The 72,089-nt window shown below is 36.5% G+C and overlaps 2 long non-coding RNA genes across 2 annotated transcripts; both read right to left on the bottom strand.

The window, feature by feature from the left end:
- Positions 1 to 22,029: 22,029 nt before the first annotated feature.
- On the bottom strand, positions 22,030 to 24,445 carry LOC117244810. Its single transcript, XR_004498592.1, has 3 exons — positions 24,304 to 24,445; positions 23,412 to 23,535; positions 22,030 to 22,634 (listed from the first exon to the last, which is right to left on the bottom strand). It is a non-coding gene; the product is annotated as an uncharacterized LOC117244810 (long non-coding RNA).
- Positions 24,446 to 38,152: 13,707 nt separating this feature from the next.
- On the bottom strand, positions 38,153 to 54,957 carry LOC107207863. Its single transcript, XR_004498424.1, has 3 exons — positions 54,874 to 54,957; positions 45,796 to 45,852; positions 38,153 to 38,274 (listed from the first exon to the last, which is right to left on the bottom strand). It is a non-coding gene; the product is annotated as an uncharacterized LOC107207863 (long non-coding RNA).
- Between the last annotated feature and the right edge of the window lie 17,132 nt (positions 54,958 to 72,089).

Genomic DNA, 72,089 nt, shown 5'->3' with positions numbered 1-72,089 from the left:
GGATTCAGAGGAGCAGTTGAACACACATACTCATGCCTCTTCACAGTGATTAGTGAAGGGATAGAGGTAACTATGGCAGTTTTAGCTCATGAGGAAAGCAGACACACACACATAGCAGTCAAAAAGAATTAAATTTTTTCTGCTCATTTGTGATATGATCAAGAACATGCAATACAACGTGATCAATTTGAATGTAAAGGAATTACAGAATCTTCATTAGAAGATAAAAGACTTTTTTTATATAACAAGAGAATCAAGTAATTCTAGTTCATTGATTTAGATCCAGAAGCTGCCCAGAATCTTTCCCAAACTTCCCCTTATCCATTGATTGTACATCATCTAGTAATCATGTGTTTTTTGCTGCTGGCTAGCTTTCAGCACAAAGACAGATGCCATGAGCTTCCTATTAGCATGATACAGACGGTAGCAGCACTTGTAAATCAGCATGATGGATTGCTCCAGGAAACGAGATCCTTCTGACTGCAGCGTTAGGCAATGCAGAAAGGGGAAGATTCTCCTCTTCCTCGGACAACATATCACTGATGCTTTAAATCTTCCTAGAAATATACATATATACGTGTATTTGAGTACTACGTATTTGGGAAACATACTAATAGATCAGATAATTTCATAGCGTAATAGAATGGTTTGGGTTCAAAGAAACCTTAAAGATCATCCAGTTCCAACTCCCCTGCCATGGGCCCGAAAATCTTCCACTCAGCCAGTGGTTCCTCAAAGCCCCATCCAACCCTGCCTCAAACACTTCCAGGAATGGAGCATTCGCCAGTTCTCTGGACAATCTGGTCCAGGGCCTCACCATCCTCATAGTAAAGAATTTCCTCTTAATATCTAATTTAAACCTGCTCTCTTTCTATTTGAAGCCACTCCTGCTTATCCTATTACAGCATTCCCTTGTAAAAAGAGTGTCTTCATCTTTCTTGCAGGCTCCCTTCAGATACTGGAAGGATGCCATAAGATGACCCCAGAGCCATCTTTTCTCCAGATTGAACAAGCCCAGCTCTCTCAACCTTTCCCTATAGGAGAAGTGCTCCAGAGAAGACAGTGCTCTCCTCTGGATTTGCTCCAACAGGTCAATGTCCTGTCTGAGCCGAAAACTCCACAGGGGTCTCAGGAGAGTGGAGTAGAGGGGCAGAAACAGCACCCTAATTTCTGCTGCTATCTTGTACCATTACCTCACAGCATTCTACCTACAGCAGACGGCGTCTTTCACAGTAACTACTCTTTTTTCTTTGCAATGCTTGCAGAAAACCTTTGTTTCTTGTTCTGCTCTTTTTGAGACTAGACATGGAAAGCTAAGACTCATACTACCAACATAACTGGAAATCAAGGGCTATCCTAACTTCAGGATAAGACAGTATACCATAGATAGGTGCCATTTTTTCTTACAAGGACAAAAATATAGTATTCAACTTAAAATAAATACCAAAATTAAAAGGAATACTTATGAGATACACAATAAACTTCTATGGTTCTTAAAGTCAACAATATTATTAAAATAATAATAATAAATAATATCTTTCATTAGTAAAAGGATCATACAAGTAAAATGCTGTATGGTACGTATTTTACATACCTGCAAAATAACATTCTGGTTATTCTTCCAATAGCATGCCTATATCATAGCATCCCACAAGCAAGAAAACTGTAAGGGTGAATTAACATCACACACAACAATATGTTATGTACAACTCACAAAATGTTATGGAGGAATCAAACTTCACAGAGTCGATTCAAACTTCCTAGTGCCTACAATTTCACTACCCTGCTGCTTGTTTCTTTCATTTGTAACTGAAAGGCTGCAGAATGAAAAGAAAGGTGTAGGTGCCAATCTGTGCTACCTTGTGCTGCATTACTCCTTATGCAGAGAGAACATATTGAGCTGCAAAATTCATTCCTCTGTTTCTTCTGAGGAGGGGTTTTATTGTAGTAAAACTCACCTATTTTGTGATACTAATGTTCTAGTTTTTGCAGGAAAAATGGTTCCAGTTGCCTTCACTGTATCTTTAGACATGTCTTTATATTATTACCTGCATTGCAGTTTTCTGTAAGATCAAAACAAAATTAAGCATCATTTAAATCCATATTTATATACAGATGTAGCCTCACCCTGAGCATGGCATGAATAGCTTCTAAACTATCCAGTCTGACTGATTAAACCATAAGTGGATCACTTGATGAAGTGTACCAACATAAGGAACCCATCCTGCACACTTCTTTCACTTCAGAAAGCTGTTTCACAAATGCCATTTTCTGAGCACTTTCAGCTACTGGCTTTAGTAAACAAACCTAGGAAGTGAGCAACGTGCTTCATTTTCTGTGTCTATTTTCTCCACCTCTTCAGTGCCTCACGTGTTCCACCGTAGTTACAGAAAGAGCGAGTGCAGCGACAGCCTGTTACTGACCCGAAGGATTACACACAGACCTGGACAAGCACCACTGCAAAGTGTCACAGCACTGTGGTTCACACCCCGTGCCACAGCTGCTCTGCCTGTCAGCTAAGTAGCAAGGAAAAATCTTGCAGGAAAACCCCGTGTGCCTCCCAAAAATATCCCTGACAGTTCCCAGCCACAAGAGGATTCCAAAAAGTGCGTTTGTCTAGTTGGTCAATTGGTTGGGAGTATTTTCATCTATTAAAGATTTGCTGATTCACAGATTTAAAGGGATGAAAAGGAAAACCTTTTCACCTTTAGAGAGCATGAAACTTCCTGCCAGACTAAGAACAGTTACAGAAAATACGTATTACTGAAAGAAGCCAACACTTTGTGAAACCTGCATTAGACTTCCATCAACAAAGGAATACTTGGGCTTTTGGCATCATGCATTATAAACACTTTGACATGACGGGAGTTTTATCTTCACTTTAATTACTAACTGATTTTTTTTTCCCTTCCAACAGAAGCATTTCTTTAATAACAAACAATTAAAAATATTAGGTACTTATGATTCAATCAAATTTATACATTGTGTCTATTTGCACCCCTTTAATTTCAAAAATCAGCTGTGACATCTAACAGAAGCAGTAGTGTCCTCTGTTTTGGAGATATTTTCTTTGATTTACTCACTGTAAATAGCATTAACATACTTTAAATGCCTGTCTCCTTCAGTGAAATCTTTATGAATGGTTTTGTAAATGCAACTTTTTCAAATGATAACTTGAAGTTTGATTTTTAAAATATGCACAATTTCTAATAGTTGATGGTTTCAGAAACATCACCATGAATCCTGCAAATGCAACTCAGCACCCCCAGCATTTTATTATGTCAACCCAAGGCAGCTGGACCTGAATGAAAACATGCTGAAGAATTGCTGAAGATGGATGCACATACTCCTGTAAGTTCTCTTCAGGTTTTTTGTCTATAAATACACTTGGAATTTTATCAAGGGCTGAGGACATGCAAGTTACCATGAATGCAGTTAAAATTGCTATTGTGGAAATCAAGATCTTTTTCATGTAGGACAGGTTTAACCACTTCTGTTGCCATATTCTCCTAAGAGCCTACATTAAAAACTAGCTTACAGCACAAAGAAAGGTTTCCTTGCTTCTCTTTTATGATTCCCAAGTGAAGTAAGAGCCACCTTCCTAGAAGACTGCATGTTATTATGGCAAATTTTAATTCTTCAACTACAACTACAGGTTAGAAAGAAGTAAAAAACTACTTTAGCTATGCTACAGAAAAACGTTCTCCAATGACAAACCTGGGAGGTTTGATGTTGTACAAGGCACTTTTTAAACAGCCTTAGAGGCAAATTTCTGACAGCTTCCATCCTTACAGCCAGTGAGGACAGATGGTTTCAAACAGCATTATTTCACTAAGCTATTGAAAAAACCATAAATTTATTCAAAGGATCCAGATCTGTGTCTTCCTTCTCCTGCAAAACATAAGTAAGAGGGTTGAAATATGCTCGATAAATAATTTGAGCGATATATAATTGCAAACTAGAATATTGCAGTGAGAAAGCAATGCAAATTCCTATAAGATCAGTATCTCATTTTACCATTCACAGGCCTCAGGTAAAGCTCCAGAAGGAAACCTGTCCCACAAGATATGGCCACACTCAGCAGTGGGGGGGAAGCATCAGCACTTTTATAGAAAGTTTCCAGAAAATTCCTTTATCTTCAGAAAGACCACGTGTACTGCCACAGACTTCAGTATCAGCTGAAGGTTCATCTGCTCCAGAGCTCCCACCTCACCAAACCTGATCCAGCTACATCTGTGGTAATACCCACAGAAACCTTTGTTTTATTTCTGGAAGTGCACACCTTGCTATCAAGTGCCACTGTACAAACGGCTCTTCATTATCTCAGACCAGCTTCAGTGGCTGCTCCTGGCTCCACCCTGCCATGGTCTGTCTGGAGAAAGGCAGGATAACACCTTCACCAGTCACCTAGCCTGCCTGGGAAGCAGACTGCTTGGGCAAACTAAAAGCCAGAAACACAAAGAACTATTTTCTAACAAAAGGAGCACAGCGTGGCAGAATCAAACCTCACATTTCTTCTTTGCCAGGCACTGAGACACAGATAAAAGTTTATTGTACTTTATAAACTGAGCAGTGGAACAGCATCACTGTATTTCTCCAATAGCCTCAAAAATTATTAGTAGAATATTCTTGACAAGTTGTTTCAATACAACGTTAAGAGGCACCACAGCTTGCTGACACTCAGCATGGAACGTTTTATCTTTCACCAGGAAATATTGGCACGTTTTACATCACTGTCATGGCTTTATGAACCTGTCTCAATTTACTTGCATCTTTTTGAGCTTGTGACTCCAGAACTAAATACACTATTCTATTTTGATTATAAAGGTGACATATGCAATGAAAATAATGACTCTTATCTAGTGTGGGGTTTTTTTCCCAACACCAAAAAATACATTATCTTTCAACAAATTATCACCTTAGCAGTGTACATTCCACTGACTATGGATCAGTTACATCCATATATCAGTATCATTTTGCAATCATTATTCATCATTCCTCCAAATACCTCTTCACTGTACTATCACTTCTAATAATTTTATATTTTCTCCCTGTTCAATGAAAAAGATGTTCCAAATATTAGTCTGAAAAATACTATTAATACCCCAAATACTGCTAAAACTACTAATTTAGGAATTCCCTTTATTCAAGATCCACCACTTGACTTAGCACCCTTACATTTTCTCACCTGAAATATTAAACAAGTGCTTACAGGAATATGTCATATAAAACACCATTACCTGTATCAGCCAATATAAATTGCATTAAAAATGATACCAAGCCAACTTAGTGAGATTTATGTTCCATCAAGCCTGGTCAGGAGTTGTTAATTATACTTCCCAATTGCAATTCTATTATTCAAGCCTTTTTTCAATCACTCAAGTATTTTGCATGGACTGAAGTAGATGAAGATCCTCAGTCATAACAAACAGAACAAGTGTTCATTTTCTCTTGAACTTTTGAAGGAAACCTTTTTCATTTTTCTGGAAATGAACCAACAAAATGTCAATTTCCAAGTTCTTCTTAAAATAATCTTTAGAAAGAAATTTTTGAAAATGAGGTAGGTTTTCTGATTTTTTTTACTGTTTTTGTAACATTTGTTGTGCTTATTCATTTTTTTGCCATACAATGTTGTATGTATAATTTTCTTAGTGTATTTACATTCCATGCATTATTAACTACATCATCAATCACAAGTGTGATACAGATGGTGTGTCCTCACCTGGGTTGTAGTAATTCCACTTCTATGTAACAGATCATGTTATTTATTTCAAGTACATCAATTCAACTCAATACCATTATCAAACTATACCCATTTAACCCAAATCTTCAAGTCTTAGATATTTTTGTCTTTTTCTTTTCCATCATCTTACTTTCTGTAATTACTTACTTTGTAATTTCGCTAGTTTTGTTCTTTTCCTTTGGTTAAAACTTGTTCTATAACATTACGGAGTATTGAAATTCTCTCTGAAGTATAGCTGGGATTATTTGTTGTCTTCAAAAGTAAAGGGTGTCTTTATAATGCATGACATTAGGGTTTGATATATAATTCACAAAATATTCTGTAAACCTCTCAATTTGTATTCTACTACCTTAATTTAATTTTGTATTTTAATTCAATTAACCATATTTCTTTAAAGTGAGCAGGGTAATGTCAAAGTCTTTGCACTGAAGTGTGACAGTCTCCGTTTTCAGTCTGGATGAGGTACAAATTAATGGTTTTGATTAGTAGTATTCAGGCTACAGTTGAGTCAGGAATTGTCTTCTAGGATACTCAGACATATTGAAATTACTTTCAATTTAGCTGAATGCAGGATCTAGCATGAAAACTTCATGTACAAATTTCCATGATCTCCACAATAAGGTACATTTTTTCATGTTACACATAAATAAGCTCTTACAGAGCAGTCATTCTGTTTTTTTAGTCTAATCATTATCAAGCAGACACCCACTGTTACCATTTTGCACTTCAGTTCTTGCAAGACTGTTCCATTGTCACTGGAAGCTGCCCAAGCTATTGGTAATTTGAATGGCTAAAACTGTATTTGGCATGAAATATCATTTTCCTCTCCTTCTGCCATGTAAGTCTTCCCCAATATGCTAAATATTCAATCGTGAGAGTCATGCCAATGGTTTCAGTGTTGCCCTACTGGTATTTATTGTATTTATTAATTTTTCTCCATGGCTGCTGAGCAACTTTTAGAACACCTTCTAAATACAGTTTCCCATGATAATGCCATAGAATCTGTTAATTTGCATGAACCATGTTTGTTTAATTCACTTTTTTTACAGCCCTCACTCTAATCTTGTTTACAAGAAGGAATATGTCAGAATCATTGGAATGGGCTTGAAAATTGTTCCACTCTGTGGCTCTACTGCAGCATTCCTTCTGATATCTATTTTGCTAAAAGTGTGCTGCCCTCTCACTGAGACTGAATTTATATCCCTTGTCCTTCTGCCCCTAAAAAAGCATTTCCCCAACCACAAATAAAGTCTCCTCTTCTGAACTGATGATTAGGCTGGAGAGGAGCTAAAATATATTTGACATAATTCTTTCCTTAAGGAGCTTTGATTTTATGCAATGGAAGATCTTTACTCTTGGGAATAATTTCTTAGACCTTTACACATATCTGTTTAAAGATTTGATTCGATCTGAGATGATTTCCTTCTTTGAAAAATTTTGCATATTATATGTTAAGACTTTCTTGTGTCAATGAGCATACTTTGTTTGCACAGATTTTCATTAGGTATTAAAAAAAAATCCAGAGCCTTTTCCCTCAATGCATTTGCAGTTTCCAGCTTACATCTTCAAGGTATTCTCTAAATAGGATCCAGATGTCTCTGTCTGTACATGTTAGTAACATGTAAATATCAAAAAAAGTCAAATCATTATTGATTTACAACACAGATAATTAGAGATGAATGTGTAGTAAAGCTTTTTAATAGAATCCTGTCAATCATTTCCAAGCACTACTTTCTCATTATGTATTTGCTGAAACCATATGATGGAATTTTGCTGGTGACATTTGAGTGATAGTGACTTTGATTTCAAAGGAAATGTTTCAGGTTCATTTCATTACCTTGGAAAAGTAAAAGCAAATTTGCCTTATAAAAAGCAATTACTTCTTAGCTGACCAGTGCACAATAGCAATATAAAAAAAGATTTCTCATTCCACTATTCAAATCCTAAACTAGCAAACTAGTGTTTGATTTTGCTTTAAACCAATTTTACCTTGTTTGAATTGCAAAACCATTTAATCTTCATAAAGTAGGTTATTATAATGGAGATCATATTTTATTGGTACAGTACACCAGGCTGGGACAAACAGAGGGTTTTTGTGGTTTGAGTTTTTTGGTGTTTTTTGTCTGTTTGCCTGTTTTTATCTTTGGAAGGAATATGTAAAAATGTAATATCCATACCCTTGAGGTATGCAAGATTTTGAAACTTTGTAAAAATACCTGCAATTAAAAATATTTCAACAAAAATAAACAAATACAGATATTCATATTGTATGTGTCATATAGCCAACAACATCTCAGATGATATATAAAATATAACACCTCTCTTCCCACAATTGTTGTATTTATATCTCAATATGTCCTATTTATTGTTGATCCACAATAAGTAGGAGTCGAATTCTTCGCTTACATGGTTTCTACAGTGAGTTATCTAAACCAATCCTTTGTTCCCAGGCTTAATAACCATAATTTGCAATTACTTACATGGCAACAAAGGTATAACATTGGAAGAGGATTCAGCATAAAGAATTATAGCTGCAACCAGTTCAGGTAGTTCTAGTACCAAAAATTCTCTTATCTTCCACATTTAAACACAAATGTATCTTATGTTACTTACTAGTCATGTCTACCAATTTAATTACAATTTCCTTGGAGTTGTCAACATGAGGTTATTGAGTGCCATCACAGTACTTCTCAGCACCTTCTATTATAAAGTCACATTGAAAAATAAATAGATCGATATGCAATTATAAGCATCAGCAACAAGCATATCATTCAGCAAATCTGCACAGTTCATTAGAAAAAATTGAAAGAAAATCACAAGAAGTTGCCATATTTTCTGACCATATTTAAAAAGTGACTAAAATAAAATCCTTACTTATCTCTGCAGTACAACAAGTCTGAATGCAGAAATTATAAGTAAGAAGTACAATTCCAGGACTTTTTAAACCTCCCCAACTGAAATAATCTAAAATTAAGATGCATAAATTGAAAACAAAATTGAGTGAAGAAACCATTAAATCAATAGTAATGCAAACCAGAAATCCAAGAAAAAGCTTTAGAAAAGCAACATGAAATATTTTGAGCTAAAAACAGAGCACTTTCTCTTTGCATTTGAGTGCAAGATGTGAACTGATTTGTGTTAGCAACTGGAAGATTTTAATAGGTAGTCCCAAACTAATTGCTGCCTTTAAAAGGTAATGTAGAATGAACCTGCAGCTTTGACTTCAGGAATAAACAGGCATTTAACACAAGCCTGCACTCCATTGTTGAGGACTGTGCAAAGTTGGAGATTAACACATAATTGTTGCACTTGTGGAAAAGGTTAAGGAGACACTGCACTTGAGCACAAACAAGGAAATATCTCAGGCAACCCAACAAACCCACTGAAGCCTCTGTTTCCTGCATGCCTTTTGTGCATGGTGCATACAGAGGGGCCACATTAGGACTGAGTTTATGATCTGATAACAGGTGGACTTAAGCATTATCTTGAACTTTAAGTGATGCAATTCATCTTTGTTACCAAGCTGGAGTAATTTCCTGGCCACACAGCAACCTTATTAATCTTATTAAGAAAAGTTCAGATTATGCTGTTATGTCGCACATAACCCAATTAGTTTTTCCCTTTGCACATGTGTAAACCTAAAATATTCTGGGACCAACAGATATAATAAGGAACTGCAGAACAATGGAGAAAGAGCAAGCAAATAGACTGTGCTAGTGATCGTGGCAAACTAACTTCATTTTTGTACCTAAATTTTAAAGAGTAATCATCATTGCCACGGCCTTCCAGCAAAGGACTTGAAAGGTTTAAGAATCATCATAAGTATAGACAGAAAAAAAAAAAAATATATATTTTTCCCTGACAAAAAGTATGTCCACACTTCTATATATTAAAACCTAAATTTAGCTGAAATAGAAAACTTGAAATTTAGATCATCAGAAAGTGAAAGGAGAAAACATATCACACAAATGTTTTGTAAACAGAGACATTTGAACTTGCCTGCTAAAAAACCAGCAGCGCATAATCCAGAAGCTGAAGTAAAATCTTCAACAACACAGTGTCATGCAAAGGAAAATTGAATATCCTTCCATTTAAAAGAGCATTATATTGCAAGTCAAGAAGTGAGTTTTGTACAGAGGTGCAGACAATTCCTTCCACTGAATAACAGACGTTACAAGGCCATGCAGAAATAAATTAACACTGTCCTTGAATCAAGATAAATGTCAAATGAAATTGTACATCATCTTCAGGAAAAGGAAAAACAAATTATGAATCTCAGATATAAATATTAAATGAAGGGAACCAGATATTTCTGAGAGAGTGGTGTGTTTAAATCACTATATAAAACAAAATTAGTACTGTAAGATTCAAAGGGATTAAAACCACTTAGTTGCAAAAGTATATAAAAAAATAGTTAACTTAATATGCCAGCTACATAGAAAGTGACAAAGATACTTCAAATAGAAAAGTGATTTCATTACTTCATTGAAGGAATTAAATCTCTGCACAAAATAATAAAATCTTTTTCCACCATTCCTTATTCAATGGCATTCCTGTTTAAAATGGATGCCCCTGCATTTTACAGATTTTTTTTTTTGGTGAGAAATTTAAACATTTTTCATAATATATTGATTTTTCAAATTACTATCCCCTCTTCTTAAGCTGTGTCAAAGTATTACTAGAACAAAAATAGAAATTTGAGGCTTTTTTCTATATAGAACAGTATTTTAATTTGTGCTACACAGCATCTTTCCTCTATTATTTCCAAAGAAGAGTAGAAAATAATTTTAACGGTGCTATCAGAAAATTCCCTAATATACTGTTGCTTTTTCTGTACTATACCTATGACCACTTTTATCTCATAAATTATTTCTTCATAATGCAATCATTGATTCAATTTTAAGCCTTTAATAATTTTGTGGGAAATTATTATCAACGAAACACACACGACAAATATGTAAAAGGAAATTAATATAAATGGAAATCAAAGTAAGGATTTATTGTAATAGAACAGCAAAAGTGATTTCAGCAGTAACAGGAATTCTTTCTCCACACAACTAGAATCAACTACTGAGATTTGTTTCAGAGAATTTTCATGATGTTTGTTGATTTCTTGTCAATAAAAGAGCTTTACAAGCAATTCCTCTTTAGCAAATATATGTGATTTTCAGCTATGTAAATCATGGCACTTCCAGCAGGAAAAATGCTGCAATAATGTTGGTTGTCAGAAGAGATTATAGCAGTTAAAATAAATCAAAGGGGAAGGGTTAAAAACCCCTAATAAAATTCAGCCTCAAAGATGGCAGTTATGACAAATCCTTTGACATGTTACCACGAGCAGGTCTCTGTAATACTGCAGCTGAAATTCTTACCACTAGTGGATCAGAGAGGCCACAAATGTTCACTGACCCCCATGTTCCTTTTCCCTTCTATAATTTCAGCCTGAATTACAAAACATTTTCCTTACCTCTGAGGGAAAAGTATAACTCACACAATTTTTAAACATACATTACATCAAAGTGGTTACAGAGATTCCAGGAATCTCAGCGTAGTAACAGTGGCACACAATTAAATCCGTATCACAGCAGACATAATAACCTGCTGTCGCTCGAGTAGAATCAGATGGATGCTCATTAAAATCTAGAGCTGGAAGTTAAAAGGAAAAACTTGGAGAAGTCAAGCTGTCCTTAGGTCTGACACACTTTTTGATGTGACAAAAAGGTGATCAAGTCAAATTCAATCAAAGAAAAAAATGAATAATCAAATTATTAAAAAAAAGACAAGGGGGAAAAGAAAATCACCACATCATAAAGGTAAAGATTAAGGTAAAACATACCATAAAACTTTTTTTTTTTTTGATTGATTGAATTTAGTGCTTCTGAAAAGGAGTCAGATTGACATCAGCAGAAACCAAACCCTTTTGTTCCCAGAACAAGCTCAGTACTATCAGCATTAGAAAGCACAAACTCCTGCTACTGACCAGCCACATAGATAAACCCAGACCTGGCAGGGGCAACCTTCCTGCAGGGATGAAACAGAAATTCATTTTCTGTCTTCATCCTTACCTTGTTCTCTCCTGCAAGACTGTCAGCTAGTGAAACAGCTAGTAGGGGTTGGTATGACCTAGTTTGTGGATATCCATATTGCAGAAGAAAAAGACCAGCAGCTGATTTACACAGGATATTCAATGGGCATCAAACCCATTTACAGCCAAAAGCATGATTTTTGTGTCATATTAACAAACCTTGAGAGAAATGTGGATTCAGTCAGTGATCACTATATCATAGTCATACCTGCATTTTCTGATGAAATATGTGCTACCTGCCAATTTTGGCCTAGTTTGTGGCCAGATACTTATAAAAATCCAAGTAACCCCATTGTCTGATGGTGCAAAGTTACTCTCTCTTGTCTGCAATGCAGAAAGATCTGCCTATAAACTATACATGGCCTAAGGAGTGACTTTTGCACATTGCAGAGACCCCAGTTTTCTCAGTCCTGAAACTGCAGAGCTGTCCCCTTGCCTTGGCATGTGTCAGCCCAGCACTGACACTGCTCTCCCTCCCCTTGGTGATTCCAGAGAGATCCCACACACCAGGAAAGCCAGCCTTTTGTCTGTGTCACCTCCCTTCACAAAGGGACAAAATTGCAGAGTACCACGTGGCAGCAAGACTCAGAAACTCGGGTTTTCACGGTTATATGATAAACAAAGCACAGGATCACCCAGACACAACCCACTTGGTTCCACAATGCCAGAAAATAACACCACTCACTCCCACACCACTCACTCTCCCTCTCAGTGTGTTAACCACTGCTTGTGTTGAGTATTACATTGGAGCACCTGCTGTCAATGAAATAGTCTGCCCTGGCAATCATCTGGCAGCATTGTGCTGCTTCAAATGGTCATCATCTCCAGTGACCTAGTGAGAAAATGAAATGCATTTTCTCCTCTTTCTTGGTTGTTCAGACAGAATATCAATGAAATATGAAAAGAATTTTTACAAGCTTCAGGTCAGTGTATCCACTTGCCTCCAAGCAGGCATTATGAGCACTGACAGAAGCGGGATCCAAGCAATTAGCAGTCTTGACAGAAAAACCCTGATTAGGCTTTGTTAGCAATATACTGCAGCTTACAAAGGCATGAGAGCTGCCAAGACACTGCCACAGTCCCATGGATGGAAGCAGACTTTCAAAATTTACCAGTCAATATGTGGCTCTCCAACTTTCCAGTATAAACATTTCATTCATAGTTTGCAGCATTTACTGATTTTACAAAGAGCTCTTACAGAGGATGCAATCAAAGCAGCACTTGTCAGGAAAACCTAAGTCATTAAGTGTTATATAAACACAGGGAGTCAGGCTCCAAATGTCAGAGATCAGTATTAGCTTCTTAAGTAAGCCCTAGTATTTTTGCAACAAATGCATGATTACCAAACTATGGCAGATTACTGAGTCATCACATCACACACTTGTAAATTGTCTTACTTTCCAGACCAGATTATTTTGGACAACTAAGAGTTATATTATTCCTCATCTATATGTTACAGAACAGATAATTTAAAATAAAAAGGGACAAACAGGACTTCTTTTCATACTCAGCTCATTTTCATTTTAACAAATGTTTAAACAATATCCACCTTCTTCAAACTATTCTTCCATTCTTGCTTCCTGCACTTATTTATTTATTAACATTGAAAACTGTGATTCTAAAATGCAAGGTTTTAACTCTATGAATACTCAGCTCCAAACATTGAACAGTCAAGCAGAAAATAAGGTCTTTTGCAATATACAAGGGGTTTTAATATCACTTTTTTCCCTCTTTTTTGCAAAGGAAATACTAGGTGAATCCACAGTATTCATGTTATTATTGTAAAAGTATGCATCTGAATTTAAAGCCTGAACATGTTTAAATCCACTTACTCTGTTTTCTTTAACAGTGTACAGACAATTGGCTTAGTTGCTCTTCAGTGTCTGCTAGATATCCATGCTCATTAAGCCTTTTGTACCTCACACTGTGTAACTAACTCCTGTGCATTTATCTAGCTCTAGTTCAGGACTCCAATGCCCCTCTACAGCTGCAGGTGCAGTTCTTCACAGCAATGTGCCACTGCTGAAGGGAAAAGCCCAGGGCCTGAGCTGTGTAATAAGGCCCAAAGAGACACAGACAGCCAAGGAACACTCTCTTACCTTCAGGTCTTCTTTGGGCACTACAAAGACTCCTTGTCACAGATCTCAGTGTAAAAATTCTGACTTCTTCCCTATCCTTCCATACTGAAACATTTGTCTTTTCTACCAGTAGCCCAGTGCAAGGCAGGAGGGACTGCCTTCAATGGAGGGTGTAGGGCTGGGCAGAAGGCAAAAGCCTTATACTAAACAATTTGTATGCAGGCTTTATTTTTATTATTTCCACTTGTGCTGCTGTTAATAAAAAGCAAATATGCACCATCATGAACATTAAGAGGCCTGGAAGACACCACAGCCTTAAGGCTACAAAGTGGACAAAAGAGTTTTTAGGGTCTAGAAAAGAAACTGCAAATTACATCTATAAAGAGGGAGATCATTAAAGTCAAGCCTGTTCAAGGTAGCAAGAATGTCAATGAGAGAAATACTTCTACAAATTATTTGCTGTACAATCAGGTTTTGCTTGGGCAAAACAACTCTCCTTTCTCTCCACTGAGGAAGCACACATCAAACTCTAGGCTGAGAGCTCTTCCAAACAGTTGACAGCACGAGCAATTCAGATTGTCAGCAGCAGTATGTTTCATGTTACAGCATTTGCAAATAGATAAATTAAATTCATTCCAATAATTTTTAGTGGTGAGCTGAAGGAAGAGTATCATAAAATCAGACATTGTTTTGCCTGGTGTTGACAGCTCTACCAAGCTTTCCTTACTCCTGAGAGGACCAGAGCTCAGAGCATACAAGGCTGACAGCACTGCTGTGTAGGGCACAGACAGATTTGTTTCTGCACCTGGGTCTGAGCTGCCTGGGGAGTTACACATCCCCTGAAACATGGAGACTGTTCACAAGTGGAAGAAGTCCTTAGTTTTAATTCTAGTTATAATCCAAAGGGATTATAATCAACTTCATGATCTGTCTTTGACTAGAAACACTGTGATGGATTACAGGGTTTCAGCTGAAGGAAAAACTGAAAAGCAGAAATTCAGATCACTTTCTACTCAATTTCAAGAGCAGATCTCACAGCACTCCTTCTGCAATCATTGATTCATGTATTAGGATTTCCCTTGGACTCCAACCTGTTTGGTAAATAAGATGGATGAAGTTCAGTGAACAGAAGAGTATTTTATTTCATTCTATCTCCATTATTCAATGTGATGCCTCTGATCGTTAATGCCACCTCAAAAACCTGCAATTTTACCCCATTTTAAATTCTTCGTAAGTTTTTTCTGTGAAGTTTTCTGATGTACCATGTGAATGATCAACAGCCACCACTTAATTTACCATCAGGATGTAAAGTTGCATTCCCTTATCTCTAGTGGAGAATTAAGGTGCAGAGAGTACCTGTACCCAGTTATCACAGGGTGACACCAATGTGTCATAGAGGCATTCACAGCATTTGAACAAGCCAGTAGCAGCTTGTCTATGACACACGTGAATTCACTTTGGACTATTAATCCTGCTGCCCAAAGATAGATATGCTCCATTTGCTGGTGTTTTGGTTGTCCTCATAACTCAGTGTCCCCACAAACGTAAAGGGTTTATACACACTTGAGGAATCTGATTTAAAGTAGTTCCTTTTTTCTGAGTATATGGCACTCTATGGCACTTGGAAAGATGTTACTGATATCACATAACACACTATGTGACAATTCTGCAAAAACAACCTTTGGATTCAATGAAGAGAAATTAGAAGTCTGACCCCTCTCTTGAAGAAAGAAAAAAAAGTTATTGAGAGATGACAAGTCAAATTCACAGGAACTTGGCTATATAATTATATTAATTACTTTAAGCAGATTTCTAATAGTAGGTTAAATTTATCATGTGGCTTCATGTGACATAGCAGAGAATTTCCAAGGTGACTTTTAACTGCAGAGGCTTGCCTTTTCACTGTGAGATTCTCCAACAGATAGAGAAAACACCCTACATGCAATACACCCAGATATTTTCACCATATATACTCATAATGAATAAAACAACACACATTTGAGGGGTTGGAAATTACATTAATCTCTTAATTTATGATCATACCATCACTTCAATGCAAAAATAAAGGATTTGCCAAACTCTTCATATTAATTTGACTGTGAGCAACCCAAGTCACAAGGCTGCATAGTTAAGACCTCTTTCCAAAGGAAGCCATCATCAGTCAGCTACTAAAATTCTTACACATCATAAATACCATTTGTAGGGTTTAGCATCTGTATAAAGCACATAAGAGCTGTTTGAAAGCTGTTAGCACTGTGAGATACACAGTGCTGAAATAATGCTGGGCAGAACACAGAAGGGGTAAAAGAAGCTCAAGTTCAATCTGTGTTTCTTTACACAAATCAGCAGCCCCTGAATTCCTTTTTGGGTGTGTGGAACCCAGTGTAACAATCGTAATCCTAAGAGACAATCCATGGAAATTAAATCCCAGGCAAGCTCTGACAGAAAGGTGCTGTTTCAAATAATATAACACTTTTTAAAACAAGTATTTTTCCTGTAATTATTTTTCATTTATGAACTAATTTTTAAATATAAAAAACATATATTTGGGTCCCTCAGGATGATAAGGGAATATATCCTATATTATGATGAAACAAAGGTGATGACTCACTATCAGCTTCTGCAAGTATTTTTTTAAATTGGTTCTACTGATTAAAGGGAAAACAAATTTCCTCCAACCATCTGCTTTTCCTTCTATTGAATAAGATAAAACATTTGGCATATATTTGGGATACATAACTGCATTTATTAGAGTTTCATATTTTATTATGCAATTGATGTCTCAAAATTATGGAAAATGCTCTCATGTATCCTCCTGTTTTGAAAAGATACAGATTACATATATATGCAGACTACTGCTGCAATTGAATTTCTTTTCCTAATGACAATACAGTGATAAAGGTCAAATTAACTTCCATTCTTGTATGCTTTGTTATTTGTAAAATCATTTTGTCCTAGGGTTTTCTGAATAATAGTTTAAAAATACTCTTTAAATATTAAACATAGCAAAATACTGGTGGATTAAATGAGACCTAGTTTCATAATCATAATGCACAGTGTTTAGTGCACAATGTTTTCTTTGAGTGTGCTTAGTACTGGCTTTCAAGAGGATCCCTTGCATTTCAAAATAGACTCAGTTTCATTATCATAGATGTTTCCTCCTTTTGAAAACATTTAGTCATTCAGATATATATATATATTTTTTAATTTCCTGGATTCTAAACCCCTGGTGGGATAATCTCTTACCAATCCATATGGGGAAGGCAGTTTTGCAGATCAACAAATCCTACCATTATTTGATTTGATCTAAGAACAACTTAATTGAAACAACCAAAAGTCATTAGGAAAGGTTCTTAGGCATATCCTAGTTAATGTAAATGACAGCTTAAAATAATGAAAATTTTGTTATGACCAGTAGGTGACCCCATTCTCATAATAAGGAAATCCAGGATTTTCTTACGTGTACAGAGCATTCTGGTTGGCCACAGGTAATGGTTACTTTTGTACCGAAGAAATGGTCTGGCTACAGTGATACTGCATCAAACACAGCACACATATATACAGAGTATGAAAGGATGCTGCTACAAAAAAATCACATGCCATAAGCCAGGCAAAGGATTGAGGCACTGGAAATTCTCTTCTGAGATTTTATGTTGAAGGAGGTTTTCATTTCAATATATGCATCAAAAATAATTATTTGGGGTTATAAAAATAAAAATAATGAAACTGCATTGACTCATCGAGGAAAAAAATCCTGTGCAAACATGAAGCTTTTACTGCCTTTGCAACTAAAGCAAGTATTTAGCATTCAGCCAGCATAAGAGAGACTTATGACAGAGAAATTAATACGGTACTGAAATATACTCAGGACCACAAAAAAGTCTTTCAGATTCAGAGACCTTCTTGTCTCCAAATGTGCAAATATCTTACTGAAGCTGCTTCATATTTTGATTCTTCTGAACAAACTGTTTGTGAAAAAGTAATTTCCTACCTACAAAAAAAAGGATAGATTTTAGTACTAGGCTTTAAGCAGTCAAGTCTCCTAAATTCTCATTATGGACTTGAGGATATTTCTTAGTGGAAGGCAAGTTTTTTGGGGTGGAGAGAGAAAAAAATTAAGATTTTCTAATGCACTTTTATTTAAATCCTTCACGTTAGAAGGAATTGCATGTTTTTTAGCTTTATTTCAGAAAGAAGAGAAAACCTGTACTTTTAAAGAAGGGAAATACTGTGCCCTGAAAAATCTGCCAGTCAAAAAATCTGGTAGCTGTTCACTCTGAAATACAATCAATCATTTCACTCACAAAAGTGTCAATACCCATTGCAATTCACTCCTTGTCTTTAAACAGTTTTGTTGATACTTTCTGACAATATTCATACAATTAAGTTTTTCTTCAGGAATGTATACAGCAGGAGAATTTCAGCGTTCTGTTTACAAAAGCTCATGACCAAAAATACTTGCATAGCCTGTAGCATTTGCATACTCAAAGATGAGTCGAAACATGATCCCACAGTACATCCAAGCAACTGTATCTAACAGGATATGGACCACAACTATGAATTATCCCTGAATATCTACAAATTAAATTCCAGAGTGAGAATTTCATAGCTTTGAACTGACATATTCAACTCATAAAGCAAATAAAACCAAGAGCTAAAAGAAGCAATTAGCTTTCTGCAAATTATCCCCTCTGTGCAGGTATTTTTCTAGTATCTGCAAATCCCATGGTAACACAGGTAAGGTGTTTTGTGAGTTAGAGAAATTGATTGCTGCTCCCAAATAGTGAGTTTTTGTTCTTGAGATTGCAGCTAAGCCTTTCTAATATGCCACAAGTTGGAGTGTTCCACGCATGGAAATGATGAATCCACCCCTTACACCTTCACTGGTGGATTTTCTACACAATAGGCAACATGCTTACCAATATTTCTCTGGAATGTCTCCTTAATTAACAAAATCAGTTTGCCAATTTTTAGTTTATTTCCTAATCTGGACCAAACCACATCCTTTATGCAGACCAAAATAACCTGCATTCAATGTCCAGCACAAACTATTGTACCTTGTATGTGTCAAAATCTTGTTTATACTTCAAATTATTGAAAAAGCATTATTGTGATTACCCAACCAGATCCATAATTCTTTTAACTGGCATATCATACATATTGTGCTTTAGTAGTCCTCCACGAAATCCAATAATTACCCTAAAGTAATCCAAAAATTACCATAAAGAAAAAAATAGCCAACTATGGCTTAACTGCTCATCAATCAAAGCAATTCTACTTATTCTAGAGAAAGAGTATTTGGCACCAAATCTGCCAGGCCATCTCCCATGGAGTATGACTCAGGATGCAGAACACTTTCTGGGCAGTAAATTTACAAGTTAAGAAGGCTTCAGAAAAGTAACTACTGTGACCTGGTATTTTACTTCTATTTACTCCCAAATTATTACTGTTTTTTGTTTCCCAGTTCACTAATTCAGAATGGGTTCATGTTTCTAATCACACTGTAATCTTTCTGAAAAGCTATCAGAAAACAAGTTCTTAAAAAAAACAGAACAGTGCTCTTTAGGGCAGACAACTGCACATTGTGTTGACAAGACTCACAGGAGTTACTGAACACAAACTACTGTAAAATTGGAATGGTTCACAATCAGTTTTTCCATAGTCTACATTATCTTCTCTTCTTTCAAGCAGTAAAGGTTCTAATTCTGCATCTTTGTTATCCACCCTATATATCTATTAAAATCAGAGCCTAATAATAGCAAAAGAATAGTTCTCCTCATTGGAATAAGTGCAGTTGACAAGTACAGTCTTGTCAACAATACATTGCGCACACAATGGGATGAATTCTTTGTTCTATTTGTGTACCATGACATTCAAATCCACTGATTTTGCTTTTGTTAGCTAGATGAACAAAAAAATTAGTTTCTCATTAAAATGTACATTGGGTCATGAAGATATGCTGAGTTTAAAAGTTTATATATTCTTTAATAGAAATCACGATTCAGTGCTGCCTGTGAGATCACAGCTGGTTACTGTGAGGATGCTGACCGTGCTGCAAATAGAGGATTATTACTCTAGGTGAGGGGAAGAAACTGCAGGGATAGATAAGCTGTAATAAGGGGTAAAAATCCTGTTATTTGTGCAAAATCTGTAGAAAAAAAAAAAAAAGAGAAGAAAATAGACTGCAGGTAATACATACAGACAGAATTGTTTAATCACACTGTCCTCTACAAGGCTCATGCAAACAAAGAGTATCTGTGTTATGTTAAAACATCTGGGGGGGTTAGAGTTAGTGATAAAGGGTCAAACTCTCACTGTCATGGAAAAAGGTCTCACATTTCAGTTCATCCTGAAGGGTCTCAAGATTTCAAGGCAAGAAGTCACTTCTCAAGTTCAAAGAAAAATTAATTAGATTTAAGGCCATGTTAAACACTGAGAACAAAATGCAACCGTACCTATAATTCAAACCAAGGATTTCTGCAAAAAGATACACCTGGATAGATGTATATACACCATTTAATTATATGGTTTATTTCTCTATATGTATTCACCAGTTCATGTAAGTGTATGCAATTATAAAGGAAATCTTAAAAAATATCTTGCTCTATTACAGCTTGGAGATGCTTGTAAAAACTCAACAAATTTTTTCTTACTCTCTTTGAGTAGAACAGAGTTATAGATCACCTGCACTGACTCCTGATTATATCATCCAATCTGATGATCCACCAGTCTAGAGAGATTGTAAAGGTGGTATTTTGAATTCCCTGTCACTTCTGAGCAGATGATTATCACACAGAAGAAACTAAACTTCCCCAAGGGCAATGCAACAGATCATCTGCATCCATGTAATGCATCATTTTCCCTAGGGACAGAGAGTGATTGATCAATTGATTAACTGTAGTTATTAAAGCAGAATATCCACCCTCTGCCTTGTCACATCTCATTTACAATCTGGTTGTTGTCATAGGCAAAGCCCTTTTATATAAATCTTTGTTTCAAACACATATTTTTGTTATGGATGGGAGAATAAAAGTCAAAAGATAAATTACAGCAGCAGAATCCTAAACTAAACAAATTGAAGGAACTTTAGATGTAATTAACTGTGTTCATAGTATCAGTCACAAATTATATGGATAATCATTGCTATTGAAATCAGTAAAATCACCATTTTCTGGGAACGTGGTAACACAAAAGATCAAACTATAGTTCAGCAATGTGCTGCAGTTGCGTCCTGCATGGTCACTAAACAGATGTTATCTCCCATCAGTGTGAGCAGCTGAGGTCTGAATGCACTTCTTCCCTTTAATAAATGTTCTGAGGCTGAAAGGATCAGTACCAAAAACTATACAGAGAAGCAGATGAAGAACAAACTTGTCTCTGCTCTTATTTCACTTCCCCTGTTCCCATTTTCCCAATTTCTTCTTCTTGGTATCTTACATCCACCACAATTCATTGTCTCTTGTCCCACTTTTCATACAAATCCTTACCCATAGATTTCCTCTGTGAAGCTCAGAAACAGAAATCCTTTTCAGACACATTGCTATCGTCCATAAACTGTTATTTGTGATAATTACTCAGATAAAGGTTTCCTTTATGTCTGTCATCAGGGTGTCATTCTGTTGTATTTGTGTTCTTTTCTGTTCAAATGTGATCTTGGCAGTCAAACTCACTTTTCATTCAATAAAACCAGCGAGAAATATTTCCTTAAACTTTTAAGACTGTTCAAGGTATGATTGCATTTGCTATTGAACAGAAAAAGGCGGGCCCAAAACTCACTGATGACTGAGAAATTTCTAATGTTGCCAAATCACCTTTTCATCAATCTCTGTTTAATCGGGCCTTCCTCCCACACAATGTCTAAAGTGACTTGAGTCTGTGCCATGTTTTTGATAGGCTCACAAGCTCTCGCTTCTGAGATCTCATGGAGGTGATAAATTTTTATGTGTATTGTTTACTTTGAAATTTTGACAACAAATTCCAATGTCCCGTCCGCATATTCTAACTATATCCTAACAGACAAAAATAAACAAACTAATTTACACTAAATAAATAAGTTGAGAGTCCTTCCCAAGGATGAGAGGCAGAGTTTCTTTTTAGTGTCTATCAATTTAAATCACCCTTTTCTCACAATTAGGCATGTAAGAGTCAATGTGCAAATTACTACCAGCAGCCTGAAAAGTCCTAATTAGAAAGACAGCCCTCTTCTGCTAGCCATTAGTGATGAGAGCATCATGGAAAAATGAAATTATTTGAAAGAATAGTTAGCACCAAACACAGCCCAGATATTTTAACATTAGTCAAAGCCCACAAAAGTAAACCTAAAATCCAAATTCATCATTACTTTATGTTTCATTTGCTGACATGGCAAAGCCCATTGTAACCACTCCTCCTTTCAGTCAGAAAAAGGTACCAAAATATTTGTCTTAAAAAACCAAACACTTCACCTTATTTTCTGATTCTTTATAAGCAGACACAGACACCACTTCAGCAAAGAACTTTAGCTTTACATTCTACTAGAATCATCAACCACATAAAAAAGACAGTTTCCTTTTCCATCTGATAATAAGAAATAGTCCCACACAAGCCACAATACAATGTTCTCATCATACAGTGATTAAAAAAAAAAAAAAAATTCAAAATCATTGCATACAACCACAACTACCCAAACTGCATCATTGCTCCAGGACAGAACCAGTTTACCTCAGCTTCACCAGCAGAGTGTAGTAGCCTGCAAGAAGAAAGAAAATACTTTATCTTTGAAATTTCCTTTTCCATTCAGGCTCAGAAAATAAAAACAAAACAAAACAAAAAAAAGATAAAATACTCCAGACTATTTTACACAAGCTCCAAGCAACACTATAAGCAAAGAGTCTCTAGAGAGATTAGGATGGTTTTACTAATTGTATTTAACATTTTAACATTTTATAAATAAGCCATGGGGCAACTGAATCATCTTGTGAAATTACAGTGCTTAGGATATATTCCCAAAAGAATCAACATTTGAGTTTGGCAAGTTCTTTACTCGCATTGCCTGAGGCACCAATAGGTTTATCCTTCACATGGCTGGTGCTGAGATTTCTCAATATCCTATAAAGCCCATGACGCCCTTCAAGAAACAAAAATCAACCTGCTCTTGCAAAGTAACTTTGTCTAATGCAAAAAAACCGAGATGAAAACTATTTTTTTCTTCTTCTTTTGAAATTGTAAGCAGCAAAATTGGTGGTTCACACTGTTTAAATTGGGGTAAAAATCCAGGCTATGAGGGAGAGGGTGGCTGAGTGAAAATCTGTATTAACCTGCAAACTTGATTCACCTTTGCAGACAGAAATCCTTTAGGTGATACAGAGCTCTATGAAGGAAGAGAATACTAACAAAGGGGAAAGATTAAAATTATGCAAGCATGATGGCAAACAGTTTCTGTGGAACTAGAAGAGGTCTCAGGCATGGTAATACGACAAAAACAAGTAACACCAACAAATAAAGCTTATTATTACCCACAACTTACAGCCTGTAAGTGTCATGGTGAGAAGAGAATGAGTTAAAGATATATGGTGGATGAAGGATTTGGGAAAGACCAAGCTATGTCTTCATCACCAATCTGAAGGCTTGTAATTAAGGAGATCTTTTCCCTGGAAAAATCAAATAAAGGTTTTATTTTTATCATATTCCATTTTGTGAGGGAACAAAACAGTTAACAGTCGGGCAGAACAGTTACACAGCTTCTTCATTGACCAGATGAATACCCTGGAGCAAGTAACATCATCTGTGCACTTATCAATAAACAAAATAGTTTATTGCAAGTCCCTTGAAGCAGAAGCTGCGCTGTGTGTGCCTGTACAGCTCCTCGGTCAGCAGTCTGACACAGTCATGGCAGACCAACGTGGTTCATCAGGAGCAGTGAACACAGAACATGTGGAAACTGAGCCCAAGGCTTTCAAATCACTCCAGCAGTGAGAGGTCACAATTTTAGCAGATCTCTTTTTTTTTTTTCCTACATAACTAAAGAGGTTATAGTTCAAGAGATGCTAAAAGATTCTTTCAGACAGAGCAGTTTGAGAGATTTTGTTTGATTCCAAAATGTTCATAATACTACAGGCTGCTAAAAGGATATGGGGTGATTCATGTCAGCAGAGGTATGTCCCTCAGAAATCAATGTTACTAGAGAAAGGAAACAAGGAAAGAATTTCAGATGCCTATGAGTTGCCTTTCACCAGCACAAGACTTTCATTTCCAATATCAACAATTAACCCCAAGATAAAGAATTTCTGTTCCAGTGCCTGGTTATTTCCTCATCTTCCCCCCATCCCTATTTCAATAGGGTTGATTCTTCACTTTTCAAGCCAAACCAGGTACAGTGACAAGAAAATACAAAATGTACAATATGGAATGTCACTTACTTGTGAAGACTGGCTGTCAGCTCAAGAAATAGGGCAGAATGGTGAGAGATGTTTTGAAGCAAACAGAGCTTTTTTTTTTACTCCAGTGGGCCAAGACTTCAGTCACTGTTTGACTGTCCTTTCAAAAAAGGATCCTTTAAGGAGAAGGATTCTATAAGAAAGAGTAGAAATTTAAAATAATTAAAAGCAAGAAGGCACCTCACTGTATTCATGAACATGTTAAACAGCCCTTATGCAAAGTCCGATTGTTTGGTCTTACAAACCAAGAAAATAAATACAGTTTCCATGTTTATTTACCCTTTTTTATGATAATTTTTATGACAAAGAATTTGGTATTAAGTACCCAACAGAGTAGATGATCAAAAGAGGTAATAGCTTCCCTAAAATTCTTCTTCTCAGAATACATTTTAGCTGGAAGATAACAAAAATAGAAGCAGAGTCACAGATGGGGGATTGTATTTTTCAGAGTCATTGGTCCAAGCTGATTTGAATTCAGATGTGAGCCAAACATGCCTATCTCACATCCCCTATCTTACTGATAGCTGGAAAAAGATGCAGAGTGGAAATAACATGACCTTATAAAATCCTGAATGGAACAAGGGAGAAGGACAACATCTAGCAGAAGTGAAAAAAATCTGTGAAAATTAAGGCAATGGCTGGGGAATGTTTAAACACTCTTTGGCCCTAGGGCACAGATAAGTAATCAGTGAAATAAACTACAATTTAGTCACAAGTAATGGCAGAAATGTGCAACACTCAGCACAATCTCCTGAGCTTCAGCCATTGTTAACTGAAGAAATTTGAGAAGCTGACTTTACTTTGGGTTTGGGGCTTTTTTTTGCCACAGCGGTACCTTCTCAGAATTACTTGGAAAGACAGCTTTTCCACATATTGCCAGACAGGTATACCAGTGGTTCTCTGGGACTACAGAAATGAAATACCTAACCTGTCTCATTGCATTTGAATTTTGCAAAAATTTCATATGCACTCATCTCTCTAAAACTGCCTTTAAACTATCACAGGTCCACATAGTGTGAAGCAATCACATTTCTCTAACATAAAATAACAATCACCTAAGAAAATATCATGAATAATGAGAAGGCATTCCTACTTGGAGTGTCAGGAGCATGTGTGCTCCTCTGTGTCTGAAACTTCTTTTGCTGTCAGATATTCAGAATACAGTTACACTACATTGTAATAACAGAAGACAATTTGATGAGGTTCTTTCATTCAAAGGAAATTAATTGGATATCAAAGGTTACAATGCAACATATTCCTTTTGGAATGAATTCCTGCTCTTTTCTGGTTCTGTGTTTTCTGTCCACAGTTTGAAATAAGCTTTCTTGAATATCTCAGGTCTGTAGACAATTCTATAGGTGAAAAGAGTTACAGTAATCACTTTGTTACGGTTTTACTGTCTGCAACCAAAGCATTTTTAAAATTACATTTGTGAAATCTTAATTCTTTAAAGATGGAATAAGCATTGTTACAAGTACTTAATTTGAATGAAAGGCTGCAGAAGAACCCTGGGTTAGCAGAGAGAAGTGCAAGTAAATAATGTTCCCACACCTGGCTCAAAGCCTCCCTCCCTGCTTACCTTCTCCCTACTGCTTGTCAAAGGCAACAACAGTAAATAACTTTCCAAAACCGGCTTCCCTAATTCCCTGAATTAGAGAAAACATGCTGATCCTTACAAGAAAAACACAATGCAACACATATCACTAATCCACAAGTATCTGCAGAAGTTCAGGGAGAAGGGGAAAGGGCACCTGGGAAATGTTGGATGGGTTGATACCCTTATTCACGAGGGTGACTCACACCGATGGAAAGTTCTATATACCCTCAGCAAAATCATTCTCTTAAGAAGCACATACAAAATGGAGCTTCAGATAGCTTCCTCAGTGCCTTGAAAAGCACTTTTCCTACATTAGTGTTCATTTAAGTGCATCCAGACATGCTGATAACAAATTCATTGTGTACATGTTTCAAGTAAATGGCACAGCCAGACCATACATAGCTTGACAATATATCTGTTTTAAGAAGCACTTGGTAAACTGCTGCTTTCCCAGAGCAGTTGATTGTTACAGACATGCTCCCTACTTTCTAAAATTTTAATAAATGTCACAATTGATATTAAAATGGAACATTACTTGCTTTCTAGCTGTCCCAGTCACTACTAGTGGTTTTTAATATTATAACAAAGCTCTTTCATCACTGAGGTAAATGCCTTTCTAGTAACATATGCCAGGATTTTCCCTATTAAAACACAGAGTTTAGGATGATTTCTGTTTGCAGGGGTGCCTGAAAATAACGTCTCCTTTTTTTTTTTTTTTATTCTTTAGTGGAATGGGATGTCTTTGCTAACAATCCATGAGAGAGCAGCAATTACTACCTATAGGGCTTTTTGTTCTCCCAACCCAAAATATCTCTCTTCTGATGCATCACAGATAGGCTACTGCTGGGAATCTATTTAAGTATGATTTAAAAAAGGAGCTGGAAAAGGAAAAACTGGGTAAACATGGCAGATTGTGCATTTATGGTACTTATAAGATGATCTTATCCTCACTGCAATACAGCCATTACATGGATTATGCCTGAAGTGAGGCAACAAGGTCTGTTTCAGAACTGCATTATCTAAAGTACCATAAGGCATTTTCCTCCTTTTACAGCTTGTGATGAAAATGGCTGAAATATTTTTTTCTCTACCCATACACCCAGATAATGTGTGTACTTAATACTTCAAGAAGATGGTAACTGCAGTTTAATATATGATGATGTTTTAATCTACATTAAATATTTTAATAAACCTACAGTCTTAAATAGATCTCTGGGACAGACAAATTAGCATTTAATCACACAGTAACCCAACAAGCCATTCTGTCTTAAAACACACAGACAGAAAGAGGGGGCTAAGATTTAGCCAAGTATGTGTTATATATTTAAAATATCACTAAAATACAAAGCTTGGCTATAGTACACAACCTCCAACTGAATCAGATACAAAAAAAAAAAAAACAACAACTTAGTAAAAGATAAGCATGGAAATAAATTAAACAAATTATTCTAAATATCTGGCATATTGACAACACTGATTTTCTCATATGTTTATATTTTTTAAACTTCAATAGCAGTTAAGAGTACAGATATTTCTAGCACTGAAATTAACTTTTTATGGCTATATATTAAAAATGTCAGATCAAATGTAAAAACTCTTCTGAAGCACTTGCTAAACAATCAGGTTCATAATATGGGCTGCTGGTTCTGGGCATTTTATGTTCTATAATGTTGAGATAAGAATGGGGTTGAGACACAGGAGTAAGGAATATATATTCACAGCACTTCTAGTCTCCAAAACTGTAAGAAAGCCATTTCAGCACACAGCATATCATGTTTGATGTGTCTTAACTCCTCTGAAAACGCCCAAGTCATGAAAGCATTTTACAGTAAGTGTTAGATGAAGAGAGGGAGAGATGAACAGCTATGTGAAACTGTTCAGCACATGGAATGCGTTCTGGGGCAGTGGCATTATGGCTTCTTCCTGAATTTACCTCTACAGTTCTCTCCTGGCTTACCTGAGCCATACAACTCAGCCATGATCATGTTTTAGAGAGAGGAAAACAAACTGAGTAGAGGTGCTGACTGAAACAGCATTGCCAGAAAGAGATTCCCACACAGAAAACAAACAAACAAACAAACAAACAACAAAAAAGCCCCTAAACCACACAAAAAACTACCAAAATCCAAACAACTTATCCCTCTCCTATTAAAAATACAGTCTACAAAACTACTTAGTGTAAAATTGTTATGTTTCATGAGAAAAAGAGTAACTATAAACAGCATTCCTAGGCTTTGTGAGCTGATGTTTTGTTTTCTGAAATGTTCACTTGAAAGCAGATTTAAGTCAGCCCTCATTATCAGACGGCCTGTGAGTCACAATGTGCATGTAGGGCAGCACAGCAATAGGTTCAAAATCCCCAACTCAAAACAAACAACAGTGCAACAACAATGCAACAACAGAAAAACAAACAAACCCACAAGCATTACAATAGCATGCCAGTATACAGCCTGAGGAGGAAAGCTAAAACTAAAATGGATTGAGAAACCAGTGCTTTTCATACCCATGAGTTGCTCAACTTTCTGCTATACTGCTTCTATAGATAACATAATTTCCAGCATAGTCCAATTGATACACTGCAGAAAGACCAATATATTTGTATTTGCTGAAATGGAAGACTCATATTGAGGTGAAGAGACAATAATTAAAAGAGAGTCATCTGGAGGTCAGGCAGAAGTAATCAAGCAGGAAGATGATGCTACATTCACCTTCTATTGTATGAAGTCCACACTGCTGTAACACTTTCACCTGATGGACCAAGGCAGTGTCTCACTCTAATAGATTATTTCATGGCTGAAAAAGAAAACTCCAACTTCTTCAAATTGTTTCAGGATCATTAAGACCCTGAAAACCAGAAACAAGACTAGAAAGTGAAGCATCACTGGAGATGCAGTAAGTGCTGACATTACTGATGGTTGACATCACTAAACCTTCAGGAACTGGGGAACCCCAATTCATCTAAAAACACCTCTTCTCACAGAGGCTACAGCAAAATTATCAAAAGAAACTCACATATAATCTATGATGCTTTCCCTACTGATAAAGTAGATGATAATTTATTTTGAAAGGGGGACAACTGTATTCATAGCTAAACCTTCTGTATCACAGAAAAGTATGGAAAGGTGGCAAGAGAGTCAATAGAATCTGTTCTTTTCTATTTGTACTCTAAACTAAGTTTTGTAGACTAAGAATAAACCAAGGGGAAAGGACAATAACTTGCCGATGAATGTACTGCTCATTATCTGGAGTTTTTACAGATTCCTATATTTTATTCCCTAAAGAATACAGGCTTACATACACAGCCCAAAATATCTGCAGTTTCAGCCTCACAAAAGATGAAGAAGTCACCTAATCATATCTGCAAAGAACAAGTGTCCTTGCCATACAATGCTATACTGAAAAAGAACAAAAAACCATAAAAATAAATTTTGTGACTATTAACTGGTAAGTGCCATCTCCCATCATTAAATCCAAACCTAGCCTGTGACAATGGCCCACACCAAGCACAAAAGCACAGTGCAGCACAGTGAGCAGGGCTGCCTGCAGCAGACATGGAAAACCTGGCAAAGGGAAAAGTCAGAAACCACGTCATTTCTCAGCCACTCTTCTGTGATGGATGGGGAGAGGCTTCATTTGCAGCACCCTGTCTGAAAACAGACTCTCTCCAAAGAGATAAGCAAAACTTACACTATTATTTAAAAATACAAACAAACAAAAACCCAAAAACAAACAGAGAAACCATCCAGATGAGACAAAAGTTTATTAAGCATACCTGTGGTCGACACCTGTATAGAAAAAATGACCATGCAATGAGTCATGCATCTCATTTAATTAAAATGGACTTTCTCTGCTGAAGGAGGCTGTCATTGATTGGAAACAATTGTACCACCATCATCCCACTAGCACAAGAGAGACATTTAAGACATAGACTACAGGAAGGGAAGGTTGTAATGGATTTCATCTGCATGTTTGAGCACCTCAGCCTCTACTATAAATTAATTTTCCTCAAACCATTGCCATTGGAAGACAGGTTGTGCCCCTGCTCTTTCTCTTTAGTTGGAGGAATAGGCACAACCCCTTTGCTTTGAGATTCTCGCTCCTGGCTACTGTCACAACCCCTCCTGAGTGTGATTGGCATGAAGGGCCCTACACACTTCAACCTTTCCTTCCAAGTGCTGCTGTAAACACAGAACAGCTTTCACTTTAGCAATAGCAAGAGGTCAGTGCAGTGTTGGGATTGCTGAGGTTACCTATGAAGGAGATTTCTCTCTTCATTTATTTCATTTCTCAGTTGAATTGAATTTTCTGATTAATTACAGAATATTTGAAGGAAATGAAAAACAAAGAAATCCTGTATCAAGTTTATTTTTAAATAATAATGCTACTTGACTTTAGCAATGCAAATCTGATTTTTTCCATCTGATTGTATATGGAAACAGTGACCAACCAAAATTTAAAATAGCTAGATACTCTCATAACATTTTTCCAAAGATACTGAAAAGTGTTTTGCATAAATTGAGCAATGTGCAGATAACCTGGTAATGCTTGAGTAATAATGCACTATATTTATAGGCAGTTTTTGAACAATGAGACCCCAGATATGCTATTATCTTTACTTTCCAATAATTTGCCTCCCTTATTCCTCTATTGCAAGTGGATCGTTTCCATGAACTCATTTGCATCACAAATATAAATCTTTTCTAGTTAAAGCTTTCAAATCACTTCTGCTTTGTTCTAATATTTCCTAAGAAAAAGCAAAACAAATTTGCCTAGTGTTCTGTATTACAAAAACAATGCATTCAGTCTACAAATCTCAAATGAAGGTAGTTGTCAATGAACTGAGATAGGCATTTTGAAAATCTTTTAAATTATTTTCACATTTAAAAGCACTTCACAGTCAAATCTAATGGCTCCTGTTTACCAAAGATAGCAGTGACTCAATCCATGCTGTCTCTGCAGATTCCTGAAGGCTGCTCCATATCCTGTCACTGCTACCCTTTGATAGGGCCTTCTCCAAGAGAGAAAGGTATTTGCTAAATCTACTGTAACCTTTCTAGATGAATGAGTGTAATGCTTATATAGGAGTTAATTCCATATTGTAAACTTGGAGAAAACAGCATAACCAAGAATGATATCCTTTGTATTTTACTAAGTGTACAATTTGCTAAGTATTTAGCTGTTCATTCCTGTATCTCAAAGCATGGCCCTTGTGTAAACCAGGACATAATGACAAATGATGAGTTCACGGGACATTGAAGATCTGAGCTTTAGGGTACTAAAACAAGAGCAAACACAGACCTTGATTCAGCCATATTCTCATGAAGGAGGGAAAAATGCCCCAGTGTCCCCGTGTTCACTGGAAGAACAAACTCCCCCGAATGCTCACCTGTCCCACAAGAGAACTGCAGACTGCCTGCCAAGCTCCCAGCTGCCTGTCCTCACTGACTTGTCTTTTCCTCAACCCTGAGTTCTTACAGTACATGCAAAAGAAAAAGCCTTGAGAGCCTGGTAGCCCTCCATACAATAACAAAAGCACTTTCCAAACACCAAGATTTAAAAGGGAGCACTACCATTCTCTGGTAGCTCCCCTAATAAAACCCTTTAACACAAACTCCCTCTGTCCCAGAGGTTATTTGTTACGGCACCCGGGGCATGGTGGCAGGACTGACTGACATTTCCACTACAACATATTTTTGCTAAGCTACACGACAACAAAGATACCGCTTAGAACATAAACCCAAAAGCCAGGAGAACTCAACAAACAAGTCAGGTGCATTGTCACAAGTCAAGAAACAAGGAAGGGCAAAGCCTGGGCCCTTGCAAGGAAACAAGACAAGGGGGGCAGGAAAGGGAGCTCAGCCCTCTGAGTTCCTGGCTCATTCATCTTCCAGCTCCTGTTTGTGAAAAGGTGCCCTTAGAACCAGGAAAGAAAGAGCTGCAGATAGCATTTTTGACCGCCAGGCTCTTTGCAGCCTGACTCTCAGGCAAGAGGGCAGAAATCAGAGCTGAGCGGGTGAACGCTGCTGGGATGTGACACAACCAAAAATGAATGGATGTAACATTAGAACTTTTCAGAAAATTCCAATATATTCAGTTGTTTTCATTAAACTTACCTTGCAGCTATTGCATCTTAAATTTGGTGGTACTAACAACCTGAGAGTGAGAATGATTACCAGCCCACTGAAACTAACTTCATCCATTTCCCTGTCTAAACAAAGTGCAATGCAAAAAAGGTAATCAAACAAACAACCTTAACTGTGAAAACAAAATTGGATTTTTAAAATACTGTCATTTTTATTAATCTGAGGTGATATTACTGAGCTGAAGATTGCCCCTTCATTTACAACAAATGTGTTTTTTCAAGTTAACTTTCGCTGCTTAACTGAACAAAGAATTATTAAAAAAATCTGCTGTATTTCAGACAAAAGCTATTTTTTACCATGAAGTCATAAAACCCCATGAAAGAAGTTTACAATAGGAGCATTGACATGCCCTTAACTGCAGCAGCACCAGGTAAGGCAAATGTAATGAGGAAAAAATTTCAAAGATAAGAATCAAAGCATTTTATCAAGGTTGTTCATCCTATTACAATCTCCACTTCTACAAACCTTTTAATGCAGAAAGTCACCTGCTGGACAGAAAGCTGTTGCTATGAATCTGTATATAAAAGCATTTTTCAGTTACTGTCTGTACCTGAAATGCCAATAGGATATCTTCTGTGGAATTCCATTTTAATGAATTTTGGCTTAAATGATGGTTCTAAAGTAGGTTGAGCTTGTCAATTTTTCTCTGGGTTTTTTGACATACAAAGCTGTGCTCTATGTAATGATTAAAGTCACATTCTGCTCTCAAAAATACCATCAAAGTGAAACCACTGAAATGTCATATCTTAGCATAGGTTTACACTGCTGAGGCCCAAATCAGAATCTGATGATTGAGCCCTTGAATGTTGCTGTTGGTCTGACCTTGGAAATACTGAGAATAAGCTAAATAGAGCCAAGAGTACTTTTATCTGAACAAATACACATTTTAAAATATTTTCAAGAAGAAAAGTGAAAGCTATTTTAATGCACAGCTAAACTGAAAAAATAATTTTGAGAATTCAAAATTATCTGAATAAATTAAAAATTTGACTGTTATCTCCTTTCAATTCTGTTTGAGCTTACTGATATGTAGCATAATCTCACAAGAGTTAATAGTGTCAGCAAGATCCCATTGGATTTGTTTTTACGGAGATATAGACATATTAATTAAAAACAGATTAAACCACTGCAGATCTCATTTCACTGAGCTGCAGAACAGCTACTGAAATATTTCTGAGAATTACTGGATGTTTCTTATTTGTAAAACAGAAGTAAAGTTTTCCAGCAGATTCCATTAACAAACACCACACAAAAAGTATCACTGATTTATGTATTTGGCTCTACTCACTTGTTTCTCAGTATGAGGCAATGGTGTCTGGAAAATTTGATGCACACAATGAAATTATCTCTTCACCTAGTTGTCCTTTAAAGGAAATAACTGGACTTTCTAGGTTTTCTATGTATCCACTAAAGGAAATGGATGAGCCAAACATTTGTGCTCATATAAATCCCATAAGTTATATCTATTCAGGAGTGAATAATTTTTAAAGCTTCTCTAACAAAACGTGAAAGATTTTAATGAAAGCTCTTCACCTCCATAATTTTGTTATGAAAAGGGTGTTCTCTTACTCTTATATCACTTGTGAATTCAGAAGCCTGAAGGCAGTGTTTCTTCATTTATGTCAACATATCTAAATCAATGTTTAAAGAGTCAAAGATTTTTTGCTTGGATAAAGAGACAATTTTAGCCAAGGATATTAATCCCAAATTCCCAGATACTAAGCTAAGCATTTTTCTGTAAAACAAATTAGTAAAAAATGCAGTTTCATGATTCTATGTGAGGGAATGGTTCAAACAACTTTTTTTTTTTCCCCATAGGAAATATTAAAATGATATATAAATTTCAAGCAGAATTAGCTCAGCTTGAAATACTGCAATTGCAATATTGCAAAACACTATTTTTGAGTGAATGTGATATTTTTTTTAAGACATCAGTAGATCTGGAGTGTCCTCCAGGAGCTCTCAGAAGTGCAGCTCACCATCCCGTTCTGGCTCTCCGCTGATATCCACTGGCACCTGGACCATTTGTATAGTGCCAGGGAGTGCTGACGCTTGTGAGAGGCCACTGATGCTTCACAGATATTTAAGGGCTCTTTTTGTGCTCTGGTTCTCATGGTTGCTTTTTAATCTGGTTTAAATCTCTGAGCAGAGAGCAACGAGGAGTCCTGTGGGACTTGGCAAGAAGCATGTCTGAATGCTACCACACCAAGTGGCAGGTGACTGGCAGAAATTCCAGGATATGTGTGTGTACAGTTACAGGCAGAATGCCCAAAGCATTGCAAACCCAAAGCAAAGGCCAAATTTTCCAAACTTTAACTCTGCATATCATTATCTATTTTGAAAACACTTCATTCTCCAAAGAACTTGTATTCCCTTACCAGTGTTCTCTGAAGCTGTTCCTGACATGGAATATTCTCTGCAACATCACACCCCTTCCAAGGACATGGTAGCAAATAATGAAGAAGGCTTTAATTAAGATTTCCCCTTAGCAACAAACTAGCCAAGAGCCAGCTGCACCATACTGGCTTTCCATGAACTTTGCTGAGAGGAAGACATGCCAGCAATGTCAAATTTAGGCCAAAGTAGAAAGGAGAGGCTTAAGGGAATTAAGAGTGCATCCTGTATTTCTGAAATATATTTCTTGCTCATTCTGTACCCAAAAGAACTTTCTAGAATTTGCTGACAATACTTTTTCTCACATGGGCTATTTCAAAATTCCATTGATTTTTTTCCCCCCTCCTTCTTTTTCGTTTTTTACCTTATTTCTTACTTATCCCATTTTCTTCCGTCCCCTGAGGCACTTTTTGATACAAAAAGGAATCCTGCAAACAGAGAAACCTGACACGCATCCACAAACTTGTATCATTTACCATAAATAAATAGAACTTCTATTATGGATCACAAAAAGCAAAGAATAAAAAATAAAAACCTTATAATAATTACTTTGTCCTGAAATTGATAAGTAAAAATATGAAACAGGTTACACACCACACCAAAATGGCTAGCAGCAAATGTATTGCAAACTCATTTACATTGATTCTTCACAGGTAAGGAAAAATCTGGCTGAACATAACAGGGTCCATTTCAGTGCCTGTTTGAGGACTGATCTGCAGCTTAGTAGCAGAATGCAGAAAAGGGTACAAGACCCCAAGCAGAAAGAGAGATGCCCCATGCCTGTTGATATATTTTATATATTAGTAAAGGCCTGTATGCACAAACCAGCCTTTGAAATAAGTCGTGATATTAAAGGCTAAAGTCCTTGAAACCTTCCTGCAGAAGAGAGAGTAAAGCAAAACAATATTCTTGTGTACAAGGGAAAAAATGTAAACTGTGTGTGTTAGCCAATAGTAGCTTGCTCTGCCCGTGGACCCTGTAGAACCCTATAAAAGGTGTGCTAAAGATAGAAATAAACAGCATTCACCATTATTTCTGTGAAGAGTGGTGAATAGCTGGCAGAGCTCTCAATACATGCCACTGTCTCTTTGGGTTTCATTCCCTTATGGATAAAACTCTTGGCCCTAAGTTCAAGGCACCAGCTGATGCAGCTCGATTATCAGACAGAAACTTTCTGACCAAAGACAACAGCAACCACAGAGAAAAAATCCACCTCCCTGAATTTGCACCTGCACTTTTGTCCTTATCATTACCCATGACTGCCAAAAATCCTGCATGTGCAGCAAAGGTCCTGTGCATGAGCACCCTGGGCAAGCACATGACTGTGGGAGAGCTCTCTGCAAGCACAGCACATTTCAGCATGGACAACTTGCAGGTGTGCTTCACAAGATGAAAGTGTTTAATCATATGCAAGTGTTTAATATCACTTCATAGAGAAACTTAATAGTGATAAATTTAATCCTGTTTTCTGAAGACCATAACAGCCTTATTTTGTTTCTAAAAAGGTCAACAGTTGGAAAATACTATAAGAAACCAGGAAAATACAGAATGGCGTGTCCCTCCAGCAGGACATTTTGTCTAAAAGCAGAGGGAGGAATTATGTCTGAAGACTGCATTTTCTTTTAAATCTACAAAATCATACCTGTCCATTACAGCACAAAGTAATCAAGTCCTATTTGAGCCTATTCCAATTTCATATCTCCACCATACCCTCTAACAGGGAATTCCACAATTTAATTACCAATTTGGGAAGAAAATATTTCCATTTTTTGGTTTTAAATCTCTTGCATAACAATACACTGTCATCCTTATATTGCAAGCACAAATAAAAATGCTACCTTTCCTACACTATTTGTCAGTTACTAGACCTTTACCACAACCCCAGTCTTCTCTTTTCCAAGGAGAAATTACAGAGCACTTTAATTGCTCCTCAACAAGAAACCCTTCTCTGTCTACTATTGTTCTTTGTAGCCCTTCAGGTTCCTCTGGGAACTTTTACCACTCTTGTCTTAATATTCAAGATAACAATGCAACCTAGATTTCAAAAGGATTGCATTCATTATTTTATCTTATTTTTTTCCCAGGATGTTTTATAAAACTGTATTTTCCTCTTTAGATGGTGCTGAGGTGACAGTTTTATTGAACTAATCACAATAATGCCAATATCTCCCTCCTGAATAGCAACTACTGAATCAAAATGCATATTTAAATACATTAGTTCCTTTCCATTTACCAAAATTGAATTTCATCTGCCATTCACTTTCATAAAAACATGTTTTACCTGTTTAGAATCAGCTTTGCTTTTGAGCATTCAAACACATTTAATTAATCAACAGCCTGTATCTCACGCCTAATCAGCCCTTTCCAAGGTTATTTACAAGCCTGCTGGATACAACCAGCATCTGAGAAGCCAGATTTAAAATCCTCCCTTCAAAATTTAGATTTCCAAATATCAGTAACACCCTTACAGCAAAGGTACAAAGCTTCATTTGGGGTGTCTTGACTAGAACTGAAAATCTTTCTCAGTTTCTAGAGATTTTATTCTGCATGGGATTTTAAATGTGAGAGCTAGTGAAAAGCAGGAAATGTTTTCAGAATGATTCACTTCAGCAGAACCAATCTGGATTTGAACTGTTCATGATTTATTACTAATTTTGTGACTTTTTAAGCATATTTGCAAATACTGACTTTTTCTTGTTAGTAATTTTGTTCTTTGTTTTATCAAAGAAAAATATATTTTATAAGAAATTAACCCATAAGTGAAGAAGTTTCCTAGAAAATGTCATATGATCTAATTATAGCAACCAATCCACTGGTTTGAAGAACTTTATAGCTCAAATCATAGCTTTTAATATCCAAAGCACACACTGAGTAGACATCACAGATTCTCTGTCCCTATGTCTGCAAAGGGAGTTAAGTTTTTTTAAGTTCACCATAAAATATTTAATACTTAATTTAATTATTCTTAAACAAAAATATGCATTATGGAAAATATTATCTTAAATTAATCTAGCCAACATCAACCACCACTCAGCTCTTTGGCTGCTTCAATGGCCTGTATAACCTGCTCAGTGGCAGACAATTTCTCCAAATACAGAATAATATCTATTATACTAGTTTGGTACAGAAGAATGAAAAAGAGATGTGGAAGAAGAGAGCTTCATTTCAAAGTTTTCAAAGTGGAATCTTTCTGGTCAGTGTCTGTGCAGACTGCAGTCACCTCACAGAGATTAAGGCTGACATTAGATGTTCCTTCTCAGAAACAACTGGGGATAATCATATCCTGCTCCCAAAAAATGGGAAACAAGCTGATGATGAAGGTAACAATCAGAAGTGGCCATTTCTAACCCTGTGGCCACTTAGAAATCCTGTCTTGACAGCAAGCCCTACCCAGAATAAATGTATTTTATTGTTAATAGTGATTAATTCTCACAGTCCTTATTTTATTATCTCTTCAGCAGTTACGTTGCCTTGCCCAATGCCCTAATTTTTCCTCACTCATAGCCACTTAAAATAAGCTTTTTGAAACTTGTGAGCTTGCTGAGCTGAGGAGTTATTTTTCTTTTGAATGTGTATGCTTGTCTGGCATTTCTAGCCAAGCTTCTACAGCTCTGCTTAAGAGTTAAAAACTGTAATAAAATTGAAATATGTTAATATAAAAATGAAGAATGGGATTTGTCTTACCATATTAAGAAGATTAAGCAATGGCTAGATAGTCCTGGACCATCTAGGGTTTAACTTCTGCTTGTCAAAGCTGCTTCCTCATCTCTATAAAGACACTGGATTATAGCCCTTTTCCAAGGTCAGACTACCCTGTCTCTGCAAGTGGAAAACATGAAAGAGATTTATTAGGCAGCAATATACATCTATGCATTTTATCTTTCTGCTGTCTAAACACCTAGGAGATGCTTGAGGCAGAGTTTAAGAGGAAATCAAATGAATTATAAATGATGATTAAATCCAAATTGATTCAAAACTGATGGGGTTGCATCATTTACGTCATAAGTAATGTTGAGTGTCATTTTCAAAAGTTACCTCTTTTTTTGAACATGTGTCATACAACATCTATTAGCAAGTTATCAGTATACATCAGACTTCAATTAGCTTTCAATTGTAAGATGATCACAAGCAGGCCTGATATTACAATGAGCTTTGAAAATTATAATCAGTTTATAGGAAGTGGCTGAAGTGGGAACAAGAATCTCCACAGTTCTCATGGGCCACATAAATGCAGACACAGTGTGTATGCACATATGTATACACATATTCATATCTATCATAGATAATACTGAACAAAAACAAAAAATGCAAATGTAATGAATTTTTTTGAGAGAGTACTTTGCAGGAAGATAATGGACTGGCAGCTATATAAAGAACATTTACACAGATAACAAAGTGAAACAATGGTATATATAGCCCTGCTAAACAAAGCTCTGGCACAAAACTAAACCAGAGAGGTTCCCCAGGATAGATCAATTCAGAGTACATCCACGGGTATTAAAAACAACACAACATCATTGCCAATACTGCCATGCACAGTATTTCTCCTGTGGTATCCCAAAGGCAGGGTCAGTGTTACATTGTCCGTCCTGCTTTGTGCCACACATCGTCTTTCACATCACTGGAGCGTTAAGCAAAAATGTCTGTTTGCAAACAAAAACTGTATCTTGAAGATTAGTATTGACCAATCCATTCTTGTCCATTTATTACAAGAGAGCAAATATTTTAAAGAAAAAAAAACTTTGCAGATAAAGAATACAGACTGAAAGACATGTTCCTCAGTCTTTGAAATCAATTTTTTGACAAAAATAAAATATTCAAAGCTTTAAGACAAATTTTGCAGGCACACTTCCCACAATGAACAACTTCAGTTCCTCTTGATGTCTGTTTTCTTCTTTCCTTGCAAGCACTCAGATCTAGTTTTGGAAAAAAAGGGGGAAAAGCACCAAACCCACTCAGCAGATGACATAGAAACTGTCCCCATGAATAAAATGAACCAAACGCGTAAGATTGTTTTCAGATGAACCCAAGCAGCCTGTGTTTATTATGAAAGTGTCACACTTACACAATTGAGAGTTAAGCTATAATTTATCACACACTTGGTGTTCTAAAAACCAACCTAGACAGCAGATTCTGCTACCCAGAGTTGCATTCTCCCTCTCAACTCGCCCCTGCTTGGCTCTGGTGGGCATTGGCACTCCTCCAGCCCTGTGCTTGCAGCTCTCTGCAGCCCAGTGCTGCAGGAGCAGCTTGCAAGCCTTCTTCATCCCTGCCTAACATTTCAAGTGAGAGATTATAACTCTCAAGAGCCCCTGGACTTTAATTTTTTTTTCAGACTTTATTTATAACATGAATTTTTCTGCAGGTTGTCGTAAAAATCTACTGAGGATTTTTATGTAATAAAAGAAATAAAACAAAAAATTACACCTTTCCCTAATCCTCAATCCTGAAAATTCCTCCTAAACAGTATCCTTAATGAGCTATTTAGGTGTGTACCTGTGAACAAATGCATGATATTTACAGATCAAGGAACTCAGAAGTCAAGATTTTCAGAGATATTCTCTCAGCAATACTGACACAGTGTCCTGATTTAGCTAGAATGAAAACCCTACCTGTCCCTTAAATTTGGTCCTAATGGAAGTGGACCTATTCAAATAGGCTGCAGAAAATTGGAAGCAGCTTGGGAAGATGAGATTCCTCTGATGAATGTCACAATACAGTCCTGTACATAGTGGAGGAAATTGTTTAAAGTGCTTTCCATCTATTTGTAATTTCTTGCTCCTTCCATGCAGTTTGGGATGTATTTTTGCCTATCATCCTTTGCTTGAGATCTGTGTTCACCCCAGCCCAGAATAACTCCATAATATGTCATTTTGGATCATGTACTTATCATACCGTAAAGATCCTCGGAATCAAATTCCCACAAAAAATGTCATCCAAACCCTTGTGTATTGTTTAGGTTGACACAGGCTATTTAAATGGTAATAGTTGCAAATGCTGGCTTGTGGTATTTTTCCTGAGTATGCTATCACTCCCTCTCTCTGAAACCCACCACCACCACCAGCTATTTCAAGCTGAAGGTTAAACAAAAACTCTAAGCATCTTTAAATTGGATTAACCAATATGATCAAACCTTGACAGTTTCATAAATGTCAACATATCTGCAAAACAGAACTTGAAACCTCTAAATAAAGACAGGTCCCCACCTTTTTCTACTTAGGGATCTTAAACGCTGCTTGACCAGGCTTAAAGTGTTAAAAATTAATAAAGTATTGATTAACTGGAAAAGAAAAACAAAAAAACAGAGAAAAATTATGGGTTTAGGTAGACCAGGTAGACCTTAAAAAGAATATTGTTGAAATGAATTCCATCTATTTAACCCAAAACATTTTATATCATTTAGTTCTTAAACCAGATTTTGGAACAATACAATAATGTAAAGGATCGACAAAACTGATAGGTTTTCACTCTTCCCATTGATACTGGATTAAAAAAAAAATCTCATTATTTCTCTCTATATACAAATTTATTTGCAAACAGCTGTAGCCCTTCCTATATTCACTAAAAAAGATTGAGAGGAAAGCTATGTAGTAAACCTTTCACTGAAGTGCCCTCATGTTTATATCTCAATGGAATGAAAACACCTCTAGAGACAGAAAAATCATTGACAGATTATGACCCACCCCACTGGAAAATTGATTTACCAAAGTGGCTCGAAGAGAAACTTCACCTGCTACCTGCAGCAGTTATAAATCTCAGTAATTCCATCCCATATACACTGAAAGACTGGCTGTATTTAGTTTTCAGAATTCATATTACTGGAATCTACTTTTATAGGCCTCACATGCACAGCTTCAATAAGAAAGAGACATAAACAGGAGTCTAAGGAACTTAGAGTCAAGGGGCAAAGGGATTATGAAAAGCAAACTGCCAAGGGCCTTACTTGAATTTCTGAAAACCATCAGCCTGTGGCCGTGCAAATGCCACCCTTGCCAATGCCAAGAGCTCATCTCCTCAGTCACGGAGCTTGCACACCTCTTGCAAGTTTGCAGTCATCACCTGGCTCTGCCTGCCAGTGATTTACTCATGGATGTTGGTCCAGCTTCACACTTGATCACAGAATTTGTTATGAAAACAATTGCCAGCTTTTAAGCAGCACTTAAAAGTTACAGGTATGCAACACCTGGAACCATCTCATTTATGAGCACTTTTGGTGGTTACTGTAACCTGTGTCACAGGGCAACTACTCCTCCATTAACAAATTGAAAAAAAATATGTACTTTAAATAGATTGACCAATACAGATCAGAAATCACATCAACTTTTACAGATTTCTTCTCAAATCCTCCTGGGTCAAGCCAGCATAACTCTACTGATTCAGACAACTACTATTTTGTATCAGCTGAGAGACCAGTCACATCTGCTCACATTTTGCTTCATGGTCAGATATGATTAAACTCCTCATAACAACTATGGCATTCAATACTTCTATAGCTACTTATTATAAAGCATCCATGCCCCAGTATCATTGATATTAAATGGCATTTAATGTTCCTATTTCATCAGAGTTACAGATTTATTTGAAGCAACCACCTGAGGAATTAAGATATAGCACCTTGAACTGCCAGTAGCTAAAGAAAATTTCTAATAAAGTGGAGCACATAACTAAAGCATTACAAGAAAGTGTCAAAACTGTATTTCTGTTTATACTGAGGCTTGAACACTGGCTGATGTACATACACAGAAATGCCTCCTTCCAGCCAAAAATGGCAGCAATTCTAAGATCCTCTCTAAATTATAAAAGAGATTCCCAAAAGCTCAAAAATTTTGGTTTTCTTTCCAAGAAATCAGTTAGATTCCATGTTCTCAGATACGGCTTACATGGCTCCCAAAACTTGCTGCTAGTACCTGTATACGGCAAGAAGACAATCTCCCTTTATGAATAGTCTCTGATGATAAATATGAAACCATTGCAGCTCCAAAATTTTTATTTTCTATTGCCCCACTAATCAAAAACCACATCGGTGGAGATCTGCTTTGCATGTAGCCTTGTAATATTCAGTCAGACTCTCAAACAAATACTGTAACCCAGCTGTAGTTAAACAAAGATGTTAAGCCTCCAAGAGCATTGCTTTATATCTTAAAATTTGACAAACAGCATGCAGAATCTTAACCTGTGTCCTACAGGATATAAAGACAATGCATACAGAGTCAGTTAAAACATTTAACAAGACAAATGAGATCAAAACAGATTTTGCTGCTATGCTGCAAAATGAAAACACATGGGTATTCATCTTTGACTGCATGTCTCTCTCACCACAGGGTGTAACTTTAATTTCCCATAAAATGCTTTAGCATTTACTTTTTTCCCTGACAATCAGTTCCATAAAGTCGCTCCACCTTTCCTGTTCACCAGATATTGTGTGTGTAACAAAGACAGTGATTCTTGTTTAGGTATGTGATAATCACCTTTCTTGCTGGTCAGTTTTCTGATGCCTTCTATCCAAGCTTTGCACACCACATGTCTCATTACTAATATGACCTGCGAGAGCTGTGGGGTTTGAGTTTCTTCCTCAATTATTTTTTTTTTTAAATTTCTGCATTTGACAAAGGCAAGGATGTCTGCAAAGTAATACAGGCCACATATCTGACACACCTCTATTTTGATCCAGCATCTTCCACACAATCCACAGCAGAATAAAGCCTGTGTCAGTCATTTAGAACAATTCGACTCTCCCCCTCTTAATGGTCTTAATCTCCTTCCTATGCTGTGAATCCCAGATGAACAGTAATATTGGGTCTGGCTGAGCTGGAGTTCATTTTCCCCAAGCAGCCCTCACAGTGCTGTACTTTGCATCAGGAGCTGGAAAGGTGTTGAAAACACCCCAGAGTTTTGTCTGCTGCTGAGCAGGGCTGGCACAGCATCAGTGCTGTCTCTCAACATTCCAGCCTGAGGCAGTAGGATGGGAGTTGGCAAGATCATGGGAGGGGACACTGATAGGACTGTGGACCCACACTGACCAGCAGGATTTTCCAGACCATATATCATCAGCTCAGACACAAAAGCTAAAAGGAGCTAGAAGCCAGTGTTCATTCTTTCTTTACAACATTTCCCTTCTGGAACCATGCCCTGAGAGCTGTAGCCCTGCTTCCTGGGAACTGTCCAGACAACACATGCTAATGGGAAGCAGAAAATTAAATCTTTGGGGTTTTCTTTTCTTTGCTTGTGTGCACATAACCTTCTGCTTTAGTACCTGCCTTATCTCAGCCTATGAGTTGTCTCCCATCAAATTTTCTCTCCTCTGTCCAGCTGAGCAGGAGTGATAGAGCAGCTTGGTCAGGGCCCAGCACCCAGCCAAGGTCAGCCCACCGCAGCCCTTTCTCGTGCCTGGCGTGGGTGAGACCACGGCAGTTTCACATTAATCATGCTGTAGTTATAGCAGTTATTGGGTACCAGTTCCTGTGCAGGAAGGGAGCTGGCAGCTGAGCTTCTTGTCTCCTTATTTCCCTTACATTTGGGAACAGGCTAACACAGCCAGTGACTCTGCTTTAACCTGGCACTGATGGCCTTGCTTTGCTGGGACAGTTGTTCATTTAAGGAAGATCTTGTGAACTTCCCAGGAAAGCAGACCACTGCAGATGAAGGTATCCAGTACCTGAGAGATTTAGCAGTGCTGGAAGTCATCTATAATAACATCTAAGAAAAAAGTTAGTGTAGAAAACTTAACAATGTATTGGAGAAAGATTCTTTAGCTCCCTCAGTTTGCATCACAGAGCACTGTGGTCAGTGGTGGTGTAGTGAACATGAGAGAGCTCTTCCCAGCATTGTCACTGGATATGAGTAAATGGAATATAAAATGCATGAAGGCACAAAAGGGTAATCCTTTTAGGCTTAAAAAGTCATTTCCTACAGGACTTGTACAGAGAAATTGATATGTTAAGGTAACTCTTGAAAATACTGGAAGGAAAGTACACCAATCAAAGTTTAAGTAAAGGACTCAGTATATGAATTAAAACATTTGTCTTGCCAAAAGAAATGTCATCAGTTGGCCTTTCATTTAAAAAACAAATAAATCGAAAATTAAAACATGCCTTTTGGGGTTTTTTTGTAGTTTCATACTAACACCTCAATATTTCTGATCTCATTCAGTGACATAGTAGAATATATGAATGTAACATGATAAGCTTTAAAACTGCTGACATAAAATTCAAAATTCATTTTACACTTCTGAACCAAATAACTTTGGAAGAAGAGTGTGTTTGCTGGGTGAATTTCAATGACTTCTTCCAATTTTAATACAACTGCATTACAATTACCATATTTGCAAAACAAAGAGCACAAACCAGAAAAGCATAAAAAGAAATGGATGATGACATTTGCATTTGCAGAGTACATTCAATGTAAGCTTGATTTTTTTTCTACTCAGCATCACAAATGTGTTTTGAAACCTCAGTGTAGTAAGCATTATGCGTTCATTTGAGTTTCATTTGCATTTAATTTGCCTTCAATGGCTGGATAGGATATTAATTTTGAAGGCTTATAATAATTTCTTATGAAATAATACTATGATCTAGACATGAAAAATCTACATATTTTTACATTTTTCACACAACACTATCCTGCTTTTATTACATGCCTAAAAGTAGAAATTCTTAGGACAAAGTAATTTCATTTTTTGAAAAAGCATGCTCTATTTTTCAGAATTTCCTTTGACACTGGTTTTAATGTCGAAGATCACAGAAAACTTTCCATTAGTGTTTTTCTAATACATATTACTAATATTTAATTCTAGGTCTTCTTTGATGCTGGGAGTCTTCAAAGTTCTCCAGGTGTCTAAGGCTCATCAGGTATTGAGAAATCTTCACCTGAATCTTAGTGATTAGAAAAATAAACCTTAAGAAACCTTATTATCCCATGACAGGCTTTACTAGAGTTATGATATCAGGTTTGGAGGGAAGAAAGAACAGTCACTAGTCATATAGCAGCACTGATTTGATGGCTGACTCAACAGAGAGTCCTTAACTGCAAGACTTGTTCATTTTAATAACCAAGAAAGACATAACAAATGGAAGAAAATAATTTTAGTAGACTTGAAGGTGGGACAGAAATGGATACACAGAAATCAAAGATTATTCCAAGAATTAATGCAGCTGTAAAGCTTGCTGTGTGAAAAACTGGGACCTTATTCTACAGAGAAGAATTCAGTACAAACAGTGCTGTGTGAACCTTTGACCAAAGCCTTACAGAAATAGATCTGCAGACTTTGACAGAAAGCACAGTGATCCTAATTTTTGTCACTAAATTTGATTTCCTTTTATTTTTATTTTTTTTTAAACTTACCTTTTCCACCATAATGGAAATGGCACCAGACTGGAAACAGGAGCAGTGGGGAGAAACCTAGGTCAGATGAAACATATTTTTTTTGCAACCAATCTGGAAACTTTAAGTTGCTCAGATATCACAGAGATGAATAATAGGAAAATAAAGAAGTATTTAGCTACATTAGGTTTAACAAAACTAGAAATAAAATAGGGTTGTACAGGTAAAGTGAGCAAATGAGGAGACCACATAGTATAGTACATATCAGGAGTTTACAGACATGTAGAGAAATATTTAGTCAAAATGACAGAGAAAGCAAAAAATATCCTACTGTAATCAGGAAAAAAATGAGCTCAAAGACATGGTTGAAAAGCTCCTTGCTCATGTCCCATGAGTGGTCCCCCCCAATAAGTGGAGAAATCTTCACATTCAAACTCCTATGAAGCTCTTATTCCAAACACAGAAAACACATAAAAATCCCAAGATCTTCCATCCAGTTTAAATGGGGATCAAGCATCTCTTTCTATATCTGCAAACCCTTTAAGAACTTTTTAAAGCAAGCATTTAATGGATTACTGTGGGATGGAATTCTTGTAGAGACTGCACTGGGAGTCTGCCCAGATATATGGCAATGAATTAATTAGGGACTTCCTTTTGGGAGAAATTGAAGAATTTAATCATGTATGTAAAGCTGTAAGTGTTCCTGAAGAATCAACACTCTGGATCCTCTGTCATCATGCCAGCTGCACCAGTGCTAGCTCTTCATGAAGAAAAAGAAACAGAGCTGTTATTCATGCTGGTCACAATTTAAATTATTGGCACTGGGAGTCATGTTCAGTTAAGAGATTTGTGGTTTCACAAATTTCAACAGTTAAGAGAGAAAAATTAGTTCATGTCATTTAGGTATCAAAGGAGGCTGGCAAACAGCTGGCTGAATTCAATGGATCATTCAATTCAGTTTTTAGGGTCAGAAATAGATAAAAGTTTAGTGTACTCAGAAAACATTCAGGCACAAAATAGTACCTACCTTTGATAGAAAATTTATCAGTATGGGAGATCTGGCTATGGATTCATTAAAAGGAAATTCTAAATTTTTTGCCATCTGTTAGCAATGGGTGAGGAATATGTACAGAAGCCATTTCTGACAGGTCTACAATTTATAACTATACAGCATCATTTCACTTAAACCTCTCTACACAAAAATAATTGATTCCAAACACTTTTGCTCCTTTTTTTTTTTTTTGAGAGAGAGAATTCATTATTTCTTGAACACCACTTGAAAGATGTGGGAAGAAAATCCTACATAATTTTAAGAGGCTGCCATTAAGAGTGGGAATGATTGCATTCATAAAGTTGTTCTGATCCTACACCTGACTTCAGTGACGTTCCTTTGTAAGTTCAGAGATCCACCCACGCTACCATACACCCACCGAGTTGTAAAACTCACAGCTTATGTAACTTCCTAATTCAAGGCCTAATGAATGTTGGCAGTTTTTATTCCCAAGTGCATTTTTTATTTTCCTGTTTAAAATTCAATTCCTATGAGAAATAGAACTGTATATTATCAGACTGTTCTAGACAGATTATGTAGCACCTTTGCAGATGAGTAGAATAACACACAAAACCAGACAGAACTTGGAAAATCCATCTGCATCTCTGTTTTTGTATTCAGCATTAAAATAAAATTATCCACTCTCAACATTACAGAAAGTTAGACTTAAAAAAACTGCTTCAAAATCCAAAGTCAGGTCAGTCAGGTCTTAAGCACAGAAAGATCATACAGCCATTCCTTTTTATATACATAGCGTGGTCACATATGAGTGCAAAGAGCCCATTCAATAGCTCACTGCAGAGACAACTCCTCCACAGATTTCCAGGCACTGGGATTACCTGGTGCTAGATGTGCAGAATCAACCACAGACACCTACTCAGCCTCCCACCCATTCTGAGTGAATTCCTCATCCCAATGAATCACATACAGCCTTGAACTGTCTGGTTTATTCCTGTGACAGAATGTGTAATAAGAAAATTCACATTAACATTCCAGCTTTCTTACACTAACAAATTTATTTGAATAAAATCCTTATGAACAATTAATAAGTAAAATTAATAAGACTAGAATAAATTGAATAATCACAGGATAAAACCTCAAGCATTATTGCTCACTGATCAAACACTTTATCTAAAGCATTATTACACACTCACAATGTAGAGGTTATATATTAACCCCTGTGTTTTGCTTGTGGACAAAGATTCACAAGAACAAATGCTGCCAAGACTGGCTGTGAGATGACTGTGTTGAGTGATCATAACTGTGATCCCCTTTGTTACCTCTTCAGACTGGGTTTTGCTTTTTTGTTTTAATGTGATTTTGTTTTACTGTGAGATTTTGGAACATTTGGTAAAATCTGAAGCATGACAAAATTTGAGAACTAGAGAAAATCATCAAACTCATGCATTTTTTGAAGATTTCAGTGCCTAAAAGTCCTATTTTATCATTCAAGCTACTTTTCCAAATATATCTGGATTTCTACAGCTGCTCTACTCGTGAAGTTTGTTTACAACAATGGTACAGCTCATTGTTAAAAAAATATAAATTAGTCCCTACAGATGTTTATGTTAAACTATTAATAAGTCAAATATAAATAAGTCAAATGTTCCAGGTTAAATTCCATTGTAGTAGTAAGTTACCTTAACTGATCTGTAACCAGGGATATAGTCAGATATCCTTTAGTCTGATAATCAGCACCAACAATATCACTACCCAGAAATATAGGCCTATGATTCACTTGGGATGAACAATATCTTAGCCAAGCACACTGCCTGAGCTGCTGCCACACAAGTTGCACCAACACAGTCCCTCCTGTGAGCTGTCCACTGACAGCTGAAATCCCAAAGCGGCCAGATGGGAATTCCTTAGGTAAAGATAAAAACAGCAAACTGCCCAGGCAACAGCTTTTGCCCAAAAATATTCAGAGAGATTTTAAAAATCTTTAGACACAGAATAGAGATGAAATTTCCATTGTACTAAACTTTTGCTAAAGTACAACCATTTCTTTGGATGCAAGATAGGGAGTCACTTTTGAAAAATCTGCTTTTGCTGGCAGGTGGGAATAAAGTTGAGTGGGAAGGCATGACTTTGGGAAGAAAAGAAATTCAGAAGCTTCCTATCTCTTTCACTGAAAAAGTCGTCAATACCCATTACCATCTGGCATGGCAGAAATTCATATTTCCTCAAACTGTGTTGTGATCATGTGAAGTAAATAATTTTGAAACCTGAGTGGTGTAAGATTGCTCCAATAAAGAACATTTAAGGGATTTCAGAGGGAAAGAAACCATTGCCATGATATAATAAATGATGCAATTGAAATAAATTCTTTTTAACAACTACAAAAGAATCCAACTAAGATCAAAGGTTAGACAGAAGACTATTTACATAAATTAATAGTCTTCTGTCTTCATGGATACAGCTAAAAATGTTATTTATATGCAAACTGTATGAATGCTAAAGCATGTGTAGGGCTGAGAACTGCCTGTCTTTCATATATTAAAAATAAAAATAAAAATAACCAGTGCAAGGTAATAAAGAACAAAATTAACAGATGCTACTGGCCTATGTTTGGAATATTTGTTTAGCTTGACATAAATGAGAGGAGAAAATCTGGAATAGAAAATTAAACACCAGGTTTTTCATCCCCTGGCACTAATGGAGAAGAGTCAAAAATGGAAGTCTAACTTCTAATTTCTGAAAAGATTCTGGGAAAAGAATGGAAGATCTTATCCATTATTTCTGTTGTATCCAGGAACAGGCACAGTCTTGCAGCACAGAATTGCTCTTCAAAACTCATCTTTTTTGTTTTGTGATTGCAAATACTACAGGAAGGGTATAGCACACTACATGTTGCTTCAGATAAATTTTGCAGCCATGAATTTAGACAATCTTTACTTTTACTATGCAAAACACGCTGGTGCAACATTGGTAGAACCCAGCATATTTAAATCAGTTTGTGGAGTGGTTTGGATGGGATAGAAGTTTTGAATATGTGAGTCAAATATTGATACAAATTGGTTTCCCAAGATTATGTTTTGGGAGGTAGCAGATGTATAACACTCCTGAAAATGAAATGGGCTATGGCAGGTATGTTAAATTCTGCTTAGATAGTGTTCAGTGGGAAAGACCCTCCTTCACAATTTAAATTACCACTCTGACACATTTCAATGCAAGAAATAGGGCCTTCACTCACAGGATTTCCCCAGCTGTTAACCACAGGGGACCAGTAGGTCCTAGTTTTTGCTTTTTTGATTAAGATTTCCCTTACCTTAAGAAAAAAGATTAAATAGTAAAAGAAAAAAACCCACAGAAGAAAATACATATACACTCCTGTTTAAAACAAACAAACAAACAAAATAACCAAAAAAACTAGCTCCTGTAACCTTTATATTTTAATAGAGCATAACATAACTAACACTGAGGCCAACATCGTACAATTCAAGTGCTTCGGCACTTTATGTGCATTTATTGTAATGTGTGTATGTTTGAAATGCATTCTTTAGTCTTAATAGTGATTCTTTTTAAGTGACAAATACTATTTTATGCTATTGTAGGCTAATCTAATTTTCTGTGGATTATTCCTAATTTTCTATGGACTGTCTCTAAGACCTAGCCCGAGCAACACCTTTCTCATCTAGAATCACAAGGCTGTCTACAGCTACTTTCTTGTGTGTGCAAATGGAATTATTATAGCAAAAGAAGATTAGTAGGTATCTCAAATATGTATTTTCTTTTAAAAATATCCTTCAAGTCATTCACATTTCACGATTTTATAGCAACATTTTACCTGAGAGTCCCTTTTAGGAAACACTAATGACCAAGAAATTAATTTCTAAATAATAGAAAAAAAAGCCTGTTTTTTTTTTTTTTTAAAAAAAACCCTGTAATTATTATTCTCTTAACAAGGAAATATTAAATCAATTTTCTGTCAGACATTTTTAATAAAAACCTAATGACAATGAAATATTTCCCTCCAATGAGCCAAGAAGTCTCTAGTATGCAAATAATCTTAGGAAGATGATACTAGTAGAGCTGGTGAGATTAACTGCAGTACTTAAATGGCTGTCTATTAGCTCTAAACTAATGAACAGGTTAAAATGTATAATTGCTCAAGCTATCTGTAATATTTGCTACAATTATTAGCTAAGTCACGGCACTTTCCAACCTTGCCATGAAAAATTATTGTTGTAGGATCTCCAAGACTCCAGTGTAAGCTTTTCTCTTGATTTCATTTTTCTTACCTTCTCTGCTCCAATAATTGCAGATTACACTAAGACACAGCACTGTAGCTTTACTCGGTCATAAAACACAGCACATCTTTACAGCAGCAAATGATAGACAGTTTGTGCAACTAATAGGATCTGTGTAGCCAGACTTGAAATTATCTGATCAACTTTGTAAACTAAAACACTGTTTAGAGGCCATTACCCTCGATTTCTTTGAGAATTTTTGTCTCCAGGGGGCTATCCTTTCATGGTTTTGTTCAAAAATATAATCTCTGCTGAAATTAATTTAATGAGCACAGCAATGTGAATCCTGTCAATTTGGAAATACTTTGAGTCTATTACCAAAATACATATTTAATTACTGAACAAATTACTTTACAGTTATACAAACCACTGCAAAATGATATTTTAGACTTCTATGAAAATTTGCTTCAACTGTCTTTGTCCTTTCCTGTAGATCTTAATATTTTTTCAGAGATATTGTAATATTTAGACATGCACCATAATGGTTAAGCCACTGCAGTTTTGTCACAGGCAAAATTTTCCCTTCTGGTCTAAATCTGAAAATTTCAGAGGTTCTGAACCTGATGTGATCAGCCAAGTGAGAAAGGGACATCTTAAGGGCATACAAAATTGACAGCTGCTTAGACACAATTAAGTGCCTATATCTTTTGGATGAATGGTCAGTCCAACCACTGTAAAATTTTCTAGATCCAATTCACAGCCATTAATAAAATATTATGAACATTGCATATGCACAATCTATTAATTTTAATATAGCAGTTGTTTTGGATATTTACCATGTATTATGTGAGATATTTTATTGTCCCAAATGCAAATATCCACCCAGATTCCAGCATTAATGGACTGGATACAAAACACCAAACCTTTGGCAGCAAATGATGACAGAGTTAAAAAATGTCCTTGAGGAACAAAATACTTTGCCACAAGTTTGAAGACCAAAAGTCTAGAAGTGTATGACCTAGATTTTTACAGCTACTGGTCATTTTTGACTCTTCAGTAACTGCATGCTTGACTCCAAGCAGCCTGATTTTCACATACTACATTATGTTTCACTATTTGCAATGCAAACTCTTCGACCAGGTAGCAAATTCAAGATCCCAGAATGAGGGCACTCAGTTGCACTAGTTCCTTTCTAATATACTGGTTGGATGGTGAACACCAGATAAAATCAAATCTATTTAGAGATGTTATTTTTTTCTTTAAATTGACAAATTGCAGCCATGCAATGCAAAAGGAAAACAAACCCAGCAGCTCTAAGAATTGTTGAATTATTTTGATCAGCCCACTTAACACATATTAAAAAATAAAAATGTCATCACTTCAAACAGACAGAAACAGCTTGTCTTTTCTCTGGTTGTAATTATCGGGCTGGTCAATCTAATTCTGACACCAATTTCACGAGTGATCCTCTGCTCAGGGTTTACCAACAAAAATAATTTGGGCATGAAAACTAAAGGCTGGTTTGCCCAGCCAGTACTGTATTTCCTACTCCTACTATATATATATATAAACTGTACTTGAAATTTCATCTTTAACAATGATCACTTAATTAAATAACATACAGGTGTTTTAAGTTGTTCTGCTTTTCTGGAATTTGATGAAAAGGGGTGTAACAGGTTGACAAGCACTTGAACTTAAAAGAGAACATATCTTTGATGTCAAGTGTGTCTAAAGGATTCTCAAGTAAGAGTAATATGAAAATGCGCTCACCACCACTCAATCTATTCCCAACAGTTACCTGCTGGTCTAAGTGCCCCTGCACCATTATAAAAACCTGTCAAGCATTCAAAATCAATTACACACAGGATGTCAAATGCTGCCACGCCAGCTGTTCTTTCAGTGCCCGGCAGCTCTCGCTGCCCATTTCCAGTTAAAAACACATCCAGCTACACTGTTGTTTTTCTCAGCTGTGATTCACTGCAGTACAGAATCCAACCTCTACATACCTTAATACCTTCATACTCAAAGGTCAATATTTATACATAACAATTGTATTCTTAATATTTGCATAATTAGAGGTATAATGAAAAATTAATGATATTTCAGGACATATTAACATCAAGCTACAATTTTAAGGGGAAACCATTAAGTACTTAAGTTGTTCATGTGCATTGCCTTTTTCAGTGATTGTACATGACACTAAAATGGACAGGCAGATTTCAAATATATCTCCTGTTGTCTCTTCTACACAGCACATGGACTTTAAAGCATTTATTTACCATGACACACAGTAGGAATGAATAGTGCAATTATTGAAAGATGTGACTCCAGGAAGAATGGCTTCACTCAGCTACAGAAGCCCTCCCAACCCTATGAGTCACATATTACTCCCAGTGCTAAAAACTGTTTCATATCCACAAACCTGGAGGGACAAGATGCCCACCATATTGATAACTATATTTGATGTGAGTAACACTGAACTATAAAATAAAACATCCCATCACTAAGCCCCATCATCTCACTTTGTGATAACTTAAGCCCTATCTTCTCACTTTGTGATAACTTATTTTCATTTTACTGTTACTTGTTGAGATCCATATGAATTTTGACATTATCTTTAGTGGAGGAACTTCTCTTTGTGCCATAAAGATTTAATTCTTTCTGAGAAGTAAGTTTTTTTCCCAGGCAAAGCTTTTCAATGGTTTGCAGAATTCATAGATGTTCTATAGCCTTTCATTGAAACCAAAACTATACTGGAAACATTTTGTTTTCAGACCAAAAGTTTTAAAAATCTTTTGAAAGTTTTTGAAGAAGAATCAAGGCTTCTGAATTGAGAGCATCTGTTCTGACACAATTCTATTGCTAGAAAATATTCAAAATATTTTATTTTCAGTCCAGTGTGAAAAAAAGATCAAACTAAAGCTGTTGTGTGAAAGAACTGACATACCCCAAAAAAGCTGAAAAAAGTTTACTGGTAGTGTCAGGGACATTTTGTAATAAAAGTGCCAGAAGAATTAAACACAAGTTATTTGTCAAAAGCATTTGTATACACACTTACTGTGTACTCTGTCTTTGCTGGAGACAACACAAAATACCCCTTTCAAAACGCTATGCTGAGGGAGCCAAGAGCAAAGCCCACTGTGCCATTTCAAAGGTACCTCTAGTGACAACTGCATTCTCCTAGCATTCATCAGATTCACACTTGCTTTGCAAAACCTCTATAAAATAACCCTTAGTATATTTTAAAAGACCCCAGCCCTCCCACATAGCTGCTTTTGCTGTTCCCTGCAGAGCTGGGTCCCTTGTCAGCAGCCATATGTAGCTGTGAAATGGAGGTTAAGTCATACAGCACAGTGAGGCCCCAGCGTTCAGAAGAGTGCAGCTCCACATGTGCTAACGAGCACTGATGACATTCTGTCTCTGATACACACCATGCATTACAGCTAAGGAAAGCTCTAGACATATTTTGCTCTTGTTTTAAATCAGAAGAAAGAGTACCAAATGTTTGGGGGTTTTTATCATGGAATAATCATGTCTTGCTGAATATACATAACTACCAGTAACACTGAAAGATGAGGGCAGTCCTCAAAAAGATCAGTGTTTTTTTACACATATCCATTTTAAACAAATGCTAAACTTAATGGCCATGTTTAAAATGCAAAGGATGCTTTCTAAAATAGTGTAGTCAATGTTGTGCAATATTAATACTTGTATTTTGAAACAAGAAAGGAAAATAAACTCCCAATTTATCTTTACAATTAGTCACTTGTTAGAGCCTTCTCAAAACTTTTGTCTCATGCACTGAAAATAAATAAATAAAACCCTCTTACAAAGCCCTTATCTATTTAACAACTTTACCTGTTTCCACAGTCTCACCCAAGACTAAATAGAATCCAAGATTTTGTTCTTCACTGTTCAATGAAGTTCTCCAGTGCTACAAAAAAAGGGAGTCTTCATTAAATGTACGACTACTATTAATAATAGTTTGAGTGATAACAACAGCAGATGAGTCACACAAATACATTTTAACAAATGAAACAGGGCAATTCACTTTCTCTTCAAAACAATTTGACATTGCTATAATAAATTGATTGTCTCTCAAATGAACATATATAATAGTTTCCAAGGTTACAGAAGGCTGCAGTCCTGAATAGGTTTTGTGTTCATTTTAATGTACTGAAAACTTTGCACTCGTGGTTCAGAACAATGGTACTAACATGGTGATGACCTATTGCATAGAGCTGTCCATGCTGTCTATATTGAATTGTTTGTGAAAGACAAAGGATGAAGTGATCTTGTTGGATAGCCTGAATAAATTACTGGACTCAGTACTGTTCACAGGATCATCTTTAGAAACTTGTCAGTGGAAAGTTGTGATGTTAATTTGTTTGAAAGTAGAATGATTTTGATAGTTTTGAAATGTTTCTTCATGCTTGGATGCCCATGTACATGCCTGCAATGCCCACTGAAGAGTGTATTGTGGGACCAATAACAGAAAAAAAAAAAAAGTTTGTTTTGAGAAAATGTCCCTTTAGTGACCCCACCAATTTAGAAAATGTCACCATCTATCAGAATCATAATCTCATCATAAACATAAAGTATCTCTGAAAAAGGTCAGAAATCAAAAGGAAATGTAAAAAATCCTTACAAAGGAAAATGAATTGGTTCAAACACCAATAGTGCTCTACAGCAAGAATGCTCTACATGCAAAAATGGTCGAAAAACAAATTTTGGGAGTGCTTTCATGATGAAAATAGTAACAATGAATTTTTGGTGGGAAATGACTCTTATTTAATAGTTGACAGGAAAAATGGTTAACTGTGATCTAAACACCAGCTTAAGAGGGGATTAAACTCAAGTTGGTAAAGACATCAGTTAAATAAAACTACAATGACTGTAACCAGACAAACTGAGGTCTTACTTTACATCACCTTTTATGCACATACTTTATCAGCACATCTGTGCAGAGTGAGCTAAATTTATCTTAATCAAACTGTACAAAGGTGTCGTGACAGTAAACAGATGCAGCTGGGGAAGACCAACAATACAGAAAAGGGATTCCTTGTTCAGCTGACCTGTGAATACCTGAAACCAATGCTCTGAAGGCAGGAGAATTTGCATCCACGCCGATGGGAGAATTAGTACACTGATAGATTTGGCTGCATGATCAGAGGAGGTTTAAATGCCATATGACCTGCTTATAATGAGTATTATTCCTCCTCAGTTCCTCTTCAGCTAGTCAGAACACTTCTGAGTTTGATTCACCAGAGGGCCAAGGGAAACTCACTGCTGGGTATGCTGAGAGAAGCACATGAAAAACGGTGTTAAGGGCAAGTGGCATTTTATGTCCTTTTTGTGCTTCTAGGCTGAAAAGTGGCAGCTACTGATAATCTGGTTGTGGATTTGAATGATGTGAGAAAGCCATTTACTTTGGAATTGAGAGGAAAGTCACAAAGGTGTGTCAGATAAATTACAGCTTGGCTGCCACCACTGAGGCACAGACTGATGCCTGATGCTTCCAGGACACCTTCTGCACAAAGATCCTTTACAGCCTTATGAAAACAGTGAGGGACGTGCGAAAACACAACACACCTGGGTGAGCTGCTCTGCTTCCCAGCACTAATTTATCTGAAGAAGGTTATAATTTTCTGAATCCCCTTGCAGATTGCATTGGAGAGCACCTAGAGTGGTTTGTAGCATGGAGAGCACTGTGGCCCTGGGCCCTGCAGGTTTGGGAGGCCCATTCCCAGATGTTAGCCGTGGCAGCCAGATGTGAAGGGCTGCCCAAACTCAGGACAGATTGATGGACCTGCTGCCTCAAGAGATCCTTCTACAGCAGTGAAATGCACTAAGTAGGAAGTCACTAAGCTTATTTTTTCAGAAAAGGAGACTATATATTTTTAAGTAGGTATAGAACTGGTTGTTTCTGCATCTTACACACCGCGATAGGAATGAGGCATCCTTCACTGAGTATTGACTATGCATGAAATGGCATAGCAAGGTAACTAGTTATAAGGACTTATTAATTTATTTAATATTTAGCACAGTTGTTTTGTGGTGCTCAATTCCACTTCAACTTTTTGTATCTTCCTGTCACATCATGACTGAAACAACACATTAAATGGTTCTTCCAGAAGGAAACAAATCAGCTGGTCCCTATGTCTTTGGTGAAAAGACCAGAAAGAGAGACTTAGATCACAGCAGGATTTTTAAAGGAGCGATTATGGTTTTTATTTTGTGGGCATTATGGACAATTAACCAGCACAACACACCAGGCTGCAGAAAGGTGAGGTGGAATGTCCATAATTTTAAAATGTTCCTAAAAGCATACAGGCACTCATGAAATCAAGAACACGGATTTGGGGTTTATCCAGACCAACATCAAAGCTAAAGAAATCTCATATATGAAGAGGAAAATGTATATGATGTGTTAAAAAGTAGTATATATTGAAATAAATAAAATGGACTATTACCAGAATGAATCTTAGAAAAATACATTTTCAGGTTTCCTCTTCAGTAATATCCTATCTACTGCAGAATAATAACCTGCTATCCATAGCTGGATAATTTTATCATTTTACATGGTCTTTACTTTTGACTTACACATTACTGGATACTATACTTAAAATACTTTAATTTAGCTTTTAGGAAATTGCAACATTTACAAGTTTGGCTTCTCTAAAGAGAAAGAGAAAGAAAAAAGAGCATTTTCCTAGTGCTATGAAGACAAAACTAGGTGTTCACAGCCTGATAGGTTGTACCTGTGTTCCTCAAAATTGCTTATCTGTAGATTTCATAACACTTAATAGATTATAGGCAATGATGAGCCCAACTTCAATTGAAATGCATGTTTTAAAAAGACACAATCTGTAAATTATTAAGCCAGAAAACCTCTAGACTGCTAATCCCTGTTACCATCTGTATTTGCAGGTTTGTAACAGAATGGGAACTGATCTCCTTCCTCTAAGACCATTTGCCAGTTCTGTCAGTATTCAGTACAGTGTAATATTATTCTCTAGGTAGTGCAGCTTTGTTGCTTAGCAGCAGGTTCTGCTTGCGTACCTGATGGTTTTGGCTAATTTAAATAGAAGTTAAAAATTTTTTTAAAAAGACCCAAATCTGGATAAACCCCACCAATAAAAAAATTCTATTATCATCACTGGATACTGAAACAAGCCTGGAAATTAAAGAGAGGAATACTGTCTGAGCTCTGACTTGTACTGAAAAAAAATAATCTGACATTATGAAAGTACAAAAAACTTCTTTAGCAACACATTGATTCTCAGAGAGCAAAAAACAAGTGGCAGTATTTTGGCACTCAGTGGGAGTGAGATACCAAGGCAAAGGTGAAAGAGCCAACATGCGCTGTTTTTTTAATCATCATCTGTAGAAAACAAAGTTCACATCCCATTACAGAATATTCTACTAGACTTGATATAGAAGCAGAAAATACAAAATTCAGATTTCCAGTTACATATGTGGGCTTAGTGGTACAAGCAACAGACTGGCTTCTGCTATCAAGGTTGACTCATCTAATTTTGCCCAAATTTATTTTATCTCAGAGGAATACAGTACTTAACAATTCATTATGCCCACCTTTAATCTACATAAGTGATAGCCACTTCTACAGAGACTTTTTCCTACATTGTACCCTTTGTGATGCTGTGAAAAAGATGGTATCATAAATCTCACACTGTTGTAAAGCTTAGATTTAGGCTTCACTTTAGATAAGATGCAGAAGAACATATTGGGAGAAAAGTAGAGTAAAAAGAAGATTAATGACACATAATGGTTGCTATCAAAATTTTCTGAAATTCACAGAAGGTTGATACAAAGAAGTGTAAACAAACTGAGAGTTACAGAGTGAGATACAGAGCCAAACAAGCTTTGCTGAGTTGTTAGTATATTTATATTAGAAACCCTTTCCCTTGAGACATCTATGAATTGTTTTTTAATGGGTGGTCTAGAATATTACCTCCGAGTGTGGAAAAAAATGTAAATACAAGCTGAATCTAGCAATTCAGATACTCATGCTGCCTCACTTCTAGAGTAATACAGTTTAGGAAACATAGTCCCTTGCTGTACATACAAAAGCAAATGGATTCTGAAACAGCCAGGAAAGAAGTGTCATTCTTCTTTCTTCATCTTTAAGCATTTTACAAAACCCTGGTTTTCACTATCAAAGCTACTTTCTGCCTTAACCACTGACTGAACTGATAGAAAAGTATACACATTATCCACTCTAGTTCTAAATGGTAATACTGTCCCCAAGTATCTGGTGAATAGCACAGCATTTGAAAAATCTTTTCTTGACACAATATAGGTATTTCTCTCTGCAAACCTAGACAAAAAGAAGCTTACAGTGGCTATAAATAAAGCCACTTAGGTTACTGACTTTTTAAAATATAATAATTCACTACAGTTTGAATTGCTTAAATTATTAGAATAATATGGAGCACAGGCAGAAGAAACATTCACTGAAATGGGAGAAAACTAATGCAAAAACCCCAGAAACAGCCCAGACATAAACCCTAGGTCTAGTTAAATTGAACCATCATAATCTGAGGTTTGGCTCTTGAAACTTGAAGGAACAAGCTGCAGGTAATGGAATGAATAACATTTCTTTTCAGAGAGTGAAAAGATGAGACTGATTAATTAAATTAGCTATTCTCCAATTTATATGCATGACAAAGCTGAGGCTGATGTTTTGGTGTTTAAAAGAAGAAATAATTATTTAACATGCTTTTGTTTTGCCAACAGTACATAAAAAGCAGATCAATAAATGGATAGGACAATTTCTTTTGGAAGGAATTTTCTTTCTGACCTAAAAGAATAAAACCAGTTTCGTAATGAACAAATTTTAAATTAGCTTTTTGTTTGCCAAAATGACCACTATAAATGGGCAGCTGATTGAAATTATAATTAAAAATATTAGAAGGAAAATAGATGACAAAATAGGTATTTGGCATCCCTCATGTACAGTGGACAGTCAATATCTATGTTTTCCAAAATACCTTAGTTTCTGTCACAGCTCTACATTCAATCACACAATAGGCACTCTCCAATTTGATGACAAAATTAGGTGGACTTTTTTAGAGGAAAATGATTTTTGTGCTAGAATGAATGTTACTGAGTAATGGAATTTAAGTAGCAGGTGGGCTTTACACTGTGGAGCATAGGATAAAGTCCTGATGGCTGATGGGAAACAGCACCTCACTACAGACTCACTCTCTCAATGATTAAGTTCTGTTTCTGCTGGTGGTGTTTGTCAGACTGCCATGGCACTGTCAAATTTCTTTGCAGTCTTAAAGGAGAGTAACAGTTGTCTTGCTTTTTTTATAAAAAGCTCCTTTCAGTCATGAGGACAACAGTGTCGGAAAACATTTGAGAGGTGGCTGTCAGAATATTCAAGAAACTATAAACTTTGCAGTTCCATGGTGGAGCAGTAAACAAAATCAAAGCCAACTTTTAGTCCTTCTAAACCCAAACCAGCTGTGTGTGCTGACCCAGTCAAGTCCACCTCAGAGGGAGACCCAAAGGAGCACCAGATCTCTCCTCTTTTACAGAAAGAAGAGGCAGCTGCACTCACCAGGATGACCAACAGACCATGGCATGACACAATACCTACAAGTCTGTCTCTCAAGTCTTGCTGTCAGCTGTGCTTACATTCACAGAAAACAAATCTTTGTTCCAACTCACAAAAGCCAGAAAATTAAAAGAAAAAACCTGTGAATTTGTCATATTATTTTTTTCTAGGTTAACCATATCTATTTGAAGAGCTTTAGTATGCTCCTAGCAAATTAGCTGGTTACTGAAAATCAATCTCATTTTCAGAACTTCAGAACAAAGCCTCTTGCCACACTTGCTCCCCAGTAACACAAAGATATTTTATAGCAAGAATAGCTGTATTACTTTCAGTAAAGAGACAAGGGAGGAAAAGAAGCTTAGCATACCAAGAGATAAAATATACTTCAGTTTTGTCTTGTAAAACAGAAGTCAGAACCTCTGGGTATGCATAGTGCAAATTAATGAAGTGGTATAAACTGTTCTCTAAAAAAAAAATAAATTAAACTTTCAGATTAAAGGATTTGTCACTGAATATTTTATAAAAATAAATTTGTGTAAAGCCTATGGCATTATGAAGAAAACACCTGAGTCTGAGGCAACAGAAATAAATATATTTCAGTGATTAAAAGTTCTTGAATTAATCTGTGAAGTACTGTCATATTTTCATTTCCTGCCTAAAAGAGGATATAGTTACAATACATGCCTCTGTTCTGTCAATAGCAGATCAAAAGCAGACATGAAACAAGGCATAATTCTTTTTTTTGTTGTTTATTATTTCACACCTATTTGTTCATGATTCCTTGCAAAATGCGGAAGGCCTAAATCATAACCCAGTTTAACCCAAAATGTCAAGGTTGTCTCAAATACACTCAAGCAGCTTTGCAAATGATAAAATCACTTCATGCCACTTCTTTATACATGTTTAGGCTGATAATGACATCAATGCTCTTTTAAGGAGGCAAGCCGTGATTAGTAAAAATAATTGGAGTTCGAACAGTAGCTTTAAAAAGGGGTATGTTCCAGAAATAGTTCTCCATTTATGTGGCAACAAAACGGTCAATTTTCACTTTGTTACATGAAAAAACATTTAAAAGATTATTTTTTAAAATAAAGGGACTTTTTGGACTTTGTATTTTTGTCAGTTTTTAGCTGGGAGGCTATGAAGAAACATGGCATATTCTGTGGTGTATCCAAGGCAAAATTAGTTTGAAGACATGAAGATACTACTTCAAGAGGAAGGTAATCCCTGCAGGTTGTTATTTCTAGAGACCTGGCCTCGAACCCTAATGTTTCATCCCAGGCCACACTCTACGAGCACGTGTCTCTGCTGCTGTTTGGCAGGGCCAACAGAGTCACAAGACCAATGGGCTAAGGCATGCCACACCTAAAAGAAGAGTTAAAAATATGAAACCACTGAGGTTAGTGGAATAGCAGCCTGAAAGGAAATAAATAAAATAAATAAAAATAAATTTCTTTTCTTTATAAAAAATCATCATACAAACCCCTGTGGAGAACAGTATGATGTCATGACTTGTCTGGTTATTAATCTTAGGAACATGTGAAGGACATTGTTTTCCAATATTTGAGTCTTGTTAAAATGAGACTACTTAGATTATCTTCAAAGCACCCCCCTGACACTACCAAAGATATCTTTTCGGAAAACCACAAAAAGCTTTCATTATATAAATCCTTAAGAATTGCTTAAGATAAAGTCTAGGGCTGCCATACAAGCCATCAGAGTCACATATTTCTAAAGGTAGTCAACCTTTGCAAAGAAAGAAATAATGTAAATATTTTCTGAAAGAATGGTGCAATCACCGATTTAACGGGATGAGCCAAATTAGCAGACCTGGAACAGCACATGACTGCTTTGTTAATTTTCCATGTATTTTTCCAATATTGCAGCATAAAAAGGAAACTGTCTCAATCAGATTAGCCAGTGGAATCTATTTCTTCTTAAGTCTCATCACTGTCCTGATATCCAGAACTTTTTACCTGCTTTTGCTTTATCATTAATTTATATTCTCTTCACATATGGCTTCCAACAGCTGTGATAGCCAAATCATTTTAAAGAAATGAAATATAATCATTAACTACAGATATATAAAGAATTTAACAATTTCAAAAAAATAAGCTTTCATCTGGGCAGCCCTTGTCAAAAGCCCCTGGCTTGCAGCAAGACTTCAAAACTTACCATTTTACTATTCAGACAACATTAAGCTATTATAGGTGCCACCCAGGAATAGAAGAAAAAATAACTTATTTTATGTGACACTGATGGATTGGAATTAAAATATAAATGAATTAGTCACATTTAGATAATTTTCATAACTGCTAGATGTCAGGGTTTCAGTGCAAATCTCACATCAAATATTATTTTATGGCTTCCCTAGACAAACAGATGGTCTCTTCCAACAAGAAGGCACACCAGAGGAAAGAATGAACCTGCATTAATTCTGACAGCATACTTTAAAGAGAAATTAATCTCTTCCTCAGTCTAAATTTAAATAATCATTTAGGTCTCAAATCAGTAACAATGTTTGGCTCCCATTCCAGAGTAGCCCACATAATGCCACAGAGGCCTTCAGAAGCCCAGCATGACCATCTGCAACGTAGGAGACTGAACATATTTTTTTCTTTAAATTGAGTTATACCCTTTGGTGGTAGCTACTCAGGTCCTATAATTATCCAGGAGTGCAAATGGGTAGCTTAGAAGAAGAAAACAAAAACAAAAAGCACAAACAAAAAAGCCCCATTCGGGCCCAGGAAGATGTGTACACGAGGTGAGGGCAGAGTTCTAGCATGGCTTCATGGGGAGCAGAGCGCATGCTGCCCAAGGAAGGGCCTCGAGCAGGGGATGAATGCCCAGCCCCATGGCCCCTCCGGTGCCTGGCTTGCTTCCCCCTGGACACAGCAAATGCCAAGGGTTCCTGCCAGCCCTCTCCAGGGACACACAGGACCTGCCATGGTTCCTCCAGCAGACTGCAGGAGATGGGCACCTCCAGCACTGCCGGGACAGTGCTGGGTGGGGGAGAGTGGCCAGGGACACGGGTGAGGCTGTTGGGAGCACAGCATGTCCATGAGGCCTCCTGCGCCACTTAACTGCTCTTGGGACACAGGCCTGTGCCTCCTGTGGCAGGCCAGACACACCTCTGCAGACTGGACAACGTGGTAGGAATCCATCCTGGCTCCTGCTAAATGATGGAAAGCTTCATCACCAGCCAACAGAGCTTTCTTCAGACTGCAGACACCACAACAAAACGTGGGACAACCATGAAGTAATCGCACAGTGCTACGTCTGCACAACTATTTCCTAACTGGATTCCTTTGTAACTAACGGCACATTGCTTTAACCTGCCCCATCCTTGACTAAATTAAAAGTCTTCTCTGGGCAACAGCTTGGTCTCATGAAGCGTTTACTGTTGCTTTTATGAGAAAAACTTTGAGTACATGTATTTGTCTGAATTTAAAACAAGGTTGAGAAATAATGACTGAACAGAAGGGAAACTCTGAAACAATTTGATACTGTCATTGTTAAGAAGTCAAATTATGTTTATAATTGGCACTTCACTAGAACTCTGCAACTTTCTCCTGTCATCAACTCACCTAAGCAAAACTCCTGATATACAAGTAGTTATTAATTAAAACACTGCACACAGAAGACACCCAGCAATAACAACTTCCATGAAGCTGATCTTTTAGCACTGAGGGAAATGAGTCAATCTTAATGTGATGGTAAGTATAATGCCTCATTACTGCAAGCAATTATAAGTAAAAGCATATAGGCCAAAAAAATCCAAGATTTGTTCTTCAAAGTTGATCTGTGGGTTATGGATAGCTAGGTTATTTTTTGAATACTATTATTTTCAAAGGAACATCAACATCAGACTCCATAATTTCACATCAGGCTTGCAAAAGTAAACAGATAAGAGATGAGACATCATGAGCTACACCGGTACCAAGTAAGGAACACATTTTTTTCTAGTCCACATCATTCAAAACAAACAAATTTTAAAGACCAACACTGAAGGTCCCTAAGAAGTAAACTACAGTAAGTACAGCCAGATATATTTGGTTGTATTCATACAAAACTTGAATATCATTATTAAATGTTAATCTCAGACTTAAAAAACATTTTAGGAAAATAATTTCACATTTTCTAAACCAAACAAATAGTAACTCCTTCTTAAAAGTGAGAAACCCTGTACAGTCCTGCATGAGTACCACTGCAGGAGTTCTATTCACTTGTTGCATTTGCTGCACCACCATGATCACCTGAAATGCTTCCCTATCAAGAGACTCTCTCTTTTTTGGTTCAGTTAACACCCAGCTCCATCTTTGCCATGTCAGCTTCTACTTGCAGTGCTGTCTCCCTGTTTGTGGCTGGCTTTGGAGCAAGCAGCACAGAATCAGCATGTGCAGGTCAAGCACAGTGTAGCAAACAGTTATTTGTAGCAACAGTATTCCTCAAGTATTATCAGTACAATATGCCCATTACAAGTGAACAAAACAGACAGTGAAGGAAGTGAAAATACACTTCAGCTATGCATCTCATTTTCAAATATTTTTCTTCTTTTATCTCTCAATCTTAAGTGTGGCTTTCTTTTTCTCCTGAAAAATATCAGACATCACAGTATATACACAATTTTAACATGTTCCTTCTACAGTTCCACTCTAACTTCCTTCTGAGCTTTAAGTGTAGAATTTATTAGAAGTAAATCAGTTCTTATGTAGTGTTTAGTTGGAATACATTCATAGAACTTTCACTCTTTTTTTTTTTTTAGTCTCCTGGTGTTTTAAAATACAGCCTGAACTTACTGTTTTTCTGTGGAACTCCATTCCTGTTTGAATGGAGCTTTTGCTCAAAGAACTCAAGTGCAAGCCAGCATTTCTCATTTGTTTCTACTGAAATAAAATCTCAAAACTATGTAGGAAAGCAGTAACACAACCAGTCAGAGAACAATCCAGAAAGGAAATGGCAAATCAAATATTTAAAAAAAAAAAATCAAAAATAGTAGCAGGGACTGATATAAATGTATAATAGACAACAGCTCAAAGACCTTCACAAGGCTCAAATATTTAACTGGATTATGTGACAGCCACTACAAAGAGCAGAACTGCCTTAAAATGACATGTTCGGACCATGCACTTAACAGCATCAAAAATGTATTTTTTATGATGCACCCAGAAGAGTAATTAGCACTTTCCCACCAAGTAATTTCTATTGTGAGTTTTATATTTATTTTTCTACCACAATCCATTCTCTGATCAAGCTATCTGTTTACATGCCTACAGATGGTTCTGGAGACAGAGCATGTAGGGCATACCCACAGCACAGCAGCAGGTTTTATCTGAAGAGTCATGCTCAGTAGCAGAGGCAACAATCACTTTTTGGGATATTGAATTTCTTAAGCAAATATTTTTAACCATCGTGCATTATATTTCTTGTTAATAACTTGCACTTCTCTATCAACCTTGGACTAGAATGAAAGTGTGCTTAGCAATATCCCTTTCTTTGCAAATTGAGGTAATGTATATCTTGAGTATTTAATCAAATACTCAAAACAGAAAACACAGATTCTTCCACTACACCTTTAGCTACTTTAAAAAATTTTGCCAAACACTGGACTCAGTTATTCTTTTTTGTTGTTTTGTTGAGTTATGGCAACCAATTAAATATGAGATTTAGAAAAAAGGCATTGAAAACCTCAGACCTCAAAATTTGGTAGAAAATAGAAGTCTGAAAATTAAGAATATTTTTATTCTGGAGAAGAAAAAGCAATTTTCACAGTGAAGCAAGTTAAATAGCATTGCAGAAAAAAAAACCCCAAAAACCTAAACCAAACTAAAAAAAAAACATTCCAAAGAAACTAACTAACTAACTAACTAACTAACTACAAAAACAAATGAAAAATAAGCCCCACACCAAAATAACACAACAATGCCTTGATAATTTTAAAAACACAGAAATATTTTGTGTGCTTACTTCTGGCCCCCACATTTTTCTTTGGAAGTGCACCCCAGTGAGTCAGTACAGCTGAAAGGCAGCAGTAACCACTGCAAAGTTTTATGTGCCTATTTATTCTGCTATTCTATAAAAATGCCCATTAGTTTCTGCCATTTCCCATTTCACATGGTGTGTACATACCATTCATGAGGCAGAAGAGATTACAAATGAAGTCACACAGCTATCTGGAGAACACACCATGCAATTCATATAAATATCCTTGCATGCAATTTCCAACAAAGAAAATACTTAACATAAATGAAAATAGGAAGGTGTGCCACAGTAAGAGGGCTTTTCCTTCCCCCAAGAAGCCTTCATTTCATAGCTATCTTCACAGACACGATAACAGAATTGACTTACAGTCTATCTTCATTTGCAGCTGACAACAGTAAAAAAAAAAACGTACAGAAGTTCATGGATTCACATCTGCATTGCCAGGCAGTGCTGTGTAATGGTGACCTGAGATTGAGATTATTGCTGCTGAGTAACCAGAGCCCACACAACAACACCTCCAACAGATCTGCTGCTAACAGGAGCTGCCACAGCTGGCACATCCCTGCTCTCACCTTCTGGGCTGATGGCAGTGAAAGAAATCCCTTTCAGAATGCCCCAGGGCTGCCCTGCAATGGGAACCAAATAAAGGAAGAGGGGAACAGTCAAGAAATACACTGCAAGAAAGCATAAGGAGCATGTCCCAGCAGGGCAAACAAAGAGAGGTCAACAAATGCTGGAAAAAAAGACTACTTCTATTTTTACTGTCAACTACCACTGCAAATCTTCACCTTTTATAATGTGATCATATCTTTGAGGTGTGACTGATGATTCACTGTTTTATAATGGAAGATATTTTATTAACAAGGAAAGGAGATTTACTGGTCTTTAAAATGGTTTCTCTTGATTGCAACATAGAAAGATTTTAGTTTTATGACTTGTAAAGATACTTCAGAAAAAAAAAGAAATCCCCAATATGTTTATAACTAAACCTGTGCTAATTACTGACCAATGGCAATTAGAGCTGCTCATTTAACAGTGAGATATGCAAGAGAAGAGCAGTCAAGAGGAAACCATGACAAAGAGCCTAAGCACTAAACTGAAAATAGGAATAAGGGAAGGAAATATAATCACTGACAATCATTCCTACAGCCACCCATAGTATTTCAAATGCCCAGCAGCAGTATTATAAAGACAGCAAAATTCAGAATGAAGCTTTAGCCATCCAGCTCTTAGAACTGCTCAAAGTTGGTTATGAGCATTGGAGTTCCAACAACAACAGAAGCAGTTTCTGATCATGGCAGGATTGATTTGATAGCAGAGCTGGAGGATGACATGAACATGGAAGTAGGGTTCATGGCAGACCTGCATTTATGTGCCCATAAGCGTGGGTTTCTGGGTTTGGGGACACTGAGCCGTGGATCCTTGGGAAGGAGATACCCAAGTCTCTCGTTCAAATTTACTGTTGTGCAAACATGGAGCAGGTAGTCAATCCACCTTTCCACCCTGGCTGACCACAGTATTTAGAACTGTAAAATTAGACAAGAACCATAGTGAGAGATCTTGAAGTCTGCAAGTATTGTCTTGTATTTCTCCTCCTCAGTGCTGTAAAATATGCAGGACTTGACAAAGTGCCAATCAAACTCACCCTGTGAAACCAGTTCTAAAAATAGTGAGAATCACAGTTATTCATCAGGGAAGGGTCCAGAGCAACCTCTACCATATGTTTTTTCCCCCAAACCTAACTAAACTACCCATCTGAAAATCATTCACCTGCTGGTGTTTGTTCCATCAAAAGTGGATGTTGAAGCCCTAGAGAAATGACAAGTGGATACCTGCACCACAATCTTACTGCAAACAGAGTTGCCTGATCTCTGGCTTAGCTCAGACACATACACAATGGAGAAGAATACATGGATAATGCTTTTTTTTTAGATACCAAGAAACCCCTCAAATATTTCAAGAATCTGTTATAAATTGAAGAGAGTTTTTCAGGGTTGAATCTAAAAAGTTGCTCTAAGTGCTGGAAAAATGTTTTGTTTAGACCTGATAGGCTGAGGCAGCAAAATAAAAATTAACCTTGAAAGAACACGTGCAACTTATTATAAAATTTTATGTACATGTGCAGACATGATTAAATAAAACTGCAGTTTGAAAAAAAATAAAAAAAATAAATCCTGACTGTCAAGGTGACCTCATAGGCTTTAGCCTGATAAGAAAATGTAAATTCTTGCTTTAAATCTTCTAGAACACTCAAATTGTATTTTAATTGGCTTAAATTAATGTTAAATAAAAAAATATTTGCCCAGAGGGAAAAATATCTTCACAATAGTAAGAGAAAACAGATGGAATTTGTATGGCATTTTAAATACACATTTGCTTAATGCTTTACTTGTTTAAGAGCTGACTCTCAGCCCTCTTGAAGTTCAGGTCATATTTCCACTTGACTTTTATGAAAACTGAACTAACACTTCAAATATCAAAGTAAAAAACCTTGAGATACAAACAATGAATAAAGACAAAATCATATTTATAAAGTTAATAAAGAAAATAAAGTTTTCTTGTACTCAAAAAAAAAAAAGCCCAAAAAACTGTATTGCAAAATCTAAGGTAGAATGAAGTGCCTCTACTGCTTAATGTTATAGAAACAAGGCATGTAGGATAGGGTCCCATGCAATGCGTTAATTGGTTCAGATTCCCTGATGAATGTGTTCAGTAGATGAGTTTTTAATTGTTAAAGGGACTATTCTGTGCCCTTTCAGAGGGTGGAATCAACTATTTGAGAATAAATGTAACAGAGCATCATCATCAACAAACATATTTTTGTTTTTAAAAAAAACCTGAATATCAAAACCTTTATCCTCAGCTTCACTAAAGAATAATAAAACTTTGTGAGCTTGCATATATAATTAAATTCCAGAACTGTGCATATACATTTATAATATGCTAGAATGCTAAGCTGAGTATTGGAACTACTGCCATCTGTTTTAACCCCTCTTTTGTTCAAAAGGTGGTCTGTCAATTCAATTCATCTCACTGTGCTAAAGGTGTTTGAGGAAGTAATTTCCCCTTCAGAGAGAGCAAACCAGAGGATATCTATGTGTCTGATACATCCTGCGCTTACAAACTTAAACCTTCAAAAGTTCCTACAAATGTGGGCGGGAATACTTTTAATAATGATTTAGGTTCACTGTAGCACTTTTGATATATGTTAGGAAGATGCCACTGCCCCCTCAGTTATATATTCCCATGAGGAAACATTCACTTTGATCATACCCAAGATCAATATTTTGCCTTTGGTTAACTTTTCCCTCTAGAATCACCTCATTTGATCATCTGAATCTCAGTGGCTTATATCCTGTTGTATATAGCAACATTTAAAATTAAAAGGAAGAAGTTAATCTGTTTACTTTTTTAATGGGAAAAAGTGACTACTAGAAAGATTTTAAACAAATTTACAACAGGCCAAATTTGTCAGTTTTCTGAAACTCCCATTACAACAATCTCCAGCTGCCTGACAGCAATGTACATGTGTGGTATACATGTGTGTTTATTTTAAGATGTGCAAATATCTGTTTGTATAAGTTATCCCATATATTCAGTTGGGACAGCAGTTTGATGCTCCTCAAAATCCTGGACAGATGAAAATGCTGCTTAAGTATGAAAAGACTAGATATATACCTCACAGCAGAGAAGTCACCAGTAAATGGGAATTGATTAAAAATATTCCATTTCACTGAGTTCAGAACATCTGTTTCCAAGTCTGAATTTTGCTGGACTCCTCTCTTCACAGCAAAACTTCTGATCTTTGATGGTCCCCTGATTATTTTCTTCAGCTCATCAGCATAAAAAGCCTCAGCTGGAGAATTATGTCTCACCCTTTTCTCATGGGGAGGAAGGTGTAGATTAACCAGCTTTCAAGCTATTGACAACATAACAGTGTCCTTTCCACAATAAAAGGATATAATTTGCATTGGCATTCACTTTTGTGATCGTTGTACACGTTGAATAATAGTTTTAATGAAGTTCACATGACCAGAGTTACAGCCAAAAACTGCAAAAAATGGCAAATTTTCCCTTATTCCCTGAGGTATTTCATAATTTAATATTGAAATTTTAAGAACATCCCAGAGTAATTCATTACTATTAGATATAATTTGCATGCATCATCATATTTCCAGATCAAAATAAAACCTAATTTGCTAAAGAAAATCTTATATAATTCATTCTGCAACATTACAGGTGCTAGAATTAATTAGATAGTGTTTAAAATCCTCAGAGTCTTTTCCTTCACACCTTATTGAAAAAAGTTCTGCTATTTTTTATTTTGTCTTCTGCCAGGATAAGGAAAATATTTTTGCACTTTGCAGTCATTTTGAAGAGAATAAACTAGCAATAGGTGTCAAATGATGGTCTGAATATTTATGATGTGATGTATAGAAAGCAATTTGGAACATTTACATTGCAAACATTTGAAAAGAGAAGTCAAAATAGAAATGATGCTATGTAATTAGACAGGTCTTAATAATTAATTCAAATTTTGCTTAGCAGTTTGGGAGTCCTCTTTCAGGGTACCTTGATCAGGTTCATTGGATCCTGAAGAACATAACAGGAACTCCTTGGCAAAACAAGTGTTTGAAAGTTTAAAAGTTGAGACATTAATTTATGGGACTGGTGAAAAAAACAAACACTGAAGTGTACTTGGCACAGGTGCTGTAGTCTGCCTAAGCACAACAGTCTTGTTTGGCTTAATATTTGTATAGTTTCAAGTTTGTTTCTTTAACAATATCATAACTAGTTGGTGCTTTTAGCACAGGAGACAACTGTTAAAAGCACCACTAAAACATACCAGCCCAGTACTGCTGCAGCTTACCTAAGATGCGTATGTAAAACTAGAGAAGTTTAAATTAATTGAGGAGTTGGGATCATTATAGTGCTTGTTTGTTAAGGCACTGACAATTTTAAACATAAAAACCTTTAGATTTGTTGAAATTATTAAATTAGCTCTGTTTGTGGAAGCCTCAAACATGCTAAATTCTACAGAAGGCTACAGATTCTGCTTGGCACATTAATTCCCATCCCTACTTGAACCCTGAGGATTTTTCCCATGTGTTTTAAGGTTAAGAAAAACAAACCCCTGCTCTTGCAAGGAGACAGAAGGAAGAGCCAAAGCCGTGTGATCCTGGAGGTGTCCCTGGAAGTGCCCCCCCCGGCTCCCTTCGGTCTCATCTCACATTCCCGGGTGCTGCTGTTTGCAGAGGCTCAGCCGGGCCGGGGTGGCACTGGCGCAGTGTCCCTGTGTCACCTGGCACTGGACACTCTCCTGCCAGCCCCTGTCACAATGCACACGAGGGAGCAAACTGGGCTCCCTGGCCATCCCTTTTGCACCACCATGCTGAAGAGGAAACCAGGTGATGGGAAAATGCAGTTTGACAGTCCCTCAAAAAGACCAAACCAAATCAAATTAAAAAAGACCTTCTTTCCCCACGCTTTCAAGTTTGTCCTCACG

Source organism: Parus major, chromosome 8, assembly GCF_001522545.3.
Source record: "Parus major isolate Abel chromosome 8, Parus_major1.1, whole genome shotgun sequence".
Taxonomy (NCBI): Eukaryota; Metazoa; Chordata; class Aves; order Passeriformes; family Paridae; genus Parus; species Parus major.
The sequence above is the reverse complement of the archived record's forward strand: the minus strand, read 5'-3'. Positions and strand labels throughout refer to the sequence as shown.